A 72,089-nucleotide genomic window follows, 5' to 3' on the forward strand; every position below is an offset into this window, starting at 1 on the left:
TGTGAGGGAAATTATGACTACACTGTATTTAAAATTCTACAGCGGTTCGCATAGTTGCTTAGTTAGAGTACATTTGTAACTTTTAGGCAATTGTACACAGGCATATGTAACCATCCGTGACGAACCACCACGCTGTGACACGACAGGTAAGTATTATAAATATCATGTGTGCAAAATACATTTTGGGAAAATATTTGCAAGGTAAATTTAGTAAACAGGTTATACCCGTTATGTAAACATTATGTAGGGCGTCAAGGATTTGGCACACGTCCATTATGAACGGGTGTAGTTGATAAAACTGGACTCGTTGTGTACAGTCACAACAGACCAACCGTGACGACCCAACTCGCTGATCGGGACAAGGTGAACATTTAGAAGAAATGTTTACACAGAATGGGTAGATACTTATGTTTCAAATTGTATACCCATGTCATATTATGGTCGTATTGAAAATCAAGTTGCACTCGAGAGCATCCTCGATATCCAAGGGTTACGCTCACTTTCGCTCTCTACACCCCTGGAATATTTCATAGCAAAATTGAAGGCACGAAGATAGCTGTTTGATTGGTCTCAGGTAAATCAATAGATCCCATGGGCTTGATCGCTCTCCTGGTATTAATCTCACACTTGTAATCTTAAAAGTTGACTAAAATACAACTACAGGCAGAATATCAGTGTTTGATACATAAGAACCTATTAAAAGATTTAAACATATGACGCCCGTGACCTTGAATGTCAAACAAGGACATTAGGTTGAACAGAGTTTATAGTCTTACAACCCAGCATGCTTCTAGCAAAATAGAATTACCCTGGACCTTTTGGTTATACAAAACAAATCATTTAAGGATTAAATATCATCAACCTTGGCCTTTTGTATATTAAGAAGTAATTCAAAGGTTTCAAACATATTTGACCCCTGTGACCTTGAATATATGTCAAGGTCATTCATTTGAACAAACTTGGTAACCCTTCAGCCCAGCATGTTACTGGCCAAATAAAAGCACCCTAGGCTGTGGGTTATTCATAAGAAATTGTTTAAATATTTTAAACATATTTGACCCCTGTGACCTTGAATATAGGTCAAGGTCATTTATTTGAACAAACTTGATAGTCCTTCATTTCAGCATGTTACTGGCCAACTATCATCAACCTAGGTCTCTTGGTTATTTAGAAGAAGTTATTTAAATGTTTAAACATATTTGACCCCTGTGACCTTAAATAAAAGCCAAGGTCATTTATTTGAACAAACTTGGTAGCCCTTCATCCAAGCATGTTACTGGCCAAATATTATCACCCTAGGCCTCTCAGTTATTCAGAAGTTGTTTAAAGGTTTTAAACATATATGACCCCTGTGACGATGAATATAAATCAAGGTCATTTATTTTAATAATCTTGGTAGCCCTCATCCCAGCATGTTACTTGCCAAATATCATCACCCTAGCCCTCTCTGTTATTCAGAAGTTGTTTAAAGGTTTAAACATATTTGAACCCTGTGACATTAAAAATAAGTCAAGGTCATTTATTTAAACAAACTTGGAAGCCCTTCATCCCTGTGCATGTTACTGGCCAAATTAAAGCACCCTAAGCCTTTTGGTTATCCAGGAGAAATTGTTTAAAGATTTTAACATATTTGACCCATGTAACCTTGAATATAAATCAAGGTCATTTATTTGGCCACACCTGGTAGCCCTTCATCCCAGCATGTTACTTGCCAAATATCAACACTCTAGGCCTCTTGGTTATTCAGAAGAATTTGTTTAAAGGTTTAAACATATTTGACCCCTGTGACCTTGAACATATGTCAAGGTCATTTATTTAAACAATCTTGGTAGCCCTTCATCCCAGCATGTTACTTGCAAAATATCATCACCCTAGGCTTATTGGTTATTCAGAAGTTGTTTAAATGTTAAAACATATTTGACCCCTGTGACCTTAAATATAGGCCACGGGCATTTATTTGAACAAAATTGGTAGCCCTTCATCACAGCATGTTACTGGCCAAATATCATCACCCAAGGCCTCTCAGTCATTCAGAAGTTGTTTAAAGGTTTTTAACATATTTGACCCCTGTGACCTTGAATATGAGTCAAGGTCATTTATTTGGCCACACCTGGGAGGCCTCTATCCTAGCATGTTACTTGCCAAATATCATCACCCTAGGCCTCTTGGTTTTTCAGAAGAAGTTGTTTAAATGTTTAAACATATTTGACCCCTGTGACCTTAAATATAAATCTAGGTCATTTATTTTAATAATCTTGGTAGCCCTTCATCCCAGCATGTTACTAACCAAATATAATCACCCTATGCCTCTTGGTTATTCAGAAGAAGTTGTTTAAATGTTTAAAATATATTTGACCCCTGTGACCTTAAATATAGGCCACGGGCATTTATTTGAACAAAATTGGTAGCCCTTCATCCCAGCATGTTATTGGCCAAATATCATCACCCAAGGCCTCTCAGTTATTCAGAAGTTGTTTAAAGGTTTTTAACATATTTGACCCCTGTGACCTTGAATATGAGTCAAGGTCATTTATTTGGCCACACCTGGGAGGCCTCCATCCCAGCATGTTACTTGCCGAATATCATCACCCTAGGCCTCTTGGCTATTCAGAAGAAGTTGTTTAAATGTTTAAACATATTTGACCTCTGTGACCTTAAATATAAGTCAAGGTCATTTGTTTGAACAAACTTGGTAGCCCTTCATCCCAGCATGTTACTTGCCAAATATCATCACCCTAGGCCTCTTGGTTATTCAGAAGAAGTTGTTCAAAGATTTTAACATATTTGACCCCTCTGACCTTGAAAATGTACGCAGGTCATTTATTTGAACAAACTTGGCAGCCCTTCATCTCAGCATGCTGTTGTCGAAAGTAAAAAGTTGACGCCGGACGCCGCACCATGCCATAAGCTCACTTGGCCCTTTGTGCCAGGTGAACTAAACAAGAGGTCCATTGAACCTGTTTCGCTCACCTGGTTTTATATTTAAGTCATTACAACTGAATGCATTAGTACATCTTTATATGAAATTTCCTCAAAATTAGACAAGATCTGTGTTCTAATCCAACTGGGACCACAGTATCTGGCTTTTAACTAATCAGAGGTCTACATTGAGTTGCCATGTAAACAGATTTTGAAATAAGTAATATGTCATATTTCAGGGTGTAATTAGACAATACTTTAATTTTCATTCAACCATAACCTTTTATAAACCTAGAAACTATTTTTTAACAATTTATAAAAACTACACCATAGAATATGATAATCTAGCTGTAACCAATTAGGGGATATAAGCGTCTTAAAGCAAAATATCAGATAAGTGTCCTCATTCGGGCCCGGTCTTCCTAGCCCCAGGGGTCGAACCACTCTCATTTATTTAGGAAATGATTGCCCTCCCCTAATAAAGTTTCAGANTGGGGCCCGGTCTTCCTAGCCCCAGCAGTCGAACTAGTCTCATTTATTTAGGAAATGATTGCCCTCCCCAGTGAAGTTTCAGAGCAAATTTGGTTGAAATCTTCTCTGGCGTTTAGGAGGCGATGCGCTTTAAAGCAAATTTAGTTAAGTTCCCCTTCAGGGCCCCGACCCCCTGACCTCAGGGGTCGAACCAACCTCATTTATTTAAGAAATGATTGACCTCCCCTAGTGATGCTTCAGACTAAATTTGTTGAAATCCTCTCTGGCCTTAAGCAGGAGATGCGTTTTAAAGCNAGAAATGATTGCCCATCCCTACTGTACTTCAGACTAAATTTGGTTGAAATCCTCTCTGGTGTTAAGGAGGAGATGCATTTTAAAGCAAATTTAGCTAAAAGCAAATTTAGCTAAGTTCCCCTTCAGGGCCCCTTCCCCCTGGCCCTAGGGATTGAACCAACCTCATTTATTTAAGAAATGATTGACCTCCCCTAGTGATGCTTCAGACTAAAAATTGGTTGAAATCCTCTTTGGCGTTTAGGAGGAGATAGATTTTTAAGAAAAAGTTGACGACGGATGATGGACGCTACGCCAAGGCATAAGCTCACTAGCACTTCGGGCAGGTGAGCTAAAAACTGACCAATCGCTAGGCTGATACCTGTCCTTTGAAGATTACAAAGGAGAGACGCCCAACTTCAAAGCCTGTCAATTTTTACCGTTACATGACTGCGAGATTCTTTTGATGTACATCAAAGGATCGAACTAGTCTTCTTGTCTCATCAACAAGGTGGCGCACACTAAGCTTTCAATTGCGCTGACATATTCCAGGGTTGAGAGTTATTTGTTATATACGAGTTCATTTGGCTGGGTCTATGGATGAAAAAGGGACAAATTTCCAATCTACTTGACCACAAACAATGTTAACATGGTGTTTTTCATATATCGCCAGTATTATTTAGGGCATATTACGTCAACATGTATCCTACCAACAACCGACATAAGATATTCAGAATCATCAATAATCTTTTCAAGCAAAACTATTACTCATATAAAGAAAAAATCTCTGCTATTGTCTTTTAAATAGTGAGAAATTCCAATGGATTTCTTTTCATATAACTAAACCATCAATCACACCTGAAGAAAAAACACTATCATTTTTGCGTTAGATCAAATTTTATTTTAAAATAAATTGCAATAAATACTAACATCAAAAAGATTGAATTGACAAAGCATATAACGCTTCAGACACTATGTTCTTAAAACTAGATTTACTGAATAATCAGACAAATCACATCCTTGTACTAAAAGTACAAAGATCTTCACTAATAAGAAAAAAATAATGCACAACATCTTGAATTTTTATATGTGGACGGAATAAGATATACATCATTTTTTTCACTCAGACATATTTCAGTTATCACAGAAGTTATGATGCAGTAGCAGAAATGTAAATGAAATACTTGGGGATCTCCTAGTAGTATAAATACTGCAGAGATTCAACATTTGGTTATAATCAAACATCCACCTGTCCTTCCTACACGTTCTGTTGTCATTGCTTACTAGGATACATGTGTAATTATAAGTCTTTGCTCATTTCAGGAAGTCATGAAATGATTCGCTCATTTCAGGAAGTTAAGAAATGAGAAATATTTCCAAAACATGTTCACTGAAAAAACCCTGATATCATCAACTTGATGAAAGTTTTTCAATCAACGAGGACAATTGACTTGGGATAAAGACAGAGGTATTGTCTAGTGTCTAGTTGTATAAATGCCCTAGTGTCACCAAAGTCTGTAAGAGAGCTTATAGCTTATATCTAGTCATCTGTCCTTGGTTACATCTCACTCTAGCAACTTCATTCTTTGATAATGAATTTCTTTTTTTCACTAATAGACACAAAAACAGTAGACAGTGACATCATTACACCCTGGAACACAAACTCGTTCTACGCACTCTTCTACCTGACCATTGGATCAAATTTGTATCAAATTTCTTTCTGAATGAAGTCACTCAAGTAAAGATAATAATTTTCTATGAATAGTAATAGTGACCTTGACATTGGCCCTAACGCCCTGGAACACACACTCGTTCTAGGTATAGTCTCATGCTTGATCATTTCATGAAGTTTAATCAAAATCTTCCTCGAAAATAGTGACAACCATATGTAAACATGTCATACACACAAACAGAATAATTCATATCCACCATGACCTTATTTTGAGGGGATCAACACCTGCAACATATTTCAGTAGAGAATTCTACATGGAGAGAAAAGAGACCTTTAATGGTGGAAACAGCTGTATTATCTGGCCGACAAAACACATGGATGGTTCAATAGATAAGTCTTCTGATAAAGACGAGACATTTTTTTTTATGGTTGGGATATAATTTGTGTCTCCTACAAAGCACCTGGACAGTTCAATGGAGAAGTTTTCTGATAAAGAAATGATACTTTGTAGTATCTGTACAGCAAAACACCTGGACAGTTCAATGGAGAAGTTTTCTGATAAAGAAATGATACTTCGTTGGGTCTGTACGGCAAAACACCTAGATAGTTTAGTAGAGAAGTCTTCTTGTAAAGAAATAACACTTCATAAGTACAGACAAAGGTGTGATCCGGTGAGAGAAACGACAGATGATAAGACTGCTGGTGGTGGAAAAGTTCAGATCAGGGTAGCGAGTTGATTACTGGAAGGAGTAGGTCGGATTGGGCGTCGCTCCGCACCAGACTCCAATAAACTTCAGGACATCTTGAAGCTCAGCACTGTGGGAAACCTAAAACATGATAAAAACATAATTTAATTCACATTAACTTCAACTACTTTTAACTTCTGTTTTGGGATAAAGAGGAACAAAACGGAATTATAAAAATTTTACACTGATTGCGTGTTCATTTTGAGTATTGAATTGATTTTAGTGGGCATAAAGTCTTTATCAATGACAAAAGGAAATGATAAATTCCTAGCACATTTCACACTAAACTTTTCTATGCAGTAGCTAGCCGGCATATAACTTGGACAGCTTAAATGTACCTTCATTCTAAAAACGTCACCTCTTCACAATTTGATCGCAACATCAATTTTTTCACACATTTCCTGTGACATTGATGTTGGCAAAATGCAAAGAGTTCACCATTCTACCTGATGTGTTTTAAAGTAGGCAAATGTAGGAGAAAAAGCTGATCAAAACCTAACAAAGCTTGATAACACCAAATACAAAACATCTCCTAGTGTGTGGCTGTTTTATTGAAATTGTGATCTCAAGTTAAAGTGTAGGTATTCTAGATGTCCAATTTCAGAGAGAAAACAAAGGATATTGATAATTTTTCAGAGGTGTGACAAAAAATGCATTTTGATAATTTGGAATTATATGATACATTTACTGTGTACTGGGAAATTTTTGCAGCAGGTTAATTTTCGTATTTTTTGCCCTCCATAACACCGGGCGAATTTATCATGACAGCACATATAGGAAGACAACCTAACATGCAATGGTGATTTTATTTAAAAGGCGAAAATTTACACCAGGCAAAATTTGAATTTATTGGATAAGGGAGAAAGTTTTACTGGGTGAAAATTTCGCAGTATACAACAGCTGATCAGAGTTTGAACAACCTGGCCCAGAGGTCAGAATTTCCCCGATTTTTCATATATCCATGGAACTGTCAGAACCAATCTCTTACCTTAGTAGCCATTAAAAACTTATTCCAGTCATCTTTGTTTGCAACCTTGCCTGCTTGTTTGAAGTCAAGTTGGTTCCTCAATACAGGGTAACCTGTCAACAAGTAACATATAAAACAATTTGTTTAATCAACACAGGGCAAACAAAAGCTAATATCTTGTTGGTTCCAAACAGTAACCTGTTGACAAAGCTTAAGTCTATTTGGTTATCAAATACAAAGCCCAACCTAATGACCAGTGGATAAAGCACTTGCATTTCACCAAAACAAGCTTACTTCTGCATTAAGACCCCCCACATGCTAACATCCGGGCCAGCAAGAGTGATTAATACAAGTTGAAAGAACTTGTTTCACAATTGTTGTTAAATATATAAAGTTGGGTTTTTTAACCAGAGGACAAACAATGCAGAAATCAAGATGAGTTTCGCAACACTTGGAAAACAGTTCACTTTAAATCACAGTGTTTCCTCATCATAATGTTGACTGTCCCCTAGCAAGACTTATAACAGTTCCTCATCACAATGTAAAGGGTTAAAAAAAACGCTTACACAACTGACTTGCTGCTCAACACAAATTAAAGTTTTCACAATTAATATTATATAGGAAGTTTAAGTTCATGTGCAGGTATACAGATACTTATACAAGGAGCACAGAAGCTAACCCTATAAGCCCTATGTACCTACATAACTAATGTGAGTTTATGAAATATATAAGAAAAGATCTTTCATTGAAGTAGAGTACAAGGCAGAATGATAAAAAAATCCACTTGAAGTCAAGGTAAAAAGATAGCTACTTTCACTGCTGTTATCTGCTGGCTTGCAATTAAATCCTACTTCTAATTTCCTGATACAATGTGTCCTAAGCTTTTGGAAACAAGTCCTAAATACCTGTGATGACACAAGGAAGGGAGCGGATTCCGGTCTCAGGGGCCATGAGTGACGCCTCATACACATTCCTCTCATCGCGGGGAAGCACCTGTTCCACTTTCTGGTCCATGGACACGGCTAACACCCACTCTCTGATATCCTCATGTTGTTGGCTCTGAAACATGCAGCAGTAATTATATATATAATACATCCTTATATCAAGATAGTTCTTTCTCTTATCTATTAAGAAGGTGTTCTGACAGTGAGAAAATGAAAAATATTATATTATTTCTAATATTTATTTGTGCATAAACATAGAGTTCTACAATTATTTGAGCATAACATATAATATACCACTGAATGAAACACAAATTTTTGTCCTCAAAAACAAGTACAGAGAGATCAGTTTATGAAAATGGTATCTGCCTGAAAGAATCTACAACAACTACTGAAACGCATTGCTGTGAATTACTACATGGTGCTTATTTGTTTTAGGATTTTATTTTTTGTGATATTACTGCCAGAAAAAATTGCAAGAAATATGAAATAAATTTGTCCTCCTAATATAGAGTTAGCTTAAAGGATAATTGACTATAAACAGAGTTGGGAGGAAATGAAAACCCATATTTTTTCTAGGAATCAAAATTTCACCTACATAATCAAATCACCATACAGCATGACTTCTACTTGTATGCTATGATAATCATGTGTTTCATGCAATCTAACACTACAAATATTTACCAACATGAAAATTAAACAATGCTTGACATTCTATATATATATGGTAAATTATAGAAGTTTTGAACCATAAAGTTTCGAAGATTAGAGTAAATTTGGCTGTTATTTGATATGTTTAACAGTTAAGACTCCTACACTTACTGTGAGGTGAGCTTTCTCTGGTAAATTTGACTGTTATTTGATATGTTAAGACTCCTACACTTACAGTGAGGTGAGATTTCTCTGGTAAATTTGGCTGTTATTTGATATGTTAAGACTCCAACACTTACTGTGAGGTGGGCTTTCTCTAGTTTTGTCTGTTATTTGATATGTTAAGACTCCTACACTTACTGTGAGGTGAGCTTTCTCTGGTAAATTTGGCTGTTATTTGATATGTTAAGACTCCTACACTTACTGTGAGGTGAGCTTTCTCTGGTAAATTTGGCTGTTTTTTAATATGTTAAGACTCCTACACTTACTGTGAGGTGAGCTTTCTCCGGTAAATTTGTCTGTTATTTGATATGTTAAGACTACTACACTTACTGTGAGGTGGGCTTTCTCTAGTTTTGCCTGTTATTTGATATGTTAAGACTCCTACACTTACTGTGAGGTGAGCTTTCTCTAGTTTTGGCTGTTATTTGATATGTTAAGACTCCTACACTTACTGTGAGCTGAGCTTTCTCTGGTAAATTTGTCTGTTATTTGATATGTTTAATAGTTAAGACTCCTACACTTACTGTGAGGTGAGCTTTCTCCGGTAAATTTGTCTTTTATTTGATGTTAAGACTCCTACACTTACTGTGAGGTGAGCTTTCTCCGGTAAATTTGTCTGTTATTTGATATGTTAAGACTACTACACTTACTGTGAGGTGGGCTTTCTCTAGTTTTGCCTGTTATTTGATATGTTAAGACTCCTACACTTACTGTGAGGTGAGCTTTCTCTGGTAAATTTGGCTGTTATTTGATATGTTAAGACTCCAACACTTACTGTGAGGTGGGCTTTCTCCGGTAAATTTGTCTGTTATTTGATATGTTAAGACTCCTACACTTACTGTGAGGTGAGCTTTCTCTGGTAAATTTGGCTGTTATTTGATAGGTTAAGACTCCTACACTTACTGTGAGGTGAGCTTTCTCTAGTTTTGGCTGTAATTTTATATGTTAAGACTCCTACACTTAATGTGAGGTGAGCTTTCTCTGGTAAATTTGTCTGTTATTTGATATGTTAAGCCTCCTTCACTTACTGTGAGGTGGGCTTTCTCTAGTTTTGGCTGTTATTTGATATGATTAATAGTTAAGACTCCTACACTTACTGTGAGGTGGGCTTTCTCTGGTAAATTTGTCTGTTATTTGATATGTTAAGACTCCTACACTTACTGTGAGGTGGGCTTTCTCTGGTAAATTTGGCTGTTATTTAACAGTTAAGACTCCTACACTTACTGTGAGGTGAGCTTTCTCTGGTAGTGGTATTTCAAATGGAATGTCTGTGTCCTGGAAATCACTATGGTCCAGCATATCTAATGATCCTTCTTCTATAGCCTACAAACACAAGGATTCTGAAGTTATTCTAGCATAAAATTGTTTGATAGCGACATATTCTAAATATAACAAATGCTTGTAACATGCAAAATATTACTACAGTAACGTCATGCTTTTTTCAATAGAAAATGATTGGAATTGACCCATTCTCAACATTTACTCCAGCTTTGGCCAAAACAACGTGAAAAGTAATTAAGTTACCGGGTATATATATTAATAAATATATAATCAGAATGCAAAATAATTGCTTGCATTGGTTAAATTATTATTGCAAAGGTTACTAAGTGATACATAAATCCTCTTGCATTCACACATTTCAGCAAATCCTACATAGAAACCTGAAACACGAATTTGTTCAAGGCATTGCCATACCAAACCCTTGTATGAGGTTTCATGAAATTCCGTCAGGGAATGAACTCACTTTCGTTGCGAGGGAATAATAATTTAGAGTTGATAATACCTACCTCTGAGATATCAAGGAATCTGTTCAAGAACACAAAGGCCATGTTCTCTTGATTAGTGGCCTGAAATGATAATGCATATCTCCTTTTACCAAAACATCACAACACAGCTCAGCAGGCATTATCTATCTTTCTCCATCTTAAATGTATATTAAGCATCAGTGATTTCTCTTTCATTCAGAAATAAATATAATTGCCAATATTGGGGTATTGGAAGGGGGGGGGGGTTGCATATTTTAACCCTTGTGACCATCTAAGTAGGTCGATATCATTTATCTGAACAAGGTTGATATCCCTCCACCACAGCAAGCTACACCCTTATATCATGTCTCTAGGTTTTAATGTTCGGAAGAAATATTTATTTAGAGAAAATATTGACAAAGTTCTGAGGATGGATACTCAAGCAAAGCAACAGTTCACAGGTACTTCTTATTATATTATCTCTCTGTAAATCAGTGACTCATTAAATAAAAGAATTAACCAATGGCCCGTGTAGACTGATTTATTTGTCGGTGTTAATAAATCTCAGCAACTTTAAAGTGATGCTTTTTCCACAAACTTTGAATGTGCAGTAACATTTTAGCAATTCAACATTTCAGCAAAACAACTGTTGATTAGTTTGTGATTACTGTTGACGTACCCGACACATCATGCCAGCTTCGTAGAAGGCCTTGTCAGCAGGTATGATGTCTGTGTGGCGGAGCAGTGATACGGACAGCTTGGTGGCCACACTGTCCAGGGACTTGTGGGCCATGGCTACAGACCGCGCCGCATAATAATGAGAGATAAGTAACATCCATTCAAACTCCTCATGTTGTGGGGAATTACTGTCCTGTGACTTGCCCATGTTCTCACACTGGAATCGTCAAACAAACATTCACTGATCATAAAAACTCAATCGAAACATGATTTCTTTTATTGTCTTGTACTTGACTATGCTCATTATACAGGACTTCATACTTCAGATCAGCTGAAGACAAGAGCAAGTTATACAAAGAGGTGTTTTTTTTCCTTTTTACAATATACATGTTTTGGTGTTATATAAAAAATAATATCAACTCGACTCAAACAATTTTAACATTATATATTAAGTAAATGTGTATATTCAATACCAAAACTTCAAAAACCTATTCCATTAAAGCATCTATTTCACCACAGGACTCAGAGTTGTTTTACACAGGGATAACGGTCATAGATTTTAAGCAACTATTTGCACAGAAGTACATTATGTAATTATAGGGACTCAACCATGGATACTTTTTACTGAAAACTGAAAAATCATTAACTTTTTTAATCTAGAGATTAAATAGATCTAAGTTAAAATAATACACTCTAATTATATAATTAATTAAATGCTTCTTGTAACACTATAAATATTGTCCAAATTTTCTTGAGCACTATATATCAATATAAAACAGTATTCCGAGTGTGAACACACCTCGAAATAAGACCAGGGTTCACACCTTGGACCTCTGATCATCATAGTGTCTGTTTGACTGACTGAGATCTAATGGGTAGTAGGGAGTGGTTATGTTTTCTTCCGTCTATTTCAACTTCATTTTTTTTTCCATGAATGATCCGCGTGGTACGTTTTTTCAGAAATGATTTATCAAAGCACTCGAGTCAATCTGGAAAAAGTCTTTAATTCCTTGTTTACTGTTTTTGGCAGTGGTACGGAGATCCTCAAGTATGATCTAAAATGGATCATACCTGAGAATTAATTTACTGAAGTGGATGTCAGTCATGATTATCAGGATAATCTATTACCCTGTGTTGGATTTTCTCTCTATAAATCCTTGTCTAAAATGAAAGTTTATATGACACAATTAAGATCATTTCAGATATCATTAGATTTGTTATACTAATGTTTAACAGAGAACAGAACTGTATTAATTCTCTCACCAAGTCATAGAAGACATCCCTCAGATCCGCCCAGATTTTGTAGGCTTCTGGTCGATTCAAGTCACGTGTGTTTACTATATCAGTAAAGATACGCTTGTATATGTTGAAATTCTGTAAAACAGCAAGAAAAGAAAAAAACATGTTGTATTGATTTTATTTAGGACACAAATTTAATACATTTGATTTTACAAGTAAAACATCATTATCCAATGTATCCGACCTTTTAAATCAAAAAAGTTCTCTGACTTTCCAGTTTCACAAAACATATTAACTTTTAGAGATTTCTTAATTCAAATTTCCCCAAAGAAAAGCATTTTTTTAATTAAAAATTTTTTATTTAAGCTAAGAAATGTTTGTGAAAGCGAGGTCTGCTGGTTAAACAAAATGTGACTAGTGCTTCTTAAACCTATTTCGATAATAATAATTTGAAAACTTCACTTAAAAAAACTATTACTTTGAACTTTTAAACAATTACAAAAAGGTAAATGTATACCAATACTAGAGACGAACAAAGTTTTGAGCTTACCTGGGCATTAGCGGGTGCACCATACTTGACATAAATCTCCATAGCCCTGCGACTGTCTCCTCCCTTAATGAGCTCAGTGGCATACAGGGCAGCATATTTGTGTAGCACCTTTGGATTCTGTCAGATATAATAACAAGAACTATTATCCTGAGGCTAACTTAGATACCCTACGCATCCCACAATAAGCATCAAGGGAATAACTGTCCTCCATTAAAAAGGGTTGAGATGAAAACAAAATGTATAAATCATACCCAGGTACACAACTTCTTTATGAAGTCAATCTGTTTTTATTATACCTCGCACATAAACACAATATAAGGTATATATATATTTACATTGTATAACATACATTTTGATAATTAGTTTAGGAAGAGTTGTCTGGACAAGGATTTTTCATACTTTCTTACATTGAAATAAGATTTGCATCATTCTAAGAGTGGTTAGCTGACATGCTATAAAAAATGTAGGAGAAAATCTCCGGACAAAACGTCAAAATACTGAAATGAACAAAGGGTAATAACTTATGCAAAAATCGTTGAATCAAAATTCTTTTAAGGGAGACACAACTTCATATCATGATTATAATGTATACCAAGTTTCAAAGAGATCTGTTGAAAAATGTAGTAGGAGATTGCCTGACAAACAAACGTTTATGCCGGACGGACGGACAATGCCATACCATAATACTCCCATCAAATTTGACAGGCGTATAAAAAAAGGGTCTGAATGAAAAAATACAACCTAGATGTGCAACCCTCGGCAGAGAGCCAGGGGTTAGACAACAACAAAAAAACATCACCCTGAGGGTTGAAGATTTCTCTGTCACACCCTCAAGGTAGGGGGTGATTATTTTTCTCCCATCCTATTATTTCAGTCACAACTCCACCAATAGTAGTCTGCCGTGTTTGTAAACAAAAACATGTATGGGGTATGAATATTGTCATTTACTTTTGATGACGTCACCAATACCTGTTACACATTTAAATGACGTCACAATTGAACACGTGCTAATCGGCACGAGGCTATCTCCTCCTAGGGGGCGAAAAGCAGATCTTTCCCGGCTAAAATGGGAGACACACATGTGAAGGGTGGGAGATTATCCAGTCCTTCAAAAGTAGGTCACTGATCATATTCCAACACAATGGTCTTTATGCACTAAGGGCTGAATTCCAAGCAAGATTCTCATCTATAAAATAGGGTGGACTTATTCCCCGAGTATTAAGAGACCAATTACTGATAAAATACTGTATAACCAGATTTCTAACTTCAGAGTCGATCGTCAGGTAGACCTTACCTGTTGTTCTGCTGTTTGTAGACACTTCTCCCATTCACCCTTGCCAGCATACATATCCAGCGCCCCCACCACGTCAACACTAGCCAACTGTAAATCAGCAAGTTCCTTTATACATATATACATTTAAACACATACAAGCAGAAGTAGCCAGTGTGGACAAGATATTTTGTCAAAATTCTGAAGCAATCCATCCCTTACACAATATTTATATATATTTAATTTTAATCACATGTTTATTGGTAAACCTTACTTAACCGAAATATTGTGAATATATCTTATAATTTGTTCATATTTAATTGTAAAATCAAATATAAATTTAGACTATCTGCATTCATTTTAGGTTACAAATGTAGGGCAAGTAAAATACATTGCAGATTGTTTCAGTTGTCACTTAAAAAAATGCAAATATGTTCTTTGGTCCTCTTGTGGTTTCTTAGTTAAACATTGCATTGTTTATCTCATGTAATATAGGGCCAGACTTCTTTATAATGCCAAGTTTCAACTGGACAACTGGCGGGAGTACAACAAGGTTTACTGTTTAGTTCAATTTCTCATCCCCACTCCCACCTATAACAGAGCATGCACCGGTGTCATACAAGCTGTACACTATCATAAACCTAATATACTTACAGCCTCTGCCTTTCCTTCGTTTTTTAAATGGTCTTTATAGCGTTCGTCCACGTAGGCCTCCAGTCTGCAGTAATCAAAAACAGGTATGGTGTGTATACAAAGGTTCCAAATTGAAGCGTCAACAAGCAAACAAAATAGTTGTCAAAAAAATAAATACCTGTATTAATATGTACATTCATGTGACAAAAATAAATGTTCAGACTACTGGAGTAAGACATGTGCAAACACAGACCTCCAATGGAACTAAAGATTTCTGATATGAGTGTTGATTACCTTGGTTCCAACTCCTTCGCCACTTTCTTGGCTTTGTTCCAGTCCTCCCCAGATATGAACATGTCTATAGCCTCCTTAATCAGGTCAGCACTGAGGTAAAGTTCGGCCGCCTAGGAAAACCATTATGTTATGTTTTTGTTATAAAACACTCTTTCATTTTTATGTAATTGAAGCTTGTGGAGTTTGCTTTAACTGAGACATACAGCGATAGTCTAGTTTATGATATTTGTTATTGAAGTAAAAGTTACATAGATGACAACAAGCTGGAACTATCAAAAGAAGACAGATCTTTGCACATATATATTTTATCTTAGAATAAGAAACACATTCAATCTTATTTCTCTCTCTTCAATTGATACCTCCATGTATCATAATTAGTTCTTGACCACCCCCTCTCCAATCACTCAATTTTTTATCAAATGCAGAATATGGACAACATTTACCAGGTTTGGTATGTATACCTATTGAATATATTACAAATAATCTCATTTGATTTGAGATCTGTCAAAGGGGTAGAAATCTAACAAGATACATGAACATAAAACTCAACATGAACTCTAGATAGTAATTGACACTCACCTTGCCGTGCTTTCTCATCTCGGCTAACTTTGGTGCCACAATCTCAACCACAGTCTGAGCTTTACTCTGTCCCAGGAATTTGATGGCAAGTTCACCAGCCTGGTAATTTTCAGTACAATATCATGAGATTGTGTTCATTTAAGTAGTTCAAGATATATATACATGTACTACTTATACATTATACAATGTCACATACATGAGATTTATGTTAAGAGTTATCTCCCAGGAAAGTGTAACAGCAGCTTTTTAAACCCAACTATATTAGTATAATTTTATGGCTGCAAAACATTCAATTTGTTTCCTTTGTCGTAAGATTGTCTAACCTTGAGCCAGCATTTTTCCACTACATTCAAGTCACTGATGAGCTGTGGAGTGACCTTGAGGTAGCATTCTATGGCCCTGGCGTACTCTCCCGATGATTCCCACTCACGTGCCTGTTGTACCATGGACTCTGCACCTCTGTAATGCAGGATCACCCAATTTACTTGAAGTTTATATATATATTTACAGTCAGTCAGTTTATCAAGTACAAACTCTAAACATGTATATTGTCATCGTATGTCTTCTGCAATTACAGCATAGTAACTCGTAACAAAATCCTTGACAACAGACAATAACATCATAAACTTTCAAAAGATGAGACTTCAGAAATAATCGTCATTTGAAATTAAAACTAAATCAATGAACTAACTTTGTAGATTTGTCGGTCATCTCGTGGTCATATTCATCCTGAAGTGCCTGTAACTTGTGAGGTACATACTCCTTACACACCCGCAGGGCGTCCTGCCACATACCCGAATCCTGTCAACAACAACACATAATTGTCACTCCAGAGAATACAACATTACAAGGCCAAGAACTTTTACAGTGAATATATTTTTTTTGTTCAAAATTCAAAATTTAAATTGTTGTGTTGACAAATGTGTTGTGTTGTCTATTATAATATTATAAACATGTTTTACTGTAAGGTCTGTTCCAGGTATGGATATATAAGGGAACAGGGAGGTATTTGTAAATATTAATAAATGGATAAGGCGGGATCTAACAGTGACTACATGTCTACAGTGGGTCAAAGGAGAAATTAAAAGTGGGTGAAGGAGGTCAAAATAGAATGTCCCTCCCCGAAAGTATATTTATTTCTGAAATAGTCCTAATAGTTACTCCAGCATTTACATAATGTATTTTTCTTATTGCTTAATCAAAACTCTCTAATTTAGAATACCAGCACAGGTCAGGTTTCATCACAAAACCCTGTCATCAGTGCTACCCACAAAACATGTTATAATGTTCTATAGTTTCACATTGGAACTTCTTATAAAGGAATCATTTTTGGGGATCAATCTTGAAAAACATGCAAATATTAATGCTCGCCTTTAAAGTCTTTGTCAAGGTTCACCAGAAAATAAGCGTAGACCACTAAGTCTGTCACTATTTCATAAATTAACAACTTTGATCCGCCCTGTCAAAACATTTGGAACATGATAAACAAAACAGTCCAAATTTCACTAGCTATGTAGCCTATACCTGTTACTTAACCTGTAGTCTATGTTTTACCTTGTAGTACTTGACTGCGAGCTCCGGTCTCTGTGCGCGTAGTAAGTAGGACTCGGCCCTTGTGAAATCTTTTTCCTCAAATGCAAACCTTGCCTGTCCCACCAGGACATCGGCTACAGAGTCAGAGTCATGTGACTCGGCCACACGCTGGGCGGAGTCCCAGTCCTGATTGTGTACATACCTAACACCAAACAAGTGGATTGTGAATTATTTACAGTTTACCACGAAATAAAAGAAAACATTATTACTGGTGAGGTAAAGTTTACAACAATGGAATTTTGTTGAAATCCAAACTCCAATATTAAGAAAACTTAACTCTCCACACATTTTTTTCATATAATAATGTGTACGTGTAAAGGAAGAAAAACTTTCTAAAATCATTTAGGGAATTTCTTGAAAACTAAAACAGTTTCTGCTAGATATAAAAATTAAACAATGAAATTTTATGTGGCAAGGGCTTTGGGTTTGATTTGGAGGCACTATTTTTGGCATTGCTGACATGGTTATAAACATTTGCAATTACATCACAATATTAAACTCATTTCAGTTTCCTGTAATAATTATTGAAAAATATATCACAGAATCAAGTAAAAAAAAAATCTGTTCTAAAATTAGACAACAACACTTAGAAAGACATGGACTTGACTTACATAAGAACAGCCTCTTTTGGTTTCTGGGCTTGAATGAACTCGCGTTCAGCATCTGCAAATCGCCCTTCGTCTTCTAAATACATTGCATGTTTTAGATGAATATCTGGCAGCTTGTTCTTGTTGGCTAAACGTGCCAGCTCAAAAGCAAAATCAAATGCACTGAAAGAAACATTAGTCGTTTTAAAGTTTAATACATGCACACGTAGATTTTCCCAGTACACTGTATAAGACAATGTACACGTAGATTTTCCCAGTACACTGTATAAGACAATGTACACGTAGATTTTCCCAGTACACTGTATAAGACAATGTACACGTAGATTTTCCCAGTACACTGTATAAGACAATGTACACGTAGATTTTCCCAGTACACTGTATAAGACAATGTACACGTAGATTTTCCCAGTACACTGTATAAGACAATGTACACGTAGATTTTCCCAGTACACTGTATAAGACAATGTACACGTAGATTTTCCCAGTACACTGTATAAGACAATGTACACGTAGATTTTCCCAGTACACTGTATAAGACAATGTACACGTAGATTTTCCCAGTACACTGTATAAGACAATGTACACGTAGATTTTCCCAGTACACTGTATAAGACAATGTACACGTAGATTTTCCCAGTACACTGTATAAGACAATGTACACGTAGATTTTCCCAGTACACTGTATAAGACAATGTACACGTAGATTTTCCCAGTACACTGTATAAGACAATGTACACGTAGATTTTCCCAGTACACTGTATAAGACAATGTACACGTAGATTTTCCCAGTACACTGTATAAGACAATGTACACGTAGATTTTCCCAGTACACTGTATAAGACAATGTACACGTAGATTTTCCCAGTACACTGTATAAGACAATGTACACGTAGATTTTCCCAGTACACTGTATAAGACAATGTACACGTAGATTTTCCCAGTACACTGTATAAGACAATGTACACGTAGATTTTCCCAGTACACTGTATAAGACAATGTACACGTAGATTTTCCCAGTACACTGTATAAGACAATGTACACGTAGATTTTCCCAGTACACTGTATAAGACAATGTACACGTAGATTTTCCCAGTACACTGTATAAGACAATGTACACGTAGATTTTCCCAGTACACTGTATAAGACAATGTACACGTAGATTTTCCCAGTACACTGTATAAGACAATGTACACGTAGATTTTCCCAGTACACTGTATAAGACAATGTACACGTAGATTTTCCCAGTACACTGTATAAGACAATGTACACGTAGATTTTCCCAGTACACTGTATAAGACAATGTACACGTAGATTTTCCCAGTACACTGTATAAGACAATGTACACGTAGATTTTCCCAGTACACTGTATAAGACAATGTACACGTAGATTTTCCCAGTACACTGTATAAGACAATGTACACGTAGATTTTCCCAGTACACTGTATAAGACAATGTACACGTAGATTTTCCCAGTACACTGTATAAGACAATGTACACGTAGATTTTCCCAGTACACTGTATAAGACAATGTACACGTAGATTTTCCCAGTACACTGTATAAGACAATGTACACGTAGATTTTCCCAGTACACTGTATAAGACAATGTACACGTAGATTTTCCCAGTACACTGTATAAGACAATGTACACGTAGATTTTCCCAGTACACTGTATAAGACAATGTACACGTAGATTTTCCCAGTACACTGTATAAGACAATGTACACGTAGATTTTCCCAGTACACTGTATAAGTCAATGTACACGTAGATTTTCCCAGTACACTGTATAAGTCAATGTACACGTAGATTTTCCCAGTACACTGTATAAGTCAATGAATTAATATGATACAGTTTCTTCACTCCATTGTTTTAATAACATTTTTGAAAACATTCCAATAGATGAATACAAATATTACACCATACAAATTTTTAATATTTACTTGTTATTTATCAGAGGATAAATTGAACTTCTACAGAATATTTTTCAGAGGAGCAGTATAATTAAATGTGATAACATACCAATTTTCTGCAGCATAGTCAATAGCTGCCTCCAGTAGACCAAACTTGTTGAGGAGCTTGACAGCGGAGTCTCCACCTAGACTTCTCGCCCACAGATAGGCAACTTGTTTGGCAGCAGTTGCGCCGCCAGCATTCTTTGCCACCTATATAAAGACAAGCACATTTACACATTCAGCTGCTCTAAATAATACTTCATCGGTCATTTATGTTAGTCGGCTAGGTTTTGTAAAATTGCATCAGATTTGCTCTACTGTGAATTGATTTTTTTTTTTTTAAATTGTAATTAAGTCAAAATACCTAGTAGGTTACATATTTGAACATTGTAAAGAAACTTGCGGGAAGAATCAATCAAAACCTACAGATCTACCTTCACATCTTACTTGTTCAGCATGTGGTGCCATCACAAATTTATTAACGATTCCTCTAAATTTTACATTTTACTGCTACTCAGCTCGTTTTATATGTAGATGTACAACTAAATGTAAATGACATACCCTGTGAGCCTCGTCCCACATATCCTGATCTCGGTACATGTTAACAGCGGCCTTCCACGTGTCAGCCTCCAGATAGTGATGCTCTGCCTGTCGCAGATTATTCTCTGCCTCCAGTTCCTGCAAAATCACAGCTAGTGTTACCAACTCATCAACAGAAAGATTCCGTTTGATATGGTTATGTACTATAGACTGCTATTGATTATTGAGGTTTTATGACTTGGAATATAAAGACTGGTGGTCTGACCTTGGCGAGGTGGAGGTGTGTGTCCTGGACCAGATCTGGATGATGAGTCTTCACCAACTTAATCATATCACCATACATCTTGTTCTTCTTGTACATCGTGATGGCCATATCAGGCTCTTGGACAGCTACATACAATCTGGATATTTAAATTGTAAATATAGCATGCAGTATTGTTTTTGCGGTGGGGTTATTTTCATGGCTCAAATAACAAAACAGTTTTACTGTACATGTGTGTGTATCTTATTTTGTAACCATATCACCTGTGTTTTACAAATATGGAAATCTAGCAAGTACACAAATATGTGATCTCTCCATCAGAAAGTTAAAAATATATGAAATCTTTACAAATAACAAAATTGGTGAAACTAAAATTTCATCTATATCATAATAGCGATTAACTAATATTCTCCTGTCTGAATCATTGATCCAGATATTGAATGAACTAGAAAAATGGGACTCACTTCTCTGCCTCTTTGAACTTGCCCTGGTCCTCGAGCTGTCGTGCCTGCGAGATGTACAATGTGGCCACGTCATCCGCCTTCATATAACCTGATGCCAGCTAAAACACAGAGGTAATAATTGTGTTTAATATACAGTTAAGAATTTCAAATTTTAAATTAAACAATCTCTTGCTGGAAATCTCATTTTTTGTCCATCTATACCAGTTTTATTGACCTACTTTATGAGCCATTTCCCATCTGCCAGCATTGTTGTACATGTCAACTGCCTCTCTAGTACAGCCAGACTCCACATAGTATCGCTCAGCCGTCTGAAATGACAAGTCATCAACATGTTAAGATTTATAGTTAGAAATGTGTACTTTACATAAATGGTAGAAGTGGAACATTTTTATCTAAAAAAAAGTAACCACAGCTACTGCATCTTATAAAATCAACATTTAATGATTGAATTGCTGGATCTGTGTTAAATTTTTCTTAAAACATTATTGAGAACACTTTGCATAATGTAAAATCTCTAGCTTTCTGTTATCCCTATTTCTCACCTCAAGCTCGCCGACTGAGGCATAGTGGTCAGCTATTTTCTTGTAGTACTTGGCAGACATGGAGGGGTCCTGGAGCTCCAGAATCTGTACAGCCTTGGCCCATTGTCTCGAGTTAATAGCTGCTTCCACAGCCTTCTTTGTTGCCCTGAAATTAATGAATGGTTACGATGATAAAAAGACATTGATCAATTCTACATGGATAAGAGAATAACCTCAGTATTGGATTTTTGAAAATATTTAAACCTCTCATTTGTGACCCTTACATCTCTTTGTGACCCTGGCCTGTCATTTGTTCTCATTTGTGACCCTGACCTCTTATCTCAGCTCAACAAAGTCTACATCAGGCAGTTTTCAAGAATATGTAAATTATTTTACAAGGTAAGTGTAGCTAAAGACAAAATATAGGAATGCTGCCTGAAGAAACTAACCCAAATTCAATAACTCTTATCATACTAACCCAGCCTCTATAAAGTGGCTGATGGCATTATCTAATTGTTTCTGCTGGACCAGATAGTCTCCCCAATCCTCCTCCAGCTTCACCACTTCGCTCGGGTATGAACTCCGAGCCAGTTTTACAGCTGCGAAAAGCAAAAAACATTAAAAAGTACATACAAGTGAGGATCAAAGAGTAGCCCTATTTCATGTTGACTGGCCATGAATATAACCTGAATTGAACTTAGAACTTTTTAGTTTGATATCCCATTTACACACATAACTAAAACATATCAGTAGATATCAATAGTTTACTTACAACTACAGATGTAACAAAGCTAAACGTCATGAAATTTTAACACAGGAGTCACTGCTGGTGTCTATATAATCCCATTTACATCAGCAATGCATATCCTCCAGATAAATACACAAGTTAAAACTGTTTATAATCAAAACATCTGACAACTGAATCTTTTTTAACTGGAGACTTCAGGTTGTTCTATAATATGTTTAGGGTTACAAGGAACAAATCAAATCATTCTTTCAAGTGTAAAAGTTAATTTTTCATATTGTGTATTTTTTGCACTTGTCAGACACATCAGTTTATCATTAACAACTGTTTACCTCTGTGATAAGCTCTTCCCTTTTTGAAGCAGTCCATAGCTCTCTGTTGGTCGTGTATCTTTTCATACATGTCTCCAGCCTAACAATGTACCAAACAAAGTGTAAAGAAACCTCGTAACCATTTATATAGATCTGTTAACTTACACACATCCCTGTTTTCAGCAAGTGTGTGTCTTATTATCTTTTTACAGAATTGTTGTAGGAGGTATAATAATATCAGCACTTTAATTGATCTATCAATAAAGAGATGTTTAGTGTACAGTAGTATACATGTACACGGTATAGCTCTCCCCAAAGACAGAACTGTTCAGTTTTAACTTCTCCATATACATACATCTTCATAAGGATCACAATATCTCAATCATACATCTTCATAAGGATCACAATATCTCATACATACATCTTCATAAGGATCACAATATCTCAATCAAATACTAATATGTGAATGAAGGTCTTCTAAGTTGGAGATATACAAATTAGTAGCTTTCACAAATAGTCTTTTATTCATTAATTAATCATTTAAATAGTAAAATGAAGTACATACCCTTTCAAATAATTCTCCCTTGATTAACTCTGATGCAATTCTGCTGATGAGATCTGCATTTGACATCAGCTCCTGTATCAAAATAGAAAATATTTTACTGACATCAAAATACGATATATTTACAACTTTTCCAAGGCTGAACCATTTGTTGAAGAACCATATACTTAGCAATGTTTGGACAGAGACATGAGGACAACATCCAAATAAATTGGTTTGGCATTTAAGTAAAAAATATACATACAACAGGGATCAACCCTAGTGTTGGTCCAATAATCTCAGGCTATGAAAATGTTGGAAGGCCCACCTTTTTAACCCAAATACCACCAATCCAATGTCTCAATCTCTATCTAGCCACTGTTTGTGAGGACAGTTTCTCTTTTCCAATAGAGAAATGTCCCAAAATAATCCAGCCATTTCAAATTACACCCACTCTAGTTTTCAATGAAGCTGGCTGAATCAATAATGATCTACTTCATCACAAATATGTATAAACTTTAACCTTCAAAATTTTGGGAAAACAGTTAATTGTGCAATGATAATAAAACTAATATGTGTGCAACGCTACAAAATACAAATTACACTACCAGCTGACCATGAAAATTTGTAAATGAAACAGTTTGGAAATATACAACCACAAAACAAAGTGTCTGTGTTATATAGTTAAGTAAACTATACAGAAGACATAGCTGGTTTGGTTTTGGTTTCATTTACTTTAACGTCCTATTAACAGCTAGGACGTGTCTCCATGTGTTTTGTGTATACGTGCATGTTTGTGCCGGAGGGGTTGCTGTTTATGTTGTAGGTCAATAATACAATATTCAGGTTAGTTCCCTATTGATATTCACCTCAGTAGAAGATAATGACTGTTTGGTATCTCCCAATGGTCAATATTACAACTTGTTAACATATATCAAAATAGTCACCTAAGCTACCTGATGACAATACTGTATACCGGGAAATCTTTGTTGCAGTTTAATTTTATTTCTTTGCCCTTTGGAATAAGGGCATATTTATAGTACACAACATACAATACATTGTAATTACATGTGAAGGGTGACATTTACACTGGGCCAATATGTATTCTACTAGTGAAGGGTGAATGGTTTGCTACTTACATCGCGACTTGTGGCGAGTCGGGCAGCTCTGGCTGGTAGTCCCGCCTTCATGTACATGTTAATGGCAGCCATGTAGTCCTCCTCTTGTTCTTTAACCTGTAACAATTACACAGCTTATGTCTGGTACCATACCTCGGATCACAGCGCCAGATCACACAAGGAAATACAATTATATGTACATTATATTAACATTGTGTAAAAATGAATTTAAAAAGTCAAGGGAATTGTTTATAACGTATCTCTGCTGGCCAGAGCTTTCCCTAAGGTGTTTTTATTATAATAGGGAGCTGTAATATAAATACCTCGCCTGCTTTCTCCTCTTGTCCAGTCTCCATCAGCCAGCCATAATAGCTCCTTTTCAGGTTATCCAGCTCTGGGTGGTTCTGTCAAATTATAACAATGAGTTACTGTGAGTAACATGTAAAGTTTCACTTAACGTTGACTGAGAATTTTATCCTAAACTCTTTATCTAGTCTGTGGAGTTTCTTTTAACTTTGGACATGCAGATACAAATTTGACATTTTCCTTTTATCCCAAATTAACTTCCCCAGTTTTATTTTAGGTCAAAACATGATATCCTAATGTTATTGCTTGTGTATGTGACATAAAAATGTACTATATAAGTGGGGCTTACCTTGGCCTCTGCCACCTCTATAGCCTCGTCCCACATATGCATTTCCTGATACATCTCCATGGCCTCGTCAACATGGTTCTGTTATATAGAGCAAAGAAACGATAATTTTCTATCCTTACAATCATAACAACAAAATGCACTTCTCTTTTTCATCATAAACATCTGCAATTTACTTGAACTTCAGCACAAAGATGTCTAGTTCTTTTCGAAATTATATCACCATGATTTTGTTCAAACTTGTTCAACGAAATTAGTAATAAGAATTCACATTCAGTGACTGTAGGGTACATACCTGTTCCAAGTAGATACCTTCTGCTTCTTTGTACCTCTTCTCCATGATGGAGAACCTTGCCCGAACTCTGTAGTTACTGAATCCATCCCCACCCTACAACCAAACATAGTCTTACTGTACACTGACCGAGACAGTCCAAACAGCAGGTTGAATTCACTGATTTTTATCAGAAGTGAAAATTATGAAATATTTTCATTCCATAAGTTGAAATAAAACTGACATTTGTAAAAACACAATTGTAATTATTACATTTCTAACTGCCACACAAACAGTAGAAATGGGAAATTAAAATCACCGATGCTATGTCAAACAAACCAGCATATGACTGCCTTCCAGTTGACTATGACGTCGCAATAAATATTGTTTATAAACCAAGCACTGCTCTGCGACTGGTTAAAGTTACAGAGAAACATAACAAAATTGTTCTATTTCACACAAATAGAACATATACTTTATTTTCACCAACAAATCTGATACACCATTGGTATAATGCAGAGGTTGTATGCTTCATTTGACAAATTGCAACCCTAAGCAATTTCTGCAGTGTTCCCTATCACTTACAGTGGACTGTGCGATCTCCTCTGCTATCCTAAATGTTTCCTTCATGTACCGAGCTTTGGCTATATCTCCCAGAGCAGAGTAACATCTGAAAAGTACAATAGATTACTAATAGTAGCAAAAAAGTATCAAGATAATTAGTTTATATAATATTAAAAGAACAGACAATGGTTACTTCTCGAGTGGAGATGAAAGGGGGGGGGGGCAAAAACAAACACTTCTTTACTTCACCCATCCACCCCAATACACATTTATTTCCAGAGTAACCCTTATTGTAATTTCCTTAAACTTCAAACCTTTAACAACAAATCCAAGGAAAATATCAGCGATGTATATGGTGCACATGAGTGGCATTGAGGATGATATAATGTAAGAATTAACTCCTACCTCTCTGCTATGTGTAGTCGACGATCTTCCATAGAAAGTTTGCTCAGTGTTTTCCACATGGCCTCAGTCTCTGCAGACATCTCAAGGGTTTCTAGGAAAGACACAGCCCTGATGGGAAAAATTGCAGACAAATTATTAATATCACAAAATAATTTTCAATTTTTAAATTGAACAAACTACATTTCAGCAGGATCAAACGAGTATCACGTTTTAAAACAAAGGCCCTGAAGTAGAAGATAAGTTGATTTCAGAATCACAGAACATGGTTGCCATCATAAATTTCTTACTGGCCCAAACAATTACAATGGCAACACTTTGTCGGAGCAGTAACGGTAGCATTCTTAGCACTCTTGGTTAAAATTGAAAATATCAAGTTAGATTCAAATCCTCTCACTTTTCCTGCATGAAGAGTTTTTCTAAATGATTAAACCCACCTCCCATATTGGGCCTCGACCCTCTGCCTTTAAAGACCTCATTTTCATTAATACAACATTCAATTCCAATGGCTGAGAGCTGCTTCATACAAATATAGTCAAAATCTCTTTCTTCTGTTCTCTACCTATAAAAGAGCTGAGGATGGACATTGTGCGATGGTATAAACTCACTTTGCCATTTGCAGACATGCATCACGATATGAAGTCAATATGAATGTCAAATAATAATAATTAATATATGTGATATGCATGAAATATTTACATGTCCATTGCTGTACAGTAAAATATAATATCACTTGTACACTAATCCTTTATCTTACCTTTCAAAATCGCCATCGTCAATGGCTGTGCCGAACTCAATCAGCCCCTCGTCCAGTGTGTAGGAGATAGTGGTCACCCCCTCATTGACCACCACATCTGTCTTACCATCTGTCCTCTCCAGGTCCACAATGTCACCCTGAACGTCATAAAAACAACCATCATTTTTGCTTTTATCAATTTAACTACTACTACACTATCCTAAACAGAAAGTATCTATTTTTTATTGCTTTCATTTCACATATGATTCCAGAGCCAGGTTTTACTGGCTTTAGTTCAACACCATTGCCTGAAAGATTAATGTAACACACATGAAGGTGACTGCACCTTTAAAGTTTAGTAATCGATACAGCATGCCAACATTAGTTACATTGCATCCTACAGCTGTGTTGTCCTAGGACTCAATGGTGCTGCTCGGGGACGAAATGTTGGATATCCATATAGGTCTAAACTACTGTGGAATCAGATAAGTACTTAAAAACCCTTAATTTATGAACTTCAAAAATTCAGAGTGCTAAAAACTATGAGTTCTGAGCTTATTTTTTAATTTGATCCCTACAAAAAGAGGTTTTTTTAAAAAGGTCAGTGAGCTTCACCCTAATGGTGGACTTTTCACTAGTTAGATAATTACATACCTTGAGTGGGAACATGGTGACACGTTCTGGTGCGTCAATGTTGTACCAGACACATAAGTTAGTGCGGTTTTGTCCCACAACTACGTCACTGCCTGGCACCCACTGTTAAGGGGAGACAATTCCAAACATCAACATGAGACAACAGATAGTTATCAAGGGAAGACAGAATGTGTTTTAAAATTTAAAAAAATTGAAGATTGCCCGATATATCTTTGAAATGAAAACTTGTTAAAAATGTACAAGGCTTCACATTGAAACTTTAACAGTTTGGAAAGCAATGTACCAATGAAAACATGAGATCTACAATTCTTTTATAACATTAACATGTATCATCGTCAGTCATGTACCTACCTGTACGTATGAACAGTAGTTGAGGATGGTAGTCCTTTGTTTCGTCTCAATGTCATATAAGTTGAGCTGAAAACAGTAAAGCATATAATATTTCAATCCAGATAATGTAATAAAAACAAATGTGCAAAAAAAAAATCAAATCCTGATATAAATATGTTTCCTAGAAAACAGCTACACTGTTTTTTTGGCAAATAAACATTAATTATTTGTCTTGATGAATAGTTATGGATCTGGGGGTGTAATGCAACACATTGCCTGGTCATGACAAACACATCTAAGAAATGTTTAAAAACAAAAGTGGAGCAATGAAAAGCTTTAATCAAAATGTTAACAGATATATATGGATGAATAAAATGACAGCTTTATTATAACAATGCTTACCCTCATTCGCTTGTCCCTGAACAGCATCTTACGTCCAGTCTCGTTCAGCTCCAACCAATCGACTTTGGACTCATGGTTAACTTGGCCCAAGGTCAAACCAGATATCAAGTCGACTGGAATGTCAAAAATTATATCATGTTGAATAAATATACATCATTTAGTGGTCAGTGCATTTAATCTACCACTATCTCAGTATGTCATTCTTTCTTCCAGCAATTTATGTATACTGAAAATCTAAAGGCAATTAAGGTAAAAGATACAGAGGTAAACCGAGGTGAAATAAATCATGACTTTAATGATCTTCTTCCTTCATTAGCAGAAAAGTGAAGTTCAGTTGTATTGAAGAGGAAGAAAGTAAAGAAAAATACACTTAAACAAACCAATACTTACCGATGGCCACTGTCTTGAGATCCAGGAGTTAAGCAAACATACATACACTTAAACAAACAAATGCTTACCGATGGCCACTGTCTTGAGATCCAGGAGGTAGGCAATCTTTTTGTTTTCCTCCACTCCTCTTTGTTTCCTCTCATTTAACCTCACACTATGAAACAAATGCATTAATGACAATTATCACATAAATGTCCGTGATATGGGATGTTTGCATGTGTAATACTGCTAACCATGCATTGGCCATATTTCAGACCAACCCATACCTATCTGCCACACTCCATATCTGCATGGCACGCTCCATATCCGTTTAACTTCTTGTTCATTAATATTAAAAAAAACTCACCTCAAACTTGTATTGTACACAAAGCATATCCATCTGTACTTGCTATATTGTTCATTATATTTTATTTCAGGTAGAATATAATGATATTAAACACATGAAATACAAATTTGTTGTGTGCTTTTTGTGTTATTATTAATAATTTTGATGGTAAGGAGCAGTTTATGATAAAAAGGTTACCATATGACCATTTAAATATCCAACTTCACATCAGCTCAAGACTCCAATATCAGATTGAGAGCAGATATAGGTCAAGAGATGATATGGAGCAGGATATGGAAATGGTCATAGGCTGATATGGAAGTCTCGGCTGATACAGAGTATGACATGGAAATGGTCATATTTTAACCTCTAAACATGTATTTTGAATGTGGATTGTGTGAATTATGCCAATTTGACTTTGGTACTTGATAATAACTGTGAGTAACAAAATCCCTCAGGATCAGTGATAACTGCCGAAATATGTTTGTGATGCAGCTTCTGCTTAATAATGTAATTTCAATCGACTACCTTCAATTTTTGTTATTTTTTATTTTGCGACTACTTTTATCTTTTATGTCTGCCAGAATGTAACTAATCTGTGCTACCTACCTGATGAGGTGAGGGTTCATGAACTCTGTCCTGACAGATCCCAGAACTTCATTGGCGCCATACTCAATCAGAGACAGCTCACCAGCATTGAAAATCATGCAAACCTATAAATTCATATTTTTTATTGCATGATATGGGTGTACTAGACTGTGTGGTGCAAATTTAACAAATCTGTTTAAAATCAATTTTCACATTTTCTTCTTAAAACTGATATTTACATTATGTTTATACATCTTTTCAAAATAGGTATTCTTGCATGTATTTGAATTATGGTCTCTTACATATAGACCTCTGAAATGCATCAAATTATAACAAAAGTTCATTTTTGACACATAAGGGTTTTGAATTGATAATAAATACTATTTGCATGACAAATTCAGTAATCGGAGTAATCTTTGAAATTTTCTTCCAAACTAATCTAGTCGAAATTCAAAATGTTTCCTCCAGCTATGTTTTGTAATTCAAAATATTACATCCAGTTTTAAAATAACATATCATGAATGACATTTTCATCCTTTTTTCAATCAGTTAATTCTATCTTAGAAACTGAAACTATTCTATTACATATTCAATATCAGTCATATTTTTTTATAATACTGTCTGAATAACAAAATAGCACCATTCTAACTTACACTTTCATTGTCAAAGTAGTATTTTTCATTTCCTCCTGTACCATGCCAAGGAATCTACAAAAGAAAAGCCCTCTTACACTAACAATTTTAAATGTTAGCATATTTAAACAGGCCTATGTACACCTCACAAAGAAAACAAACACTCACAAACAACAGTAATGTCTCAATTTGATTTGACTTTTTTTCAATCAACAACATTTTTTGGATATTTTATAAATAATTAATTTGCGTAATATCAACGAAATAAAATTTAAAATATGGTATCCAACTGCTCATATTTGAAGACATCAAGTTATTTGATTATTTCATTGATAAATGAATGAAATTCAGATTTTACCTCACTAAGTTTGTTTGATGTGAGGTCTCCCAGAAGAATGGTGTCAGATGTGTGTGCTATCAAGTAGCGATCTTTGCCCATGATTCTGACCTCATCAATTTCGTAGCCGTAGTGAGACTTGAGTACTACTCGGCTCTGATTGGACATGTTTTTCACGATCACCTGAGGAAAAATTACAGACAGCTCATTCAAATACATGTACCTTTAAAACAAAACATCTGTTTAACCTCTGTTCAAGCATACATAAATTTAATCATGGACAACCAATACTTTTACCAAGGTTTGCATCAATATACATATCGCACACATTTGACAACTATTTTGATACCCTGTTAGCGGTATGATACAGACTAACCCTGATACTGAGAGAGGTTCGTGAACACATGTCCTCCAACATTACGGTCTTGTTAGTAAAATACAATGAAGAGTTTGCCAGAGTTCAACATTTACCGGTATGCTTTTTACCCTGCATGATAATCATTATGACCAAGTTATTAGTAGATGTAAGCCTACCATGAATAGAATTGCCAATGTGAAGGTCAAAATTGACATTAGCAAGTTGTTTTCCTATTGGTGAAGGGCAATTATTTCACAGAGAAAAAGTTTCCTGGTAAATTGTAATGCAACTAACAGAAATAGTCTTACCTGACTCAGCCCAACATGGGTCATCTCAAACTTGTTTTTGTAAATCGTTCTCTTGAGACAGCAGTCGAAGATTTCAACACCTCCACATAAAGTTCCCTGTAATGACATATTTCTATCTCAATCAGGTTGTTTGTCACACTTTTAAGTGCAGGCTCTTTTTTAAAATTTTGTGCAGCTCATTATCACAAGAAGTAGTATAAGACTCCAGTATAACTCTCTTTGACATGCTTTAGAGTTGTTTGCTAAATATAAAAATTGGGAAAAGTTTTACAACTAGATTGTTTGATATCATTTTGACATTGTACGTGTGATGACCTCACACATTCAATATGTGACAACACCTAACTTTCAATGTGTTCTTCGACTTTCATTTGAACTTTCCATGTGTGGTGACATTTCACTTTCAATGTGTGACGACACTTAAACTTTCAATATTAACTCACACATGTGATGACCAAAAATACTAACACATGTGACTCGTGATCCGTCCTTCTTCCATGCCAGGGCTGTAACAGTGTACAGGTTTCTGATTTCCTTCAACTTCGGTTCATCCCACATCTGTCGCCGTGGACTCCAGTTTAAAGTTCTTAGTCTGCCAAAATCAATTGATCCATTTTTAAATTTTAAAAGATAGCCTCAAATTTCATATTAATATGATAATGAGGTCAAATTTGTCAAAGAGATATGAGATATTGGTGTGTCATGCTCACAAAAAAATAAACTAATATCATCTTTATCTAAAAACATACAAATTCTATTTCAACATATTCTAATTTGTGTATTTAAGGTTAAATAAACAGCTTTCCAAGTGTAGTTTCACTGTTTTTATTCTTGTTTTTACCTCAAAATTGAACTCAATTTTCCAGAATTCTCATAATTACAGAATATTTATTTCAATATATTTAGTGAATTAATACATCAAGTACACATATTCATTCAAAATTGAATACAAACATCTACTTATACTGAGAATACTGTATACAGATCTGTACATAATTTAACAATATAAAAAAAAAACACTCACTTGTCAAAACTTCCAATAACTACTGACTGGCCACTTGGACTACAGACAGCGGTTGTAAATTCATGTTCATCATTTTCACGACTGAAGTCAAAATGTTGGAAACTTCTACCATCTCTTCCATATGCAATAATTCTCTTGTCACATCCAGCTGCTACGATTGAATTCTGGGAGAATGCCAAGGCATAAGGCGGACAGGGATGTGTGCAGACCTTACCCTGAAAGTTAAATATCAAAATTGAATCCCTGTACAGTCGTCAGTGGTCTTTTGTTACCATAGATCATTTGTAATTTGTAAGATAACTAAGGTTAAGTTAATAAACAAAACTACATGTCATTATACCTTGCAGCATTTTATTCCTAGTTTTTTTTTAACTGCAAATTGATTTGCCTTTATTTCTAATCCACACATATACACATACTAATGACTCTGGACTATTCCAGATATCATATAAATATGAGGAAAGACCAGGAAGGCACATACATCTATAACTAATAATTATGAGATGATTATTTTTATGTGGGTGATCACAAAAAGTGTCCTCCTGCAGTCTGCTCCTTCATACTATGTACGCCAACACACAATTTAAATCAACAAACCTGGGAATCACCAGAACCCTCGTCGTCGAAGAAGTAGCGTACAATGGCACCGTCGGCATGGCCCGACAGAAAGCCTTTTCCTGATGGACTGATAGTAAGGAAGAACAGTGTTAATTGTATACAAATGCACATCCTAACATAACAAAATATTGCCATGTACTTGTACTGATAAAACTAACCAGAAAATCTACAAGCCAATAATAATTTGAGTAAAGTAGAGGTCACCAGAAAGGTCACATGAACTTTTTTTCATAATTAAAAACCATTTGCATAAATAATGGTATGGTATCAACTGAGTCTTTGACATCATATCTGAAATATTCACATTATAAAATTTGAAAAATATGAATGTTTGACTTTGAATAAATAGAAATATTTCAATGCAAAATTTCTTCATACTTCGGTGCCAAAGAGACGACATAGGAGTCTGTTCCGTAGATTGTTGAAGACTTGTTGGTTTTGATGTTTGCCGCCCTCACCTGATAGCATAATAAAATTTTGTAAATACATTTTCAAAGTGGAAACATGTATAGACACAGGAAACCACTTCAGATTTTCTAATTTCAAAACTTTTTTTGAAGCATCAAAATACCATTTCATACAGTGCATTTATGTTTGATCAAATATTTAATCTCAATTTTAAAGTCACAAAAAAAAACAGTTTTCTTTTTTCAACGTATATCTAAAATCATGTATCTTCAAAACTGAATTACCATATAAAAAAATATAAAATAGTTTTGAATTGCATATATGTATAACCATTGTGAAATAAGAGGCACGCAAATATTGAATTATGTTCCTCTTATTTCTATTCTCTTTAAGCCTAGTGACAATAAGACAGCCTGCGTAATCTACATACTTTTTTTTCATATATGAAATTACACAGAATTACACTTCAAATTCTGATGGGTTTGTATTCCTGATCAACCCCAAGTAATATATATTGTGTTCTTACCTTTCCATCAGCTAGTCCAAAGACTATTGGTTGCTCATTTGGCCAGATCATACAGGTGACTGCACTCTGTTGTACAAATTTGTTACAGATGGTTTTCTTATCTCCCCTAAGAATCATAATATAGAAACGAACTTTGTCATCATACATTTCAAAGATGTCTCAGACTTGTAACTCTCAGAGTTAATTAGTCAAATAAAACAAATTTATTCCCATAGTTGTCTTTATTCAACCATGTGAGGAATTTTTGTGTTGGACATGGGTGAGCACTAAAATTGAGCATAATTCATTGTTTACTCTGCTTTAAAGATGTTTCAGACCAACTTCTGAATTACAGTAACTACTTTCTGCTTTACTTGAGGAATTTTATATTAAACTTACCAATCCTCTCCAATTTTGTATACATATATGATATTATCTGTCTGACCCACAGCTATTTTGGATGAGTCTGATGAAAATGCCAGCCCCTTCACAGTGTAACTCTTCTTTCCATACTGAATTTGAAAGGAAACAAAAATAAATAAAAAAAATCATGAAATATAAACAACTATACAGTACAGATTTCTTTTTCTCATTCTTTTATTATAATGTCTTGCATTCACTTGCCTTGGAATCTGCTGGTCTTAGTGAGAATTTGTCTTTCTTCTCTCCCTGTTCATCAAACAGTATCACCACACGGTCTGAAGTACAGACGGCCATCTTCTGGTTACTAGCTGCCCATGTGATGGCACATATTTTTGCTGCTCCATCCTATAAATACAAAAAATAATTAAAGAATGGCGTTTATTAGATACAGAATGAAGATTTTTTTAAGGGGGGGGAGGGGACTCCTAATTAGAAAAAAAGGGTATGACATTTGAATTAATTAAGCAGGGCTGGATGTTTTAAACCTTCGAAACCCGCTTGACTCTACTACTTCAAATCTATCGGCGATGACAGTTTAAATTCTCTAATAAATTAAAACAGAAATCGACTGTCAAAATCATAATTTGCTCGACAACAAGTCATCGAAGAAAGTACAAGGTAGGGTTTATCTAAAAGATAACAAGTCTCCAGTCAAATGGCATTTACCTGCGGTTGCAGCAAAGCTTTCATGTGCTTAAGCTGCATACTGTCCCATATATATGTCGAGCAACGTCAGTTATAACTCGTATGCGATGTCTTTACTTAGCACCTGCCCTGCTCGGTTGTTTGTGGAATGCTAGGTAGCGCCTCGGTTTGAATATTTCAATAGTTTCGTATAATTGATCAAAAACACATCCCGGCTGGTATATTTTGTTATATCACAAAAAACGCCTTCTTAACCATAAAAATAATTCACGGGTTGACAAATAAAGTTTGGATATAAACATATCATAATGTTGAAACAAATACGAAACAATTGTGTGAACACTCAAATAAATACCCGGTCATTTTAGTTCTTCTTATAATAAAAACATTTGCTTGCGTGCACACACAAAAAATATATTTGCGTCGTGCAAGTCTTATATGACAAAAAAGGAAAAAATGCATGCATCGGTGGAAGCCAAATAACTATTTGCATACACAAATATGGAAGTTTGTCTTTTTCTAAAATGATATTATATATATTAGCCCGAGTTTCCTCTGGCCTCAACACCAGACTTAGACATTTTGACATATTATGTTAACCGTTAGATGTCTGGTGTGAGCCCGAGTTGCCTCTGGACCTAGCACCAGAGACATTTTGACATATTATGTTAACTGTAAGATCTCTGGTGTGAGCCCGAGTTGCCTCTGGCCCTAGCACCAGAGACATTTTGACATATTATGTTAACCGTTAGATGGCTGGTGTGAGCCCGAGTTGACTCTGGACCTAGCGCCAGAGACATTTTGACATATTATGTTAACCGATAGATGTCTGGTGTGAGCCCGAGTTGCCTCTGGACCTAGCACCAGAGACATTTTGACATATAGATGTCTTCTGTTAAGGGCTAATTAGATATATTTTCCACTACGGAATGCATCTCTAAGTCCGTGGCTCCACATTGAAATATCTTAACTACTTGCGGAGACATACATGTTTAAGGGGCCCAGATTTAACGTCACTGTACCCAGAGACGTAACATTACATATAATATATATACGTCTCTGCTGTACCCAAATCGGGACACTGTTTAGATAAATTTCAATGTCCTTTATACCATACTATCAGTTCCAAATATTTGTTCATTTTTTATATATAGATGCTATCCACTTTTCATTTCTATCACGAATTGATATTTCGGGGGCTTGGTTCAATAAAAAGAACGCGAAATACCATCAGAGTTATACAATTATGTAGGCACTTGAACCGGCATTACTGTACCCTGAAAGAGACACTTCCAGTATTTTGGCGAATATTGGGGCGATAAACGATCAATATCGGCAGAAAATATGCATAGTTGAAATATTGTAGAGTCAACGAGGGTTCTGATTAAATTTCTTCTCCAAACTGGCATTAGTTTTAATAAAATAGACTTGTGAAAATGATATCCAAAAAGATATAACACGTACATCAGGAAAGTCTTGTTTTAGGCCTAGTAATAATTCTTACCTTTAAATTGTCCATGTGACGATAATCACCAACCAATAAAGCTTAATACAGTTTAATTGTCATGAAAAGTATCATCAAATGAAAACTGTAGACATAAAAAGTACTTCTTTACATTGAATGACAGTTTCTTGGGCCGCTTTCCCACAAGTGTCCCGATTTGGGTACAGTGACGGTAGATAATCTATAATCTTAGTCCGTGGTAGGGGAGACTATAGGGCCCGTATTCATGAAACCGTCATCATGGTTAAGCATGGGCATTGTGCTCAAACATAATTTCGGGTTATAAATTATAATTAATTAAATCTTATTTGTCAATGGTTTGGAACAAAATTGAAAAGACTTGTGTTAGATTCCAAAAACTGTTTTCAATGTTAACACTTGACTTTATGACCGTTTGACATGATTTATAAGTGAGTAACGAGAATTGGTTTGAAAATGCTTAATTGAGATCTAGACTGGCTCCCGTCTCTAGAATATTGAATTATATATATTTTTTAAATAAACTCTAATAATTAATTTTGATCACTTGAATGTCTAATTCTATAGTTCTCAAACTTCTAGGGGGTATAAGCTAGTAGTAAAATGCAGCAGGGAATTTCTTCATAAAAACTTGGGGGCTGGTAGCCAGTCGACATGAGAACGACAGCGCCCGTATTCATGAAACCGTTCTCAAGCCAACTTTCTTGTAACTCGTAGTATGGTCAAAAAGTAAAAGCAGAGGAGACCAAGGCACGTTCGGTCCATTTATAAGTCTTACATAATGACATTTGTTGAAATTTAAAAAAAAAAGCCATGCCTGTCTTGAAATAAGAACAAATGGGCTAATATGGTCATATTTGAAGATTTCTTTTCTGCCGGATTTTTTTTTATTCGGACTGGCTAGTCTGGGGTTATAATTATGACGTCGGATTTTACCACCAACAAATTCTTCAATAAATTCTCTTTTACAAAGCAAGATAATATTGGGCTTTAATGTATACCATCATGTGAATCTGTCTGTGTTACACGGATGACATGATAAGTAACAATTCGGATCACAGAAATTTCGCAAAACTACAAAGAAGTGAGGTCAGGGTTTTATTTCCCCCACCCCACCCCCAACTTTTTAAGTTGAAAGTGAGATCAACTTTCGGTAGAAATGCCACCACAATGATAATAGAGTAATGTCAGATGTTCAATGGATTTATGTCAACTTTCGGTAAAATAGCCACCCCATCAATTGGTGATCATCAGGATGGCATTTTCACTGAAATTTGACATCAACCCTTTAAACGTGTACAATTACTCTTCACACCTTAGTTTAGGGCCAACTATAGCTGTAACCAATTCTCAGGTCCCTGTTATCTGCGGCATATAATATATAGCACTGACCATACCTTAATTTTCTTACTCTTTCTTCGTTAACTTACAGACTACTGATGCTGCTTTACCAATTCATCCTAATGTCCACGTCTCCGTTGCTATTTGCTACACTTCAAAGATGACAAAATGTCGGGGTTTCTCGGTTTAATTTCTTTTCTCCATAGAGAAATTATTGCTAATGCTGTAGCCGATATGTCTCTGGATGGTGAATCAACACCCAAATGGAACGGTACGTATGACATACCAAGGAAATGCCAGGATGTCTGAGGCAGCAGTTTTTAAACAACTGGCAGAGTGCAAGAATTGGGTCACTGTGACCGATGACTTGACCTTTGACTTTAACTTTTGGAAAAAAATTGTCCGAGGCATATCTTCTTTACTTTTTCACATGGAGTAACTAGATTTGGTGTACAAGGACATCTTGGGATATCAGAGTGCAGAGTGCAATAAGAAGGTCACTATGACCTCACTGTGACCTATGCTTTGACATTTGACCTTAGCTTTTGAAAAAGAGTTTGTCCGGGGCATTTCTTCTTTAATATTTCACCTGGAGCAGAGATGTATTATACGTCTCTGCCTGGAGTAACTAGATTTGGTGTACAAGGACATCTTGGAATGGCGGAGTGCAGAGTACAAGAATTAGGTCAGTGTGACCTATGACTTCACCTTTGACCTACACTTTTGAAAATGTTTCTTCTATACAACTTACTTCACATGGAGTAAACAAAATTTGGTGTACAATGATATGTTGGGATGGCGGAGAGCAGGGTGCAATAATTAGGTCACTGTGACCTATTACTTGACACATACTTTTAAAAAGTTTCACTGTGACCTATAACTTGACCTTTACTTTTGAAATGTTTGTCCGGGGCATATCTTCTCTAAAATTTCATCTGGAGTAACTAGATTTGGTGTACAAAGACATCTTGGAATGGCAGAGTGCAAGAATTGGGTCACTGTGACCGATGACTTGACCTTTGACTTTAACTTTTGAAAAAGAATTGTCCGAGGCATATCTTCTTTACTATTTCACATGGAGTAACTAGATTTGGTGTACAAGGACATCTTGGGATATCAGAGTGCAGAGTGCAATAAGAAGGTCACTATGACCTCACTGTGACCTACGCTTTGACATTTGACCTTAACTTTTGAAAAAAAGTTTGTCCGGGGCATTGCTTCTTTAATATTTCACCTGGAGTAACTAGATTTGGTGTACAAGGACATCTTGGAATGGTGGAGTGCAGAGTGCGAAAATTAGGTCACTGTGACCTATGACTTCACCTTTGACCTTCACTTTTGAAAATGTTTCTTCTATACGATTTACTTCACCCGGAGTAACAAAATTTGGTGTACAAGGATATGTTGGGATGGCGGAGAGCAGGGTGCAAGAATTATGTCACTGTGACCTACTACTTGACCTTTACTTTTGAAAAGTTTGTCAGGGGCATATCTTCTATACTATTTCACATGGAGTATCCAGATTTGGTTTATAAAGACATTTAGGGATGGCAGATTGCAAGAGTTGGTCACAACGACCTCACTGTGACCTATGCTTCCTGACATAAGTGTACTCTTTGTTAAATATATAAATCATTACAAGTGGTGGACTATGAATTGCAATGCAATACTTTGCCTTGTTCATAAGAAGGTTTTTAAAAACACTTCACCCCAGCATGCTTCTGGCCAAATATCATAAATCTGGGTCTCTTGGTTATTTGGAAGTGCTTTGAAAGTTTTTTAAGACAAATGACCGCTGTGACCTTGAATATGCAGACTTAATGTCAGTCATTTTTGGCCAGATGAGCTAATAATATACACATTATATCCATACAAAAATGTCTCAAAAAAACAGAAAACCTACAAACAGTTTAGATTATTTATTCACAATTCATTAGAGATTGAAATAAATATTTGATACCAAAGGATGACATAAGAGGGTCAATAACAAATTACCTAAAATGTATAATTCAATATCTTTCCCCTGAATAATATAATTATGTATAAATAAGAAAGGTTCAGGTCATTCTCACGTCTTCTGACATACATCATGATTAACACAACACAAATCAATTTCTCTTTTCATTTCAACAGAGAAAATTAATTTCTATTCAAAGCATGGTTAATGTGACATTTGACTGTTCATTAATATACCTATATGTACCTCAAAATTGACTCTACACATCCTCTTTTCATCGAAGGAAAAAAAAGGAACATAAAATAATACAAGCATACAATACAAATAATGTTAATATTTAAGGAATATAATATATATTATGTCAGGTCCCAAGACTGTATCTGTGGGATGGAAAGAAATCGGGGCATGGTAACCAAAATGTGAAGGAAGGCAGTCACAGAGATTGTAACCCCAACATCGTAACTAACCCTGAACAAACACAAATGTATATATGCACAATACAATATATGTACTATACAAATTTGCATTTGTAGTGTGTTTTGGTAGGTAAAAAGTTTTGAAGAGGTAATCCTTCTTTAGAAAATTATAGAAGTGGAGTTGATTCTTTTGCTACTCTGTCAGATCGGAGACAGGTAATTATATATTGATACTAGACAATACTTATCTCGAGACACTACCCTGATCTCACTGGATATAACATTAAACATGTTTGTTGTACAAATAAATGCTTAATTTAATGGCCATATTGGATGTATGAATATATTTGTATAAAATACCCTCAATTATTTCAAATTATACAATGTCATCAAATACCAATATCTTATTTCTATTTATGTCTCAATAATGCAGTGAAATAAAGACAAAAATATTGAAACAATTCATTTATTTTTCAAAAACACAACTACTATAGATATGAAGTGAATGTAGTGCGCAGGTATTTTTTTTGGGGTCAGATTTGAAAAAAAATGAAAAATGAAAAACAATCTGAAAAAAATATCTGAAAATAACCGATATCAAACTGGAAAAGTAGCATAACAGGTAGCTTGGTGTTTAAAACGCCAATTAATTAACGATTGATTTATTGGCGGGAACAAGCCCATGAAGGTCTTCCTCCGTGGCATTGTTCTGTTTTTTTTTACTAAATCGCTAAGCCTAGTGTGCATGTTTTTTCCCGGCCCACTTTCATGTTGATCTCGCATCTAACACTACATAAACACTTGATCGATAACCTCGTGAATGATTTCAATATTTTAAAATGAAGCAATATTTACGGAAAAAAGTGTTCACTATACGTGCAAATTTACGGTAACACCCACTTACAGCTAGACTTCTATATTGGAGTCAATATTAACAAAGTAACTCACCAACATGACAGCAATGTTCTATTAGCCCTAAGTATTGTTCATGAATAAGCAGATCTTTGTGAAAATATTTGTAAAATACTAGTAAGAGTATAACATATCTCAAGTCTACCAAACATCAATAAAAAGTGATCACTTCAAAATTTCTTTATAACAAACGAAGAGTTTGCAGTGTGGTGATAAATACAATGACAGACATTTCTCTCCAAACACTTTTAAACACATACTACAGTAACATGAAAAATTTACATATAGACTTTCAAAACTTCACACATTTCATTATATGTACATTCAAATAAATAAAGAATTATAAAAAATAAAAGATTTAATACAGTATATGATAATAAATTAAACAAGTACACTACTTCATAAACACATCATATACAAATACACCATTCAGTCACAACTTTATCCATTTCAATTTTAACAATATGGGGAAAATAATTTCCCAACAGTTGTGATATGAAAACAGATATCCAATTAATACATGTATATATTAATCTCGCTCCTGGAACACCTTATAAGGATCATCCAGATCACTGCAACAAAATCTCAGTTAATCAGGAAATGTGAAAAAAGTAATGGTGGGTTAGATTAGGAACCAGAGAAAATAGTCTTATCTAAATTTAAATCTGACAAGATATTATATCCTGATGATCTCATCCTTTTTCTTTATGGTAGATAAGTCTATTATTATTTAATTTTTGTCTGAGAAGGATATTGCAACATCCCACATATACATCCCCAAATTCAATGAGTTTACTGTCGGGATGAGTTATATCAATGACAGTCATTTAAATTAATTATTTTGTTACACAAAACATAATGCACTGATATCCACATAATGCTAAGTAGGACCAAGGATATCATGTAGTGCGGTATTGGTTAAGGACAGATAGTGATGTAGGGTACAATAACATTATGACTTTATGGTATTTTACTGCACTGGTTTCTGTAGTTTCACAATAGCTACCTAAGTACAGCACTGTATGGTCCCACAATAGCTACCTAAGAACAGCACTGTATGGTACCACAATAGTTACCTGAGTACAGCACTGTATGGGACCACAATTGCCTCCCAAGTACAGCACTGGATGGTACCACAATAGCTACCTGAGGACAGCACTGTATGGTACCACAATATCTACCTAAGTACAGCCCTGTATGGTACCACAATATCTACCTAAGTACAGCCCTGTATGGTACCACAATATCTACCTAAGTACAGCCCTGTATGGTACCACAATAGCTACCTAAGTACAGCACTGTATGGTACCACAATATACGGTATGGTAGGATACTTTATGAAATAGCATGTTACTACATGGTAGATATTGTATGATGATTATCAATAGTAATGTACTGTATGATATTTCATGATATATTATACTCCAGTATGATAGATTAGTATATACTGATGTTCAGTTTCGTACAATGTATGATACTATATGGTATGCATTTTGGATTGTGTGTGTTCGTATGATGTGTAACTATATGGCATCAACTATAAGTATATAGTCTGTTAGTGTATGGTCTGTTAGTGTATGGTTTTTGTTAGTGTATAGTCTGTTAGTGTATGGTCTGTTAGTGTATGGTCTGTTAGTGTATGGTGTGTTAGTGTATGGTCTGTTAGTGTATGGTTTGTTAGTGTATGGTCTGTTAGTGTATGGTTTGTTAGTGTATGGTCTGTTAGTGTATGGTCTGTTAGTGTATGGTTTGTTAGTGTATGGTCTGTTAGTGTATGGTTTGTTAGTGTATGGTCTGTTAGTGTATGGTCTGTTAGTGTATGGTTTGTTAGTGTATGGTCTGTTAGTGTATGGTTTGTTAGTGTATGGTCTGTTAGTGTATGGTCTGTTAGTGTATGGTTTGTTAGTGTATGGTCTGTTAGTGTATGGTTTGTTAGTGTATGGTTTGTTAGTGTATGGTCTGTTAGTGTATGGTTTGTTAGTGTATGGTTTGTTAGTGTATGGTCTGTTAGTGTATGGTTTGTTAGTGTATGGTCTGTTAGTGTATGGTCTGTTAGTGTATGGTTTGTTAGTGTATGGTCTGTTAGTGTATGGTTTGTTAGTGTATGGTCTGTTAGTGTATGGTCTGTTAGTGTATGGTTTGTTAGTGTATGGTCTGTTAGTGTATGGTTTGTTAGTGTATGGTCTGTTAGTGTATGGTCTGTTAGTGTATGGTTTGTTAGTGTATGGTCTGTTAGTGTATGGTTTGTTAGTGTATGGTCTGTTAGTGTATGGTCTGTTAGTGTATGGTTTGTTAGTGTATGGTTTGTTATCGTAAGGTCTATATTACTGTATGATATCTTTCTGTGTGGTAAAGCTACTGTTCTCTAACGTATTGTATGGCATAGGAACATCTGGAATCATCAAATATTAAAACGAACAAGGCACCACATCTGTCTATCAATGTTTTCATAATTCAAATTAAATTTTACCTTTCATGAGAGTCCATGAATTTTACCAGGACATAACTTATCAACTTTTGAAAGAATTGTTCTATTTATGCAATTAAAGAATATCATTTGTTGAGTTAATTTTGAAATGAATATCAAAAGAACATACCATTAGTCCATCAAGAAACACAAAAAAATCATAATTGCATATTTCCATAATTTTTCAACAGTGTAGTCATTCAGATGTGGAGGGTTTTATAAAGGAACTTGCATCACATCAAAGCATTGTGGTGATCAGTCAGTGTGGAGGATTTATATATGCTGTACTCTCTTGTCTTTAGGGAAACTGACGGCAGCAACTCCTGCCTTCTCAAGGAGGTCATTGATCGGCGTATGATCCAGTGAGTTTTCATCAATGTGGGCAAAGTGTACAGCATCACCTACAGACAGAACAACACATGTTACAGCATCACTTACAGACAGAACAGCACATATTACAGCATTACCTACAGACAGAACAACACATGTTACAGCATTACCTACAGACAGAACAACACATGTTACAGCATTACCTACAGACAGAACAACACATGTTACAGCATCACCTACAGACAGAACAACACATGTTACAGCGTTAAATTTACTCTCCAGCAACCCCAGTGGTGTTTTAGGTGCACAGGTTCAACTTCATCCGTTAGTCTGAGTTTACAGGGTCTTAATAACCTTTCATCACACTTCGTTCTCATGAGACGTATTTTCAAATTTGAATTTCTGTACACATTTGATATAAAGAAAAGGGGATATGTACAGTTGGAGAAATTTTCAACTGGTGAATGCCAGTTTTGAGAAAACAATTACAATGTATGCTATGAAAATACCTATGTTAAAGCAGTAGTGTATAATTCTGAGAAAACAACCTTCAACAAACAAGTGTACTGAGAAGCTTGGTGTCAACATAATTTTATCAGAATTAAGATATATGAACAAATTTTCAACTCACCTGTTCTCAGTGATTAAATTTGGCTCAACTATTATAACCGAGTCCTAGTGTATAAATTTGGCTAAACTATTATAACCGAGTCCCAGTGTATAAATTTGGCTCAACTAACATAACCGAGTCCCAGTGTATAAATTTGGCTCAACTATCATAACCGAGTCCCAGTGTATAAATTTGACTTAACTATCATAACCGAGTCCCAGTGTATAAATTTAGCTCAACTATCATAACCGAGTCCCAGTGTATAAATTTGGCTTAACTATCATAACCGAGTCCCAGTGTATAAATTTGGCTAAACTCACCCATGCACTATAAAGGCCCCACTCACCTGTTTATAATATAAAGTAATATCTTACCCGGTCCTAGAACAAAGGCTCCCCCTTGCTGTTTAATGTTGCCCTCATACTCCTGGACTCTCATCGCCTTCCATGTACTCCTCAACACTCCCATGATCACATTCTGCTTGACATGCTTATTATCTGTTTAAAGGAGGTAAAAAACAAATGCTATTTGTCAATCACCTGCGCATATCATATTAGATTTTTGAAGCCTTTCATTCATCATCAACAACAAACGAATCAGATGATCTGTAACCTAAACAACCATTGTACAACAGTATTACACTAAGCCGTTGACAACTGCTACTTTATCAAGTGATTAATCAAACAATAATGTTACAATATTATTACAGAAAACCCTCCATTTTTAAATTAATTCAACTACACTTGTAGTTAGTATGAATAATGTAAGAAAGCTATCCAATTTCGGAAAATATTTATATTTAGCATTTAAGAGGCGTTAATTAATTTGTATTGTGGTGTTTCATAAATGTAGTGTGTTAACTAAGTATCATTATATATATACATGTACATTATTGAACGGTGTTTTATGTATACTGTGATGTCACTTTGTCTATTCTAATCATGTTTAGAGAATGTTATATGTATATATGTATAAAGGGGGAGAAGAGCCAACGCTGTCCAATATTAGGTAGGATCCTTTTGTTGGGTGTTGGCTGTTGGTGTATGTACCTATGTATGTATGTTGCTAATAAAGAATAAATGAGTGATGATTATTTAAAATTGTTATCACTAACTTAGTCTTAAATATACATAGTTAAGCTAAAAGCAAGTAAAGTGGTAACAAACAAACATATCCAGGATCAACTTAAATAGGTCTCTATAGTACTTACAGTAGTACTGTACTGAATATGAAATAAGGTTTGCCTCTCACAGAAAAAACAGTCATAGCTAGTGACGTCCTACCGACAAGAAGACTATTAGTGAATTGGTAAAACAATTGTCTAGATAAAAAAATGCGGAACAGGGACAATTAAATGATGAAGCCTATAAAATGCATTCTTATCCATCAGGGTAATTTACCTTCATTCTATAAATCATAACTTTACTTAGCTAACTGATTGGAGACGAGAATGGTAAAACAGATTTTGAATGCTAGCAGATGCCACTCTTCAATACATTGTCCCATACCCCCTATCAAATTGCTTACTTTTATCATCACCATGCTCCATCTTTTCCTTTAGGTTGAGGGCTTTGTAGATCTCTCTCTCTGGGTCAGTGTACAGTGTGTAATTAAAACCAGTCTCCTTTTTGAATGGCTGGAAAAGATTTATCAATATAGTAAATGTATTCATCCAAGAGTTTGTAACGTCAATTACAAATGACACATAGAAAATGAAAATTTGGGGAAAAGTAGATATAAAGAACTTTAAGTCAAATCAAAACAAGTGAAAACAGGAAAATAAATTCTAATGTTCAGTTAGGAGACAAGAATTATTAAGTGTATAAAAAGGTTTTTATGAAAGTACTGATTTATCTTACAATAATTTAAACATGAAAATTTAATCTTGTATGCTTCACAAAAATAAAATATTTGCAGGGCATACCAAATACTTGAAAGGCATTTCTTATACTGTATTTCTCTACCATATCAATATCATGACTGCCATGGACCAAGGTTTTTATAGAACAATGAATTTTTCATATTGCCAAGAAAATTAATTGATTTTGTTATTATATTACTGATGAAACTACTTTCAAGAGGAAACATAGCTATGAGCGAGTGTTCAAACTGAAAATTCTTTAGTCTGTGGGGTGGGGTATTGCACAGTGATACAGGATACAATTAGACTGACAACTTCCACAAAAACAATGGCATACGTTTACCTTTATAAACTTGCATGGAGCTGGTCCTATCACAACGATTCTTACATTAGCAGCCTAAAATATAAAAAGTATGATAAACAGTCTCATTAAAACTACTCACTGCAATTCAATTAAAATTTGTAGATTACAAATCTGTTCATTGCTGCTATAACCTATTAAAATCTTATGATAATTTACACCAACAGTATCTTGGACACCAATTTCATCGTTAACGGTAACTCAACCAAAAACAAGAGTTGACCATATGCATGAGAGAAGCTATAAATGGTGTCACCGTGTGATATTTTTGTAATGTCAATTTATTGTGTACTTATTGGAAATTGAATGATTAATAAAAAAAAGTTCAGTATTTCCTTTTAGCATAAGACATGCATGTTTATCATGTCATAGAGCATATAAAAGTAAAAATATTTACCTGAAGGTATTCAAGGGGGATGATTGCTAAATCTGAAAAAAATAAAATAGAAATTACTCTGACATACCTGCAAACTCTCCCTACTTTGGAGGGAGACTCACGATTTTGGACCCTAACCAGAAAGGTAAATTCTAAGTCTTAATAAAATCCGTCAATTATTTACTAGTCTGTTTTATCTAACCGTTCTGTTTCACCTTTATCTCTTCCTCTTTACCATACCTCACAAATTCAGTATTGTTTTAATTGTATCTTGAATTACATCAGGCTGATAGATTACATTTTTCTTCCAACTTTATTATATAAGATTTAGTTATGGTGGATACAATAGTATTTGAATTACCGTAAAAACCCATGTAATTTGCGCACCTGTGTAATTTGCGCAGGTACTTTTTGAGGCTGAAAATCGGGAAAAAAGCTTCTACTCTAATATTTTGCGCACCCAAAAAATCTGGAAAAAAAACGATGTTCATGCTCCGAAAATCGATCTCTGAATAATTTTTTTTTAAATATATTTCTATGATTTTTTTTCATTGATGTAAAATGATATTTAAAACCAAGAAGAAACTACGTAAAATGTGTATTTTGTTGCTTGTTTTCTTTAAATTATCTGATCACACATGACACACACGTGTGCGCATATCGGCATACATCAATTCATTTTAGCAATATTTTACATAAAACATTTACTTGCTTACAAAAACATATCAATTAATAAGTAATTCGATGTTTAGTAACCGCTGTTGCATATCTCCTGGTGAAAGGCATAATTAGATACCTTTTATTGATCATAATTACGATCAGTGAGAAGGGCTCATCATGGCGGCTTGGGGTACGTCACTTCAAACCATGCAGGTCATGTCACAGTTCACTTTGGCCACGGAATTAGATTATCTAAGTCCGTGGTTTGGCGATATTTTTTACAAATTACAATGCAGTAATTAGCTAACACTATCTCTGTGATTACCCGTTAACAATAGCTCTACTAATTGAAATGATTTGCAGTCGCGATCGACGGACTGTGTTGTTGTTTTTTCACTCGGTATTTATCAAAAGTCATTTTTGCAAAAAGACTTACCTTCCATGTAATCCTTGCATACAAAGCAAAGAAAGTGCTGCAATGGACAGAAAAAAAGACATGTATATTACCAGTAAGATACGACAGAGTATGAAACTGCTTCAAACTAATACTTTCATCACAGACTTAGATATTCTAATTCTGTGCTTTCATGGAGACAAGAAACATTTTCAAGAAACTGAAAGAAATAAGGGGATGGAAATTTTCATTACATTGATACTTTGTTTTTCAAAGTGTAAGGAAAAGAACTCCAAGGTTTAAATTAATTGCATGCATCAAAGCTGCAACCCACCTTCACAGTCCACTGCTATACTGATTGAGCAAAAGATCATTTACCTTTGCTTTAGTTTAAAACTAGAAGACAACCGTAACCGATAAATATCTGTACGGCCTCCAACACTACAACAACAGAGTTTGTAAGTACCACAAACACCATTTGTAGCAGGAAAGAGAGTATCATGCTTCCACCCTCGATAAAAGCTGTAACTCCCAGCTTCCCAGTTTGCTGCTCTACTGATTGAGCTAAAGGGAAATTCCCTCAAGCGTGAAGCTAGAAGGTGACCATATACGTATGTATAATTAAAATCTGCCACAAAAGTATATACAGAAGTCATAAAATAGAAATTTAGTGAAGGGGATGTTGACATATAACTGCAAACCAGCTGGTAGAGCTAATGACCCAGGTAACGTTGAGAATTCCATTTCATCCTTCAAAGAGGTAAATAGGGAAAAAGTATTACTTAAAAATTGAGAGATGTTGTCATGTTTATGCGAATCTCTTTTTTATTTATAATCACTTGCCATGTAAACTGTATATATATAAACTAAAAAAAACATCACAACTATATCAATCAAGATTTTAATTGTCCAGCAAGCATTAGGTTTTGACTTAGTAATTATTATGCTGTGATCATGGACCATGTTTTGAAGATGCATCTTGCGTACCACTGGTCGCCTTCTATTTATTATAGTAATGGGGACTTCCCCTTGACGAAGAGTGTTGGATTGAGAAAGCAGAGCCTGCTGGTTAAATCCCTGGTTTTGACAAAAACCCACTCTTGTACGTCGTGAACTCTCCCCTGTTACACTAGCGTGAATTGAAGTTGACATAATAAAAAAAGTATAGCATACTCTAAAATCTTTTTGAGAGGAGTTATATAGTCTGATAGTCAGTATTTGAACTTAACAGTAGATCCATATACTTTGGTTTCGTTTATTTTTGTTTAACGTCCTATTAACAGCTAAGCTCATTTAAGGACATGCGTCCATGTGTGTAGGGTATGCGTGCTGGGGTGTGTATGCAGGAGACTGGGTATGCTGGTGTGCTAGCCTCCTTGTGATAGCGTGGATCTGATGCCAACTTTATAGTTCAATCTCACTGAAATATCATGGCGAAGGAAGCCAGCACAGCATTCTGCCTGGTCACATTATACTGACACCGGGGTGAACCAGTTGTTGCCATTCCCCTAAATGCTGAATGTTAAGCAGAGAATTACAACAACCATTTTCAAGGACTTTGGTATGTCCCGGCATAGGGACAAAACCCATTGCCTTCCTCACCTGAGCGAAGGCTCAACATTAAAGCCAAAATTGAGGTGTTGCCAAGCAAGGCACTATAGGAAATAAAAGGTAGTTAGAAGTAGAAAGAAAGATCAAGACCCCAAATATTGCAATGAGAGCAGCATATTTATTTTGGTCGCTTTTACGTCCTCAAATAGAGGACAACAAAGCAAATCCCTAAATCTGCAGTGTTTCACACATTAGTCGCCTCCTACGATACATGCAGTGAGTAACAGGTGTATTCTTTTCTGCAGGGCAGGGGTTGATCCATATACAATCACCACGAAATCATTACTGCGAATATGATTAAATAAGCCTTAACATTATTTCTTAACAATCATAAAAAATAAACTTTGTTAAACATTACATGGTCAAGGGCCCGGAGTGGTTAGAAAAGTTTTGAACAAGTTCGTACCCGTATGAAAACAACAACTGTTTTCTGGTGTTTGTAGATATCCGAGAAACGAATTTTGTTTTCCATTTCATCATATACAAACAAGTCGTGTAGTTTTTCTAAGTCCACAACAATTTCTGGTTTTTCCCCTCTGGACATTTTGAGATCGTCCACTTTATCTACCGGAGAGTCGATGCTTTTCTTTTCGTCTGCCATCTTGCTGTTTGGACATGTGCTCGTCTATGTCAGCAGAACGCTTTGAGAGGAAAGGCATACTAGGCGCAAAGCGTGTATACGACGCAGTTATAAAAAGTGAGTATACATTTAAACCCATGGCAACATACAAACAACTCCATAAACAATAATAAACCACGAAAATTCAATAATTTGTTAAAATGTTTCATATTTGAAAATGTTTGAATCGATTTCTTACTCCCTTTTACCATCCATGTTTTCATATTGATCAGATGGACCGGGTTTTTCCCTTTATTCGTGGACACAGCTTACCTTTTGGTGGTTGTCTCCCTTTATCCAAACGGGGTGCCAATATATTTTAAAACAACAATATAAAGTCTTTTTGAAACATTTCATATATAAGCTGCATTTTCACTTGAATATTAACTTGAGATTTATCTGTACTTCATACAACACACTTTCTTAGATAACGTTTGTCAACATTGCTTCTCTATAATTATATGCTCAAAATCTTATCGTCTTCACAGAGAGAAATAATAATATAATGACAAAGGGCAATAACTCTGCAGGCTACCCTCAAATAATTACCGTTGTTACACCTCAAGTGAATTTCCAGGTATCTGATTGGTTGGGAGAAAATTAAACAAAAATCTCTGTCACACTCCGAAAATACATTGGTTTTAAGGGGCGCGGGTGAAATTGCCATGAAACAGTGATAAATGTCACATGCGCGAAAAATGTGCGTTCACTGCTTCGTTTCCCCACCGTGATGGTCACAAGAACGATTGACGGCAACAGCCAATTTTATGAAGCGCCGGTGCGATAGCGATTGTAAACAGCAGGCTATCAACAAACATGATGTCATTATCGAGGTTTGCTGCCGTTTCTGAGCTACAAAGACTTTTGGAGTAACAAAATAGCTATGACATTCATAAGCAGGTAACAGTGAATATTGTCAACCCTCAAAAACCCATTGTCACCCTCGGCTTCGCCTCGGGTGTCAATGGTTTTCTCGGGTTGACAATATTCACTGTCACCTGCTAATGAATGTCATATTTATATATTGTCAACTTGTCCGAGATCTTTTAGATGTAACATTGCGTACAAAGTTTCATCAAACTCGGTTAACATTTATTCAAGTTATCGTGTTCACAAAGTCCAATAATAATATTACAAAGGGCAATAACTCTGTAAGTTACTGTCCATTAATTCCCATTTTCGAACTCGTCCGAGATCTCATTGATATATGGCTGCCTACAAAGTTTCATCAAACTCGGTTAACATTTACTCAAGTTATCGTGTTCACAAGGTCCAATACTAATATTATTACAAAGAGCAATAACTTTGTAAGTTACTCTCCAATAATTCCCATTTTCGAACTAGTCCGAGATCTTATTGATTTATGGCTGCGTACAAAGTTTTATCAAACTCGATTAACATTTACAGAAGTTATTTTGTTCACAAGGAAAAGTTAACGCACGACGGACGACGACGAACAAAAGGCTATCACAATAGGTCACCATGACCTAAAAATGTTTTTTGTTTTTGTTTTTGTTTTTGTAGTTAACACAAATAGTTTAAAAAATATTTGAAACAAACCCAGATGTCTTTAGTCTATAATGAAAAGGAAAAATATGATAGGTGTACAACCTTTCAATAATGGAAATATCATAATCTTGGAATGAATTTGCAAAATAAATCTGTTGAGTATTTGTGAAAAAAACGATGCACAACCTTTCAATAATGGAAATATCACAATCTTGGAATGAATTTGTAAAATAAATCTGTTGAGTATTTGAAAAAATGGTGTACAACCTTTTAATAATGGAAATATCGTAATCTTGGAATGAAGTTGTAAAATAAATCTGTTGAGTATTTGAAAAAAAAACATTAAACATATATTCATCAGATATTGATTGTATACAGACATATAAAAACTGTTTTACGAAAATACAACCTAATCAAAGTTAAAATCATTGACACTATGTATATACATATACATATATCAAAAAGAGAATGAGACAGGAAAAAGCAGTTAATATTTGAAGAAAAAAATGGATTTTTTTGAATGCTACATGAATAAACTTTTATGAGAGTTCAAGCTATAAAAATGGAATGGCTTTTTTTTTGTTTATCACACAAACAGTTTTAACTTTTTTGTTTGAACCTTATGAATGTACTAATTTTTTTGTTTAACATTTAATTAGCATTTAAATATATAGCCAACAACAGGCATTGATAGTTGTGAAAAAAATGAAGGTATTGACAAAAATAATTTACCAGCAACAAAGTAAATGTAACATTAAGTAACTTAAAAGATGTATTTATGAATCTTAATATTTAAAAACCAAGTTGAGAAATAGTTTACCAGTATTTAACTATGAAATTACAGATTTGAATTGGTCTAACTTTAATCTATCGAATAATATCAAGACTGTTGGTTATAGTACAGCTTTATACATTTAAAAGAAATATCATTGGAGGTAGTACGCAGATCTGTTGAGTAATATCAAAGCTTCATTTTAGTATATATGAAAATGCTGAACATACAAAAAAGTATACACGAAGAGGTTATAAGGTTGACTAGCCACATTGTAAATAAAACTGTAAGATACCCAATTTTTATATGTAAAAAGACTTCTATTGAAATAAAATGTTAAGTTTGTTGAGTATTTGAAAAAAAAATATCATTAGAGGTATAAACAGATATGTTGAGTATTTATACAATATCAAAGCTTCTAATATATATGAAAATGTTGAAGATGCAAAAAGTATATATGAAGAGGTCGACTATATACATCGTTTTTAAATTCAACATTCTCTACAGAAAACTCTTATCTATGTGCACACTGTCCAACAAAAGTCAGTAAGTCCACATCTGGTCCAGAGATATCTTTTTGATTTGTCTTTGTTGTTCTCAAATAAAAAAAAATCTATCTGAAGAATTTTATCATTATTATTATTGTTATTTAAAGTAATACTTAATCAAATAAACTTTCTGTAAGGTTTATTTTTGGATGCAAATTATATTATATTCTAACACCATCTCTAATTAAAGGGAGGGAACTCCTAATGAATTTTGTGAAAGAATTGCTAGATTGTAGAAGTATTGTTTTCATTTTAACTAACATGTGAAATTATAACAAAGTTTTGGTACACATTGGATTTTACACTTTCACACTCTGTACTTGAAGAATTATTCTCATACGGGATAAAAAAGTAAACTCATTGAAATGAAAAAAACGACGCAGTTAAAATGTTCAATGGAAATGGAAGTTGACAAGCTAAAATTACCTGAAAACCGTTAAATATGTACAGATGCTGTACTTGAAGTGTAAATCGTGTATTTTTTAGAAACACATGCGTTCAACTAAAGTTTTGATAAAACTGTCAGGGTGTAAGGAAGTGCGAATCACTGACGTGATGCATGTTAATTGACTTGAAATTTTCACTACTTCCTATCTAAGATTTATATGTTACCGTTTCTAATCAGTGGCAGAATTTCACCCACCCCTCCATCACCTATGCGAATCCTCCTGATTGGCCGAGAGGTTGAACATTAACAATTTACTCAATCTATCAATAAGAGTTCAGTTTGGTACTACCGAGTCGAAGTCTCTATAAATTTGGCGCAATTTCCCATTAACACCACTTGCGATGTGTAGTGGAGGGATACGCTAATTCCTCTTTGCCTTAGTGTTATCAGAATTTTGTTGATGTTGGAAGTGCTATACAAGACCATTCTGGAGACATTTCGGCCTATAGAGAAGAAGACTTTAGTGCTATGAAAGGTGACCTCCGATACAATTCAACAATTCGTAGCACAATGTGTAATTTTTTAGTACAAGGTGCCAGGTGTCAACCATGTTCTAAAGTGCGACGAAATCTGAGGGACCGAAAATTACGGCAAGAGGATAAGGCACACATGTCCAGCCCGCCACCAAACTACATGGACAAGAAATTTAGACATACCCCGCATAGTAAGATGGACAGGAAGGTACTGATAGAAAAGTTAAAACAGCAACGTAATAAAATCAACGATTTAGCATCAGAAGTAGGCAGGCTGCAAAGACGGTCTCAGCAAGAATTGAGGAGTACACTTGATGTGGGACAAAATGTTGAATTTCGGGATGCGATGGCTACGTGTCAAGATGAGGTCCAGAAGGCATTCCCGGATTAAAACAGTCTTCAGCGACTCTTTTGGAAAGAACAATTCAAGTGAGCGAGTGCTAAGTCATGGAAGGGTATGAGATGGCATCCTATGGTGATCAGATGGTGTTTGTATATGAAACACAAATCTTCAAGTGCTTATGAAGCAATGAGAAACTCTGGTTTTATTACACTTCCAAGTGCTCGCACACTTTTCGATTATTCTCATTATACTAAAAGTGCTCTTGGATTCCAAAAGGATGTAAATCAAATGCTTAAAGTGGAAGCAAAGAAAAAGGGGATGTTCAATCCTGAGGACAATTCAAAGATTTTGTCGGTATATTGTTTGACGAGATAAAGGTGCGGTCGGACTTGGTTTATGACAAACATACAGATGAGCTAATTGGATACTGTGATATTGATAAAGTTGGCAATCAAATTATGGACTTCGAAAAACATTTGAACAACGAAACCCCGGATATTGCCAACTTTATGCTTGTGCTTATGGTGAGAGGAATAGCTGTGGACTTGAGATTTCCGTTGGCGGCTTTTGCAACAACCAGCATCACAGGAGACTTATCATATTCAATTTTGTGGAAAGCTGTGGCCATATTAGAAATAACGTTAAATTAAAAGTGCTATTCTTCACCTGTGATGGGGCCTCACCAAACAGAATTCTTTTCCAAATTCATAGAGTACATGGTGAACTTGTCTACAACACCGTAAATCCACACAGTCCTGATAGAAAAATCTATTTCATATCCGATGTACCGCATCTTTTGAAGACGACAAGAAATTGCTTCGCGAATTCCAACTCACACAAAAACTCTCGGAAATTGTGGAAGGATGGGAAGGACATTTCCTGGTTACATATTTTACGTTTATACGAGGACCATTGCGAACTAGGTATTTTAAACCCTTGCCCTAAATTAACCCGAGGACATATTGATTTAACTTCATTCCCGTACATGAAGGTCAGCCTGGCAGCACAGGTAATGAGGTCGTATGTGGCAACTGCGCTCGAGATGATGTACGGGGATAATGTTAGTGAGACCATCAACTTTGTACGGATTGTCAACAGTGTTTTCATTGTTTGAATGTGAGACATCTCTCTGAAGGGAGAAATACCAGGAATCCAGGTCTAAATCCTTACAGAGACATTAATGATGATCGGCTAACATCGCTACTGGACGACCTCCTTAAGTACTTTACCGATTGGGACAAAAACCAGGACATTTCACTGCTTCTCAAAAGCAAGAGATGCAGCTGAGCTACCAGGCATTGAACGACCTGAATTAGATCAGTGTGAAATCAATCGTGGAATGTGTCCGATTCATGCATGGTAATGGTGCCAAATTTGTCCTCACGCATGCTTTTAACCAAGATCCACTGGAGCAACTCTTTGGCCATTATAGGCACAGAGCTGGTGACAACAACAATCCCAGTGTGTACGAGGTTCGCAACTCCATGACAAGTATGCGTGCAGTAGGTGCACAGGCCTTAGCACCTCGTCGTGGAAACATTCGACGCAACATTAACGATGAGAACAATCCCATTGACAATACCCCTCTACTAAAGAGAGGCCGCGATCGTTAAGTTGTTCGGAGTGTGACATAAACTTTGTATGTCGCCAAGTTACGGCAGTTAGTAACTTAGTAAATTGTTTTTGGCTATGTCTGTGATTTTGACTGACTGGATATGTATTGTAAGACTTGAAATTCACAACCAGGATACGACAACGGATATTTAACTACAGTATTACTCTTGTGTGCTAGTTAGTATTGTTTTAAATGTTTTAAGTATTCTTATAACCAAGACAAATACTCCACATTTGGTGTGTGTGTGTGGGGGGGNTTTGACAAAATAAATGGGTGAACTACCCCGAAATGCCATGTTAAACTAGTCTAAACAGTATCATAATATTCCGGTTGTGTATGTGGCCATTAATAAAAAGGCAATATATAATAAATGTATATATGTGAGATAGTCAATATGATAATTACAATATATTACTTTTTTGGTTCACCACTGACCTATAGGCCTGTGGCCATTGGTCACGAGTCCTAATTATTGACCTCGGTATAAGTCGGATCCACTTAGGAACTTTGATTCACAATGTAAACCAGGTACATGATTTAACTTGACAAAAAAACACACAAACAAGTGTATATAGGTAAATTTCAAAATTTAATTGTCAACAAATATACACCAGATTACCTTCACAACTAATCAACTTTTCAAGATCAATATTAAAATTCCATTTTCGCCACAAAAGTATCTTTATCTTTGACAAGACTTGATCATGACCAGTGATTTTTTTGTTTTACATAGGCATTGGAATGAAAACTAAATTGACTAGTACTTGCATCCATTGTCTTCCATATAGAATATATATCTTATATCTGGTACCCTGGTAATATATATATTTTTTTTATCCAAGCAAAATATATCTATGTTAACAGTGTATGCATTATCAATGCACAGGCATGAATGTAAGATTTCGGAAATAATACAATTACCAATAAATATGAAGATATACAAATTACAATCATATGTTTTATGATTTTTTGGTTATCTCTCCAAGTCACCCACCCCTAGATAAGGCGTATCTAGGGGTGGGTGGAGTAGGTGGTCCCACCCACCCCTAGATATGCCAGTGTACCTGTAAATAATAATGTTTATAACACAACTGGCCTGTTCTGCCATGTATTAAATGTCACAAAAATGGTAAGACACACATGTCATAACACTATTAAGACATAATAAATAAATGACGTCATACGATTGTCCCTGTAGTGAAAAACGTGACGTCCGAGGCAGAAATTACTCAAATTAGTCTGCCTTGTATAGAAATGAATTTGACTTTTTGACTTATTTCTGCTTACTTTTCCAAAAGTATGAGTTGTGTGATAAATATAATCTTACACTCGTGTAAATTCCATATTACATTGGCACTCATGTAAGATATATGTAAATAATTGGAAAAGTAAAGTGTATTCTGACATGATATACTGTATTCAACATAATAAGCGCCCATTATTTGAGTATCGCATTCATAACTGCACCATTTTTGTCAAACTACTTTAATAAAAAAGGAAATGTTGATAATTTTGTGATGTTTTAGAAGGTTCAATGATCACTTTAACTTTACCTGTATTTGCTCAGCGTCTGGGGTGCTTTTTAGGTTGAATATGGTTCAGTAGTTTCAATACTTTAATTATCATTTGATATATTTTGTATGTATTTTCATTAATATTGTACTTATTCCAGTTTGACAACAAAATCCTTGTCCGTTACAATTTATATTTATATTAGGCCAAAATAAAATATAGTTGTGTTTCCCCTTTCCCTACCTCCCCTAATTTGTGACTGTCGACCCAAAAACATTTTTTTTTAATTTGATTTCTTGGGGAAATAAATTTTCAAATAATCTGTCATTTCCGATATTTTCTTACTTTTTCCCCACATTGATTTAAGATACAACAACCAAATGGGTTATATGTAAATTTTTGATAAATGATGACGAGGTAACCATAAGTGTACATGCATAAATTGATCCCTCATTAACACTTGATAGATAATAACATGATAAAATATCATTTTCATTGTCAAAAAAACCCAATAAAATTAAAAAAAGATAAATGTTTTTCATACCGACCTACCCTATTTATTTAGGAGCCGAAATGGGAAACACAACTATATTCTATTTTGGCCTTAGGAATAGGGCCTGTAAGATTTTAAGTGTATGTTATTGTTTTCTGATTCAAGTCCAGAGCCCAGAGTCCAGAGTCCAGAGTCCAGAGTCCAGCTTTTTTCAGAAACACAGTTCAGGAGTGTCACATAGGCAAACTGTTAAATTAATATTTCTTTGAAATGCATAATGTACCATATTGTTAATTTACATTTCCTCCAGAATAATTTTCAAAGCAGCATACCTAGGTGGCAGTTTGGTGCTCGTCACAAGTTCATTACTTAAGTCCATTAAATAAGTCATTGTTTTCTGTAGCTATTTTCAGAGGGTGAAGTGGGTTTTTTTTCTTTTTGTTTGTGGTATTGAAAATAAAAGCTTGATCTTTATTTCTGTATTTTCTCTTATTTTGAAATTTATTTTATTTACAGCGCACAGGGATGTGGCTATGACACCCTCACACACCTGTAGAGTATATGTATGATGACACTTTTGCTATCCAAGCTGGCAACATGTAATATTTCTCTAATCAATCTTTGCATGTTAATTCACAGCAGGTTCTGTTCGAGATGTTATGTAAAATTAACTGCCTACTTTGTATTGAATATTGTTCAACTTCAAATGATACTAAAAACAAAACCTCCAAACTCAGATATATATACCCGGTATGGATATCATATTAATCCCTTGGATAGTAATAATCTGAATATGTGCACATAAGATTGCATCCAAATTCATTCCACCCGAGTCAGAGACTCGTAAAAACAAGGACTACATAATTATAATCTCCCCATTATAATTTATACTTGGAACATCTTAAAAGCTTGTCATACGATACATACTGGAACAATATACGTGTACACATAAACACAAAAAGTTTTGCTCATGCATTATCAATCATCGATCATCATGCTGCTGCACCCTGGCTGGTTGAGAACAATAGGCAAAGAATATATACAGTGGATTCCGTCAGTCACTACAGAAATCTCTTTTAATGTTTGTCGCAGACTTCTTGGATGTCTTTGTGCGTGTCAATTTCGCCTTCATTGTTAGTTTGTTTCGTTCCACACGGACCACTGTATAACCTCTCACTGTTAGAAACAAGTGAACAACATCCAGAACACTTCAAACCACAGACTCGGACACCTGATAGGAGAGCCTTAGTATAATATTGTACCATGAACGAATCTACAATTCTCTCAATAATAATGATCTGGACCCTAGCTTGTCTGTATCCACAAAGGTACGGGTCACCATCTCACACTCGCGCACCAGTAGATAAAAAATACTGGACGGTTTCTTTAGCCCACCGCGGTTCTTCATTGTCGTCATTTTTTTGAAATTTTGTCAAGAATGTCTTTTCATTGGCGCCTTTACTCGTGCTGACAAATGACTCGCTACATTTTAACTTGTCTGTCTTACTACACCTCATATAACGTTTACAAAGAGCCCTAATAACGAAACCACAAATATAGTATAGCTCTGTTTGGTCATTGTCCGATAGACTTTTCAACTGATGCTCAGATGTCCTCTGTATGAATAATGATTGCTCTTTACAGATTTCACCGATTAGATCAAGCAAAATTAACTGCGAAAAAATTCTAATGTCAGCAATATCCAACGAATGATCTCTTTCTCTGAAAAGTTCACAGTACTCTTTATTCAAATTTTGGTCTATCCGCTTAATATGCAGTTTTTCTCGATCACTCGAAGTACTCGTACTCAATTTTGAATTTACAAAGATGTCTGCAAATATGTCCTTGTAAAAATTGAATATAACACAACTTGTCCTAGCAATACACACTAAATTTGGCAAATCAAATCCGTCAGAATCACCAAACCCGGTCAGAATAATATCTAATGTTGTTTGATATGCTTTGCTAATAACTGTTGAAAAATCCCCATTTGTCAAAACACCTATGAGCATTGGGATGCTGGAATACCAAGGTCTTTGCCAAAACTTCTATGATCAGAAGCTGGGTGTTGTTTTTTTTGTTTTTTTTTTGAGTATAAAAGAGGTATGGCTGGTTGCTATGCCTATTTCCCCAAAGCTATGTTACGCTAGTGCGCGCATCCAACCGTGCACTGTTATGACGCGTCCTGAGGTATTTTTATACAGGTAGCTATATCGGAATCCTGTGTCTAAGAATAGATGTAAACAGACGAATTTAAGGCCATGGCTATTAATACATGCGTTTAACGATAAAGGCTCAACACAATGCTTATTTCACGTTTTTTATATTGATATATAACAAAGTATACGCTTATATATTTACATTTGCACTGCATAGTGCCTAGATAACTCTACTGGTCCCATTGAAACATATTTTCCAATGACCTACAACGGGGATTAGGTCAGTGTAGTGATACACTGACCTAATTACCGCCAAGTGGCGATGTTCCGCTGTGTTATGTCTTACAATGTTATTGTATGACAGTTAAATCGCTAAATGACCACAACATATATTAAAATGGTCACATGTTAGTATACAAATTGGTAATTGACGTATATGCATTTTTTAAAAAAAATCAATCATTAAATTGATGTGTTTACTGTGGAACTTTCTTGTTTATTGTTTTTGTCGGCCTGGTTGCCATTGACAACGACTGTGGTATGCAAAACTTCCGAACAATATACCGCTGACCCAGTCAGTGTGTATAAGAGTTTTAAAACAGCAATTAACAATATTCGCAACATTGCACAACTAATATTGTTGGTTTGGAATATAAATATAAGGATTGGTTGTCATATTTTTAACATCGGGCTTGCGATATATTTAACATTTCAATATATCGCAAGCCCGATGTAGTTTACACGCCAATAAACGTCAAAAATATGACAACCAATCCTTAAATGTAATACAAGATCGTGCAATCTATACGAAACAGTTTTGAACGGATTTAATTGTCATTACTATTACCTGCGTTCGGTAAATCGGTAGCATTCAGAATGAGTTCTGAGAAAGTATCCGGTCTCGGGCGATAATCCGCATGTCGAGCAAAACATAAATACCACAATACCATGGCTACGTGTGAGCAGCGTCCAACAATACGGGCACCTGCTCGACATTCACAGTACCAGCCGGTTATATTGCGCTGTGAAAATTCTACCCAGAGGTTGTGTTGCTTTGATGAAATGTGGCGGGAATTAAAACGAGCATGAACAAGGTCGGTTGCCTCACGATTGACATAGATGTCTGACGAGTTGTTCACCATATGTTCGTCTGCATAATGTCGGGCCTGTGACACCTGGTAGACATCAAATGTTATGGACCGAAGTTCGTCCTCGGAGAGCACAGGGAAATCAGGGACGGCTTCTAGCGAATCCATTGGTACTCCTTTCCATATCTTTGAGCGACGCTTTACGTTACTCTCACTCATAACACGGTAATGAACAGTGTTGTCTGCTGCAGCGCATTCAACCATTTAGCTGGCGACGCCCAACGCAATTTCGTTACCAGCCGGGAATTGTTGGCATCTTCGGTTGACATTTGTTTCTTTCCTTTTTCTAGGAGTGCGTTTCGATCCCAATTTCTTCGAGGAAAGGGAAAACATCACGAAATCCTCGATCAAGGATGAGGATATCTTCCTGTTTCATCCATTCAGATATTCCATCTGCATTTGTCTGAAACATGTGCTGTGTTATTGCCGCGTGATTGTTTCTACCGTCAGCGAAGTACGGACCGAGAACACTTACTATGTAGCCATCTGTTGTCGTGACCATCATGGGTTTTATCAGGGTGCGGTACTTATGCATAGAGAAACATTTCCTTTGAAAACTGTGCTTACTGCTTTTTTGTATGTATATATATGTTCCATTCAGGATGAGAATGACTGAATCTGAGATGAAGTTGGAAAATAATTGAACGGCTAAATCGGTTGTATGGTTTTCAAGGATGTCCGATCTAGCGATATGTTGAAATCCTAGGTGCGATGGTACGAAGTCCTTTTTCAAAGCCTTCTTTGCTGCTGCGATGTAATGAGCCATCTTTCGCCTGCTGCTGATTCCACATAATGTTGCAATTACCCTAAAGTTAAAGAAACGTGTCAACATCAGGATGATTTAACCCAGATTGATGCATAAACATTTGGTTAAAATAGGAAGTGTACAGTATGATTGGGTATAGTACATATACATGTATATAAAGTATATACTAGCGAATAAACCGATATGTTTATACATTTCTTCAGGTTGGTAAGTATGGATTGGCGTATGCACACAAAGGTGTAAAATGTGTATGAGTTTTCCACACAATCGTTTTCGATTCGGCTACGTTGTAAGCGTATGTACAATAATTGTTATGTATGTACCATAAAGACTCGATTCAACTACGCTTTGTTTAATACTTGATCATAGATGTGCGAGAGTCTATGAGCCCCCTCATCTCGATTTAGAACTGGCCCACTGCGGCGTTTCCAGATAGCTACCTTTATTTGCCACTTGAACAGATTGCTCTCTCTATGACCAACCAAAGCGTAGCTGAATCGAGTCATTTCGGTACTTTACATACCATACTAGTCATCGAAACGTCACATAGAAACACTTATTTGAAGTAAGAACTTTTCATTATGAATAAACCATCGCTTGTGAAAGATTGATTTCCCTCAATCGTGGGAGACCGGAGCAATCCTTTACAAGACTGAGTTATAAGGAATGTCTTATAAGTGATGGTGTTATTTAAGTTATATTCAATCGAGTTAATCTATTCTTAAACACAAGTTATAACACCAAGAGCTTTGGATACTGATTTGTTTGATAATTATCAAAGAGATTGAATATAAATAAAATGCTATTGAACATGCATTTATCTGGAAAATCTTTATTATAACAGTTTGCCTTTGTGTGTCGATGTGTTGTTGAAATAATAACAGTTTGGTATAAACTGTAGTATTGGCGCCATTTATTATGTGACGTACCAATTTAAAGGTGTGATTTGTATAAAGTATGCACATATATTACATATAATAATAATAATAATAAGTTTACCTATCGGACACGCCTATACGCAACTTCATCAGGAGCATTCCAACTGCCTGTCGTGGTGTGCGCGATTTGGATTTCTTCATTGACTTCACTATGGAACATATGTCATCAAACTGCCCTCTATTCAACCCAGTTGTATTGTGTAATTGATCATCTGTCATATTCATGTTGTCAAAATCAATTTTGTTGGTGTTTACCGCAACATTACGGAGTCCAGTAAGAAGAACGGTTAATTCATATGTGGTCACCTTTGAATTAGATTTTAATGCCGTCATATCTACTGTTACCCCCTGTTTCAGTTTTTCGCAATGTAAGTGTGACTTGCAGCATCGTGTTCCCTGGGGAATCAAAACACCATGACTGACAAAGACCTGCAAACTTACCTCTGACGGAACATTTGTCATGCCATTACCCGTTTTCTTGCAAAACACACATCTCGATTTGGTTCTTCCAGCACCTTGGAATGGCAAAATTACATATGATTTTGGAACTGGATGTCTTACATGTGTATTGCACTCCTTTTTTGTGTTGCAGTCTTCCTACATTTCAAGCAAATGAGACTGTCCTCGCTGATAAGTTTTCCCGAATTTTCTGTAAAATATTTCCGATAAAAACTGTTTATTTTTCTTGCTTGGCTTTTTTTTATAGTGACGCAACAAATAACACATATTTGGTATTTCGGCGTTATGTGTTGGTGTTTGAGCTCTAGATATAATTAGTTTGCCAGTTGGAGGGTCAAACAGTTCATAAATTTCATCAAAAATAGTGTCTTACCTACAAAGCGTAGCTGTACTGTACACGTGTACAGGGATTTGTTGACATGCTTCGATAGAAAACAAAATAACTTAGGGAGGATTCGAACCTGCACCGTTTATTTTTTAGTCACAAGTAAACTGCGTTACACATTAGGCTACATAGAACATATAGATATTGGCAATTACAAACTGATTTAACACGAGAAACACCTGTCGCAGCTTAGAGAAACTTGATCAACCCTGTTTTTCATTATTTGAGCACTTTCCCAAAGGAGGACCACTTTTCCGTAACACGATTTGTTTTTCCATATTACATCACGGTCACAAAAAAAATATTCAAAAGTTGGTCCTCGGATGGGAAAGTGTTGAAAGTAATTGTTTAAGTCCGGGAAACCCCATCACTTTCATAGATATAGTGTATATGGCTAAATTTGCAGTATCATATATGCAGTACCTAATTTCTCAGCAGTTTAAAAATTCATATTCAATTGGTTCTATATCTTTTGTATGCATTTTTGATACACGAAATGTTTTATTCCTTAATTTGTTTTCTCGTTTTCATAAATGCCGACTAAAGGAAATACGGGCAGTTTTCCGCCATACCTCTTTATTGGGTTTCATTATTTTGGTTGAAAATTAATCACTGATAGGTGAATATTGACAATTTTACATTTCAAATTATGAATTGAATTTTAGTCCAACCTTTTTCACCCCCTGCTTTTTTTTGTACAATACTGAAATTCTCCAAGGCTTGACTTAAAACAATATTTGAAATTGAAAATGACATTTTAATTGATTTTTTATATTTCCACATATATTTATTCACCATTATTGAAAATGTTAGTACATTTAATTTCATAAAATACATCTTGTCATTCACACCCAATTTGTTTTTCTTGCAATGAAATACGTTTAAGAAATCTCCAGAGTAATGCACTTTTTTCTAACATTATTTGAAATTAAAAATTTCATTTGAGTTTTGTTGATATTTTTAATCGCAATATTAGTTAAGATTAATTAGAAGTGTACATTCTGGAATTTCAATTCGGCATTGGCCTACCTTACAGATGTGATTTCCCGTGTTGTTTTGAGGTATGCCCACGGAAACCAACAAAAAGTCTTTAAAGTTTTTTGACACACAGGGCACACGTAACACACAGATTTAATTGATTTAGGATCCGGAATAGTTTTTGATTTAGTAGTGGATTTAACACGTTTTAGGGGTAATTCAACTTGATCAAAATCATCGTCTGAAATGTCCGACTCACTATATTCTGTAAACTCTCCAAGCAAGTGTTCCAAATATATGTCATCATCCCAAGACGTTGACATGATGTGTGATTCATGATGCGACAATTTTAAAAGCGCTGAAGTATCCGATCGTGAAATGCTATGAACCGACTCCCTCGGAGTCCAAACCAAAATATAGCACAAACTTAAGATACAGACGAAAACATCTCCCGACACAACTACTGTACAGCTAGACATGGTGGCAACGATAACATTTCTCCTGTAATAAAATGAAGACTTACTCATACACAGCCCAGTAAACTTGGATAACCGCAATCAAAACACTTCGATCAGCGATGTGTTGACATGACACCGGAAGCAAGTGCGAGTATAACCTGTCATTAGCGCGCAAGCGCAGACCGGCCATAGTTGGCCCTCGATGACTTTACGGTCCAGTGAACAAACACAAAAGCGACGATAAGTGTTCGCAACTGGACTCGGAGTTGCAAATCCCTCCACTACACATCCCTGCACACGTGAACAGATATTTAAAAAATGGATTTCAATGTTGGTGTTGTTGAAGTTTTATGTGTAAATGGACGTAACAAATTGGTGTGTAGGCTGTTACCAAAATTGAAAATCACCCTCAACAAATTTGAGGGAAATGGTGAACTTTACGTTCACCTAGCCTTCGGAGGCAATTGTGTTAGCCTCGGGTTGGACGAATTTGAGGAGGTGGCGACAGCGGTGCTGAGAATGAAGACGATGGCGAGTCATCATATCGACAACGTAAGCGATGACTTAATATTTTTTTAATTTTGATATTTTGATATGTATTCAATTCGTTATGTAATATAATGTAATTCCTTTACAGAAAGAATCCGCCACCGTCGTACCCATATCCACCACCATACCCACCACCATGCCTGCCATTACCGCTGCTACCGCCACCGTGGTGCCTATTACTCCCATGTCATCACCTACCGCCACCGCCACCGCAACCATACCAATCCTCACATCATCACCACAACCACCGCCATATGCTTATATGATGCATCAACAACAACAGCAGATGGTCTATTGGGACGAGGCAGAATTTTTATATAAAAAAAATCTAAACCCGTTTTTGACACATGCGTTAGGTAACGCAAGTGTCTAGGGGATCGCGCATACTACGAAGTTTGCTTAACGTGGAACTGCACTTCAGATACATACGCCATCTATGACTATATATAGTCTTTCTGTCCTTATGTGGTAGCTGATATCTCTTTATATGGATGTCATTCATTCACATTTCATTCATATGCAAATGTTTTTGGCAGCGACCCCTAGCAATTTCATTCATACCGTAGTGATGCCATTTTGGGTTCGCCAACTTATAGGCAGAGAAAGCATTCACTTCGATACTTTATAACTAACTAGCCATACGTATGTGAAAAATACAACAATGCATGTATTTTGTGAATATACAATTCATAAAAATATTCTGATTAATTTTCTGACGATGCTGTGCTGGCTGAAATTGTGCTTCCCAGGGGCGGGTCCAGGTGAGGGTGTTATGGGCGTACGTCCCCCCCCCCCTTTTAAAAAAAACCCAAAAAACTATCGTGATCTGCTAATATTGTATTGAATTTGGCAATTTATCATATTCATTAATCAAACACATAAACACCCTGACACTTTAATAATAAAATATACATGCTCCAAGTCAGGAACCGTTACATTAGTGCATTTCATAATTATTTTATGTTTTTTAGCAAAAAAAGGTCCAATTTTCGAAGCGGATGGTTTCCTCTGACCTACTTACTGTAGTGTTCCAACCCAACTACAGTACACAGTTCTCGTCACACTGTTTGAGTCACTAGCGTTTGCTTTGTATCACAAAAATCACCACTGCAAATAAGCCTGAAATTATACCACTGACCACTTAAATATGACTATTTTTTCCAGCAGAATTAAGAAACTCTGTCCGACATATTCTGTCCATTTCAGTTTAGTCACAGAATACATCGACAGGACCAATACATTAACACAAGAAAAGAACTGTAAAGATAACCATGCTTTGATAGCTTAAGCTACTCGTCAAACAGCAAGCAGCCGAGCTGACTGAATGTGGCCGAAGGTCACCGACGCGGTTTACCTGTATTTTTGCAAAACCTTATCTCCCTTAGTAGAACATTGGACTAACCTGATCAGCCATCATCATCATCACACTTTATTTCCTCCAAAAAGGAGATATTTAAGTACAAGAAAAAAAAAGCAAAAATTACAAAAAGGACAGAAAATGCCGCGGTAGGGCGCAGCTAAAGAACTGTGTCCTCGCGAATGCGAGTAAAAGTCTTAGTCATGGTTTCTTAAATCATTCCATTCACTTGAGTTCGCGAAGCGCGCACGACAAAGTATGCTGCATGCATCAGAAACAGTTTTTGAGTTGTATCATCCTGAAATTGGGGACCTGTTTTTGCACCTAATAAATTGTGAACAAAGGTAGCAGTGTCATGTTGATCAATGTAATTGAACACATTCAATCCAAACTTATGCAGGATCATCTGAAGAAAATGAGCCCGGAGTTCGCTGGTGTACTCACAGGTACAGCAATAGTGAGATATGACGTCACAGAAATGCTGGGAACACTTGGAGCAAACGTTCTGGTCAGGTGGCGAAGGCTTTGCCAATAATCTGCACAATGAATAAATTTCTTCTATGTCTCTGTTAGATTTTGCTGCGCGCAACATAATGTACGGGTTGTAGGAGGAGTGACAGTTCCTAAATATATCAAAATCACGGTTGTTTCTTAGTCGATCTTTTAGGGTCAGGTTTTCTGTAGCCATTATGGAATTTCTCACTATTCCCTTCCACTGAAGCTTAGAGGGGAACGTGTAGTTACGAAGGTGTGCAACCAAGTAAGACGACAGGTTATATTTGTAGATTATCTGCACAATATCCGGAACAAACCCTCTTTCACGAACACTTCCAACATTTTCCGTTTGCAAATGAAGGAATGAATATAGTCTTCTTGTGAAGATCTGCTTAGTTAAGAGAGACTGCTCCATCAGAACAAGCTTTCCCAGAAATATTAGCTTCCTCTTATCAATAGCTGCAGAAATTCTAATCAAACCAAGTATAGGCTCAACAATATCTGACCTGGCACGACGATCAGCTCCAAGAATGACCTTAGCAGCGTAATGTTGAAAGCGACTAAGTTTCGCGAGGTCGGTATTACCGAGTTGAACCCAGTGCTCACATCCATATAGAATTGAAGGTAGTATCACTTTCTTATAAAGACTGATTTTTACTAAAGGATTGATATCACATGCTGAGGGACAAAGCCCTATGATAGAATGTAGCGTCTTTCTCCCTTTGTCACACGCAGCCTGGATGCGTTCGGCGTTAGACATTTGTGAGCTTACAATAGTTCCTAGATGAACTTGAGAGGAGGTGGTCTCAATAGTGACAGGTCCAAGCATCCAACTAGCATCAGGCTGTCTTGGGATGTAATTTCCAATAACAACAGTTTTACACTTTGAGTGATTAAATACGAATTTCCACTCACGACTGTATTCATAGCAAATGTTCAGAAGCTTTTGAAGTGAAAGCGGGGAAGTTGTGATCAAGGATATGTCGTCGGCTAACGTCGGATTTCCAGTTAATAAGCATTGGACTTTAGCACCAAGCTTACTATTCTCTAACTTGCAAAGAAGGGAATCGATGAATGTTTGGTATAGAAATGTCGACAGTACTCCTCCTTGTCGAACCCCTGACTCAACAGGAAACCAAGGTGACGTCGTTCCCTGCCACGTCACAGCGCTCACCATATCGGTGTAAGACTCGCGAATACACTGGAAGAGTTGTCCATTGACTCCAAGATCTTTTACTTTTGCCATTAGCCCTCCGTGCCAAACAGTGTCGAAGGCCTTTTTAATATCGAGAAAGGCTAAATAAACGGTGCTGTTTAACTCNACAGATAATGAACGGCAAAAGATTGAGTGCGATATTTTTCTCTATGAAACATGTACATCACAAGCACGGAATAAGATTGTTATCTAAGTCCGTGATCACAAGATATTTTATCAGTACTAATTAAACATGATGTGGTACAGGAATTGAAAGACATGTTTGTTACAAACTTGTTACACATTTATTCAATATGAAAACGCTGTGTTCCTGTTTACTGTTTTATGTTGTGAAAATATATCTTTACTATATTATAGGATTATTTTGTACTAGAGTGGAACCTATTTATTATGATGTCGCTTATCATAATTCCTTTTTCATGTACCGATTTTATCCTATAACTATGCAAAACAAATCGTTTATTATGATATGGTCAAAGGTTGGACTCCGCTTATTATAATATTTTTTCTGCCGTGATTGGATTCCATAAGGTAAAAACTCAGGTAAGTTGTCCGTGTTTGACACCAGGACAATTGAACTATAGGTCTGGCTTACTGTACATCGCCCGAGGTGATCAATTGTCCACTCCAGGTAAAATTGTCACCCCTCGCTTCACCCCCGTCAGTGGAAAACAATAGATCGACCATCGCTTTCTAGTCATAACAAAACATGTGCGGTAGTCAATTGCTATCTAAAATACACTATAGGACTGCATGAAATGCAAATGATTAGGCCAATCTGATTATAATCATCTCTTTCATGGCTCCGTTAACCTACCGACATTTTCTGACACAAATTCTGATAAGAAAACGAGCATGCCTTTCATTATATTTTTGCCTTGACACGTCATGTGAGAAAATCATGCCGATTCAATGAAAATATTACTCCAGAAGGAAGACGTGTGTTTTTAATCATTTTAGCAATGGTTTCCCTGTTCTCTATTGCATTACTATTATAGTCTTTTATCAAGTTAATATCTTGTCTCAGTCGAGTCATATTTGTTCTAAGTGACAAATATCTTTACTATTTTTTTGTTAATGGTTCTTTAACAAACACCATATTGATTTTCAAATCAAGAACAAAGATTAATTCAACAACAATTCAAGATACATAGTTTTTTTATTCAACTAAATCAATTATTTTTTCATATCAAATTATTTAACAATCAATATGTACAAATCATAGATAATTGAAAAGACATGTATTACTATTTCATTCACAGTTGTTTATACAATGAAATCATAAACGGGTTACAGATGACAACGTGTTTATATTTTTATTTTATAGTGGCCAAGGGCAAGCGTATCACAACCATTAGGAAGTACGTAGCGCTTATCATCAAAAGATGATAGCCCCGATTTGTTGATTGTATATACATGTAACTGATGTTTATCTAATCTAATTGAATTCATTTCACACATCTTGTTCGCCTTATCGAACAAACATTTCACGTACATATCGTGTCGCAAGTCTTTTTTAATGGTTGCTTTAGCGACACCTTTAGCCACTTGTTTCTCTTTTGACGTCGTTGTGATTACAGTACAACTCTCGACACCAGACCTTTCTTGCACATCCGGTATGAAAAATCTGTATCTGGAATTAATGAAGATATGAATATCCTAAAACTAAGAATGGACGAGTTGGAGAAATCACAGTCTTTCCTAAACAATTCTTTTGAGGAGCATAAGCATTACAGAGTCAAACAGAATGTCACTGGTATTCAGGTCAACATGGATTCAGTGGCAAGTGACATATTAGAGTTGAAACGTCGCTCCATGAGAGACAATCTCCTCTTTTTTGGTATTGATGAGTCGGATGGTGAAGACTTTTAAGTCGAAGATGACATACGAGTACCTACAGAAGACTGTGTAAACAAGGTTATAAGTGTTGTACAAGAAAAACTGGAGGTACGCGAGGAGATCTATGTAGAGCGTGCTCATCGGGTCGGACATAAAGCGGAAGGTTAGGCAAGGCCTATAGTCGCAAGGGTTAAAAGGCGTGACCAAAAAGAAAAAAATAAACAATTAGCACCCAAAAAGTTGAAAAGATCTAAATTTCGCATAACAGAACAATTCCCCTGGGAAGTTCGTGAGACTAGGAGGAGGCTTTGGCCAGCATGTAAGAGTGCTCGGGACGAGGGAAATAAGACAAACTTTTTGCGTGAAAAGCTGTACATTGATGGTATTTTGTACACCGAGCCTACAGTAATAGCGATCACTACCAAGGACACTGGTGGATCCATCCCTAAGCCAAGTAACCATGGTAACAGAGCCAGCCAAGGAACAGCTAGTCGTGGTCAAGGCAAAGCTAGTCGTGGACGAGGAAGTGGACGAGGAAATGTCGGTCGTGGACATCATCCTGTTTCATAGGACAATGTGGAGTGTGGGGACACGCCCGAGAATCTCAAAGCTCTATCATGGAACATAAACGGTGGACTTGACAAGTTAAAGACAAAAAGTTTTTTAAATTATATCAAGACATATGACTTGATTTTTCTATCTGAATGTTGGATACCCAATGATTATTCTTTATCAATTGAGAGTTTTTCATGTTATATTTACCCTAGATTACTAGTTGTAGGATCTCAAGGTGGTGGGATGGTTATTTTTGTTAAAAACGTGTTTGTAAATTATGTATATGTAATTTAATCAATATATGATTCAATCATATGGTTAAAGGTATCGAAAACCCTTATTGATAACCACAATGATTTATATATAGCACGAGTTTACATGCCACCTTCTAATTCTGTATATTATAACATGTACATTATGATGGTTGGAGATTTTAATAGTCGTACAGGTATTCTACCTGATTATATCCAGAATGATGTAATTCATTCCATTAATAAAAATTGCCTCTCCAATATAATAAATTATGAACCTGATGAAGGTTTAAAAATCAGGCATAATCCAGATGTAGTAATTAACACTTTT

At 35.7% G+C, this 72,089-nt stretch overlaps 2 protein-coding genes across 2 annotated transcripts; both read right to left on the reverse strand.

The window, feature by feature from the left end:
- Positions 1-4,559: 4,559 nt before the first annotated feature.
- LOC110466104 (intraflagellar transport protein 172 homolog) lies at positions 4,560-35,249 on the reverse strand. Its single transcript, XM_021522412.1, has 48 exons — positions 35,116-35,249; positions 34,651-34,794; positions 34,426-34,538; positions 34,048-34,153; positions 33,492-33,571; positions 33,093-33,180; positions 32,496-32,710; positions 31,940-32,063; positions 31,472-31,567; positions 30,827-30,988; positions 30,490-30,543; positions 29,858-29,961; positions 28,992-29,077; positions 28,534-28,646; positions 28,153-28,218; positions 27,802-27,903; positions 27,169-27,305; positions 26,415-26,522; positions 26,031-26,115; positions 25,470-25,562; positions 25,178-25,255; positions 24,846-24,926; positions 24,544-24,639; positions 23,429-23,500; positions 22,885-22,963; positions 22,286-22,406; positions 21,829-21,973; positions 21,505-21,594; positions 21,287-21,384; positions 20,826-20,961; positions 20,582-20,698; positions 20,088-20,230; positions 18,073-18,231; positions 17,423-17,603; positions 16,560-16,669; positions 16,192-16,327; positions 15,869-15,967; positions 15,290-15,399; positions 15,017-15,080; positions 14,387-14,473; positions 13,093-13,209; positions 12,567-12,677; positions 11,305-11,520; positions 10,668-10,727; positions 10,105-10,203; positions 7,972-8,125; positions 7,088-7,179; positions 4,560-6,180 (listed from the first exon to the last, which is right to left on the reverse strand). Exons 1-48 carry the CDS (start codon positions 35,152-35,154, stop codon positions 6,091-6,093), a joined length of 5,256 nt encoding a protein of 1,751 aa, XP_021378087.1. The 5' UTR covers positions 35,155-35,249; the 3' UTR covers positions 4,560-6,090.
- Positions 35,250-42,928: 7,679 nt separating this feature from the next.
- LOC110466110 (thioredoxin-like protein AAED1) lies at positions 42,929-50,501 on the reverse strand. The gene is made up of 7 exons (XM_021522432.1): positions 50,280-50,501; positions 48,305-48,341; positions 47,230-47,261; positions 46,815-46,868; positions 46,138-46,246; positions 44,985-45,107; positions 42,929-44,071 (listed from the first exon to the last, which is right to left on the reverse strand). Exons 1-7 carry the CDS (start codon positions 50,472-50,474, stop codon positions 43,944-43,946), a joined length of 678 nt encoding a protein of 225 aa, XP_021378107.1. The 5' UTR covers positions 50,475-50,501; the 3' UTR covers positions 42,929-43,943.
- Between the last annotated feature and the right edge of the window lie 21,588 nt (positions 50,502-72,089).

Source organism: Mizuhopecten yessoensis, unplaced genomic scaffold (assembly GCF_002113885.1).
Source record: "Mizuhopecten yessoensis strain PY_sf001 unplaced genomic scaffold, ASM211388v2 scaffold11117, whole genome shotgun sequence".
NCBI classification, from domain to species: Eukaryota; Metazoa; Mollusca; class Bivalvia; order Pectinida; family Pectinidae; genus Mizuhopecten; species Mizuhopecten yessoensis.

Coding starts and splice junctions, on each gene's coding strand:
- LOC110466110 (XM_021522432.1), bottom strand. CDS start 50,474: ATGGCAGACGAAAAGAAAAGCATCGACTCTCCGGTAGATAAAGTGGAC. Junction 48,342..50,279: donor CAGTTGTTGTTTTCATACGG/GTACGAACTTGT, acceptor TGTCCATTGCAG/CACTTTCTTTGCTTTGTATG. Junction 45,108..46,137: donor GGAGCATGGTGATGATAAAA/GTAAGCAATTTG, acceptor TCCTTTAAACAG/ATAATAAGCATGTCAAGCAG.
- LOC110466104 (XM_021522412.1), bottom strand. CDS start 35,154: ATGCAGCTTAAGCACATGAAAGCTTTGCTGCAACCGCAG. Junction 31,568..31,939: donor ACGGATCACGAGTCACATGT/GTTAGTATTTTT, acceptor ATGTCATTACAG/GGAACTTTATGTGGAGGTGT. Junction 14,474..15,016: donor ACGAAGGAAAGGCAGAGGCT/GTAAGTATATTA, acceptor GCTGATTTACAG/TTGGCTAGTGTTGACGTGGT.